Source organism: Podarcis raffonei, chromosome 9, assembly GCF_027172205.1.
Source record: "Podarcis raffonei isolate rPodRaf1 chromosome 9, rPodRaf1.pri, whole genome shotgun sequence".
Classification (NCBI taxonomy): Eukaryota; Metazoa; Chordata; class Lepidosauria; order Squamata; family Lacertidae; genus Podarcis; species Podarcis raffonei.
The window spans coordinates 23,365,194-23,437,282 of NC_070610.1; positions in this window are offsets into that span (position 1 = coordinate 23,365,194).

A 72,089-nucleotide genomic window follows, 5' to 3' on the forward strand; every position below is an offset into this window, starting at 1 on the left:
GCTCTGTCACTTCTGTAGGAAAAGCCCTTAACACATATTGATAAACCATGAAGATAGAAATTAGTACATACCATGGAAATTTGGCAAGAGTTGAGAGTTTGAACAAACCTTCTTGGAGCTACAAAGTAGAACATTTCACCTTCGGAACTTGGACTTAGCAGGATACTTTGGTGTAACTTTTCCTGATCAGTTTGAAGACAGTTGTGTGAAGTGTCACCTTGCTAAATTCAGTACTTTAATACCATGTAATTACAAGGTATCCCCCCCCCCGATCTTTTATTGGCTATTATATTATGTAATAGTCGACATATTTTTATTACCTTTGTATTAAGTAGTAGCACAACTGTTTTCCTTTCCCCATGATAGTCATTGAGTGAATGTTTAAAACAATTAAGAATAAATATTGTAGTCATGAATCTGCTTTTGCTGCAACCGTTGTGTCCAGTCCTTTGCACACCTACTGTGGAGCAGGGTGGGGGACAAGATCCCGCTAGGAGGCTACATCTTTCTGTCTCCCACATCTCATGAGCCACCCTTGACAGGTCGCTGGGGCTGCTTGCAGATAGACTTCAAAGTGGTCAGCTGATCAGTGCCAAGAGCCCTATAGGCTGCAATAGCGAATTCCCCATCAACTGATCTGCCAGGACTCCCTGGTCAGCTAGCTGGTGCTGAGCAGAGCTCTACTTGCCAAGGAACAAATCATCAGGTGCACACTTTAAACTCCCAATTGTTCATTTGCAACCACATCTTTACCTGCTCAGACGAAGACCCTCCAAGTGTCCCTATTTTCCTAGGGCAGCCCTGGATTTGCAGAAGCCATCCCAGTTTCTGATTTGATCCCGGAATGTCCCACTTTTCCTTAAGGCATCCCTATATTCACTGAAAAAATGTTGGAGGGTATGGAATAGGACCACATCCCTATTTTCACTGGGAAAATGTTGGAGGCTATGAGACTGGGCGTTGCATATAATGTCAGCTGTGGAGCAGATGAATATGTTTTTCAGAAAACAGCATCATGGGTCAAATTTGACCCCTGCCAGTTCTCCACTGCTGCTTGGGAGTATAGTCACCTGGATTTGCGGGGCAAACAGGCACAGAATGGCCCTGCAGACTTATTCTGTTGACCAACTGGTGTTAAAGTGATGTCCCCAGGTGCAGTGTTTCTCAAACTTGGGTCCCCAGCTGTTCCTGGACTACAGCTCCCATCATCCCTGGCCACTGGTCCTGCTAGCTAGGGATGATGGGAGTTGCAGTCCAACAACAGCTGGGGACCCTAGTCTGAGAAACTCTGCTCCAGAATGCGTAGCTTGCAGAAAACTGCTTTATTTAAAGAGTGATGGCTACTTGCCACATTTTTAAAAAGGGGTCAAAATTCACATAAACCTTGCAACTTAAGGGGAAAAGAAGTCAGATATCTGAATGCTTACAGTGCTGGGAGAACTGCAGAGCTAATTTCAGGAGTCACGATAAGGAGCTAGGTATCATAAAGGACTCCACTTCTTTTCTTTCCTCATTTAAAGACGATCACTTCTAAAGCGGCTAATCGCTCTGATTGACTGAAGTAGCAAAGGAGCCTTCTCCTTTTGAAGAATTAAACTTCCAGCCATTAAAGCAGACCTTAATATCCTTATCTTCAGAGGAGGAGCCAGATCAGGAATTTTCCATCAATATTTCACAATGAGAAACCAAGCACTTTCTAACAAAGTTCACACCCATCAAAGACAAACGTAAGTCAAAAATTCAGGTGGCAGAGCCCTCAGGCTTTTGGGAAGGCCTGCTCCATGCCCAACTCTGGAGTCTCTTACCTGTACTGCTTTTGCATAACATCACAGCGAAGATGAGATAGGGTTGTATCCAGCATTAGCTATACTCCGAGTAAGGTAAAAGGTAAAGGACCCCTGGTTGGTTAAGCCCAGTCAAAGGCAACTATGGGGTTGCGGCGCTCATCTTGCTTTCAGTCCGAGGGAGCTGGCGTTTATCCACAGACAGTTTTCCATGTCATGTGGCCAGCATGACTAAACTGCTTCTGGCACAACAGAACACCGTGGTGGAAACCGGAGCTCACAGAAAGGCCGTTTACCTTCCCACCGCAGTGGCACCTATTTATCTACTTGCACTGGTGTGCTTTCGTACTGCTAGATTGGCAGGAGCTGGGACAGAGCAACAGGAGCTCACTCCATCACGGGGATTCAAACCACTGACCTTCTGATCAGCAAGCCCAAGAGGCTCAGTGGTTAAATATCATCTGTAAATCATTTTCAGGTAGTTCTCCTGAGGTGCTGTGACTTTAAATTAGTGGATGCAAACTGCACCCCTATTTTGCAAAACTCCTCAGTCCCATGTGAAAATAGGGTGTATATTTTCTGCAGCATTTGCAGAAGGAGTAAATAATTCCAGTGGCAATTTCCTGTGGGAGGGTATGGGGGTATGTTTGGGCGGGGGAGAATTGTGGATCAGTGGCAGGGGTATCTGTGCTGCATGCAGGTTGCCAAATTCAATCTTTGGCATCTCCCAGTAGGACTGGGAGAGGCCTTTGTTTTGGAAGAAAAGAAGGAGCTAAGATCACACAAGGATGAAAATGAATTCCCGAAGTGTGAAGAGTGCAAAGCAGCCCTTTCAACGGCTTTGCAGACTCGTGCTATTATGTATTTATTTGTCTACGCATAATTGGTTCAGCTCTTCAGTTTCACGTGGTTTGGTCAAAATGCAGTTGTGAAATGAGATTTCTTGTTAGGAATCATTGCAAAATATATATATTCTTTTCGCTGCTCTGTAGTACCTCCTTATTATTACATGATGTAAAACAATTCCCACCTTTTCTTGATCTGTTTTACATGCTTCAAAATACCATTTTGCCCTCACATTGACAGTTTTATCCAAAAACTCAGTTGGGTTTTAACAATCTAAGTCTATGCGCATCATTTGGGGGGGGGGTAAATCCAATTTGCTTGCTAAGGCATACCTGTGAGCTAACGATGCCTAGAAACAGGCTGTAAGGCAACTTACTTGAAAACCAGTCCCCACTGAGCAGAGCAAGACTTTTTGCCAAGTTTTTATTAAAAAAGAAGAAAAAGAAAAAGATCAGGCTATGAAGCTGCTGCAGGAAGCAACGCCTGCAGAATTCAGCTGAGTTAACATGTTCAGGATGGGGCTATCAATCAATCTTTGCCCTTCCCAGGAGCCACAAAGAAATCTGTATGACTGGACTGATGGTGCATTGATATATGATACACTAGATATAATTCCAGAACAACCAGATCAGCACCTCGGACAGCTTCCAGTGACTCTGGCATAGTGGCAACAACTTTCTCATTGGGTATATCAAGTGATCCAACTTTTTAAACTAATGTCATCCAGTTTTCTTAGTATTTTGTACACTTGTTGAATGATCAAAACTAAGATCAAATCTAAAATTTTACTGTTTTTATCTCATCCCATTTTTTAATTATGAGGGTTTGAATATATTTTTTTTAATTGACAATTTTGGCCTTGCTGGACTACACAAAAACCTTTAAAGCTCAGCCCAGGATTGAGATACATCAAACCAAAAACACCAATCTCTTCAGAACTTCACAGGATGAGCTTACTTAAATTGTAAATTTAAGATACAAAATTTAAAATTTTAAAAAGTGATTGAAAATTAATATGATTAAAAATTTTCAGAAAAAGCATTGATTATTTAATATTTCTAAGAGCTACCTGCAAAATTTCATATTGAGATCACATTAAAATATATATATATTGTACATACATGTCTGCCTTCTTGGGTTCTATTTAGGATAAATGGGTCTTCTTGCAGTAAAATATAACAGAATAAACAAGACTATAATATCAGTTGCTATAGGATTTCTTTAGAAAGTTATTCACTTAAAAGGTGTCTGAAAAGCTAGTCAGACTTTTCTTTTAAAAATGTGTTCCAAAGCAGATTGATAGCTTGCTGTGGCATGATAGAATTAACGCTTTGACAGAATTCTTGTTAGTACTTCATCTCATTTATTTATTTATTTTTGGAAATTTCAAACCCTCATAATTTAAAAACGGGATGAGGTAAAAAAAATTAAAATGTTAGATTTAAACCTAGTTTTGATCATTCAAACAAGTGTACAAAATATTAAGATGACATGACATTGGATGACATGAGGTAAAAAAGTTAGATCACTTGATATGGGGTGACCCATTAGACAACGTGAGGAAATGTTGTCACAGCAAGGAACTGGCTGCTGAAGGATGGAAGCCTGACTTGATCCTGAGTGATTTAATTTCTCCTAGGACCCACCTTCAGGAAAATGCTGGTTGTATTCAAGGCGGCTTTCCTGATTTCATCTTCTTATGCTTCTGAGAAGCTGGGCAGGGGACCACATCTTCTGAGGCTACATCTTCCAGCTGTGAAAACACACAGGATGACCATAGATATTTTTCTTTGGGGATTAATATCAACCCGTTCTGAGTCTTCCTCCAAGTGCTCTGAATCCTCAGGCTTGGGCGTCATGACAGCCACTGCTTTCACTGCACCAAACCGTTTCCCAAAAGGAAAAAAGTACAGCATCTATACAACCCGTTCATCTGAAGAAGCCTTTCTTTTCCTTTGCACCTTGTGGTCTTCCTGTCACGTGGGTTCAAGTGGGCAGTGGCCTTGTCTTCTCCTTTTATTTATTTATAAGAATATTGCTAACGCCTCAAAAATGGTGCACCGTAACATCATTAAACACCGTAATACTATAAAATCGTAAAACTAAACTAAAACTTAACAAACGACCAATACATTTCTCATGAAAGCCTCTCTGGGATGTGACTCACATGCACAGCATATCAGTTCATGACACATGACTGACTGTGTGAACAGACACTGAAACATGCTGTATTTAAAGTGTTGCAAAGGGATGGCTGTGGTGCTTGAACTATGGCTCCTCATTAACAAATGCAAGTCATCTTTCGATCCTCAATAGTCAAATACTGAACATGGCATGAGTATGGGATTCTCTTAACTAGTTACCCACCAGACCCTTTTGCAAAAGCCTTTTATTTGTATGGACCCATCTTGGCTTCTCCATCCTTCTACTGATCCAGACCCTTGCTGTTCAGAATTATTCTGTCTTTTCCTTTGTATATGCATGACTCCCTCCCTAGAACTCGCTGGATATTTTCAATTTATAATTTCATAAATGTGTTGTTGTGGAAAAAACCAAAAAGATGAGGGTGGTGGGGAGAACGTCACCCACAGCTATTTGTAGTCTGGTCTATGTGGGATGTGATACATAAGTAGCAGTCAAATACAACATTCCTTGTTTTCCTAGAGTGGACCTGCAGGGGGATGTTTGGTCCAGCCAGTTGGAACTTCCTGTTTCCTCCTGGGCTGGGACATACTTCCTCTTGCATGTGACTAGAGGTGGGCGTGACCTTACCTGTGCAGGTAACAAAAGCACAAGGCACGCAGCCCTTCTCCCTCCTTTTCCATCTTCCTTTCATCATTTGACTGCCAGTCTACAGTCACTGGGATTAACCCCCCATATGGGGCAGATCCACATGTGCAGTGGAACCTCGAGTTGTGGACGTAATCCATGACGGAGGCACATCTGCAATCCGCAGTGTTCGCATCTTGAAGCACCGCGTCTGCGCAGGTGCCGGCGCGATTCAGCGCTTCTGAGACAGGAGTGCGAACATGCTGGGAATGCGATGTACAGATAAAATTGTGGATTGTTGTTGTTTAGTCATTTAGTCATGTCCGACTCTTCATGACCCCATGGACAGGCACTCCTGTCTTCCACTGCCTCCTGCAGTTTGGCCAAACTCATGCTGGTAGCTTCGAGAACACTGTCCAACCATCTCATCCTCTGTCATCCCCTTCTCCTTGTGCCCTCCATCTTTCCCAGCATCAGGGTCTTTTCCAGGGAGTCTTCTCTATAGGCAGCTAAATTATAGGTTTTGAGTAGATTTGTTGAAATAATAAGTTTTGAGCAAGCACCTAAAACAATCTTTCCAAGTAGTCTTGGCTCCTGTGTTCTACAGGCAAAAGGTACACAATTAAGAGTCTGGGTGAGAAGGGATTTGGGTACCATGGGTGGGTTGTAGAGGCAAGTGGATGGGAAGAGTTAAATTCTCCTCTGAATGAGATTAAAATCTAATCTATCATAGAAATTGGGGGTTATAATAGCTTATCTCACATCTAGGAGAGATAATATGAATGGGCAACATTTGTATTCTGGGCCAAAGCCTTACAAAGTTGAGAAACATGTTTACCTCCTATTTGGGTTACCCATCACCACCACTGCAGCTCTCTACCACACCTCCGTTTCTCCCAAATTTACCTGACAGTGAGACAATGGTAGCTACGGGTTTTCTTCTCTCTCTCTCTTCCTCCCCTCTCTCCATCACCTAGATACTGCAAAGGTCTTCCTTGGGGCGTATGGGAGCCTGGAGATTCACATTGCCTAGGCTTCTTATGCCCCAAACATTTTTGGTATTGCAGCATTCCAGGTTCTAGAGAGAGGGAGGGAACGAGAGGAAGAGAGGAAAGCTGCAGAGAGGAAGAGGTGTGAAATGAAAGAGAGCTATGCTGCCAGATAGGTTGGAGGGGGAGGCAGCAGGAAGACCCTGACATAGCTGTCAACCGTCCCTTCAGCGGCCATGGCGCCGCCGCAACCGCCTCATGCTGGGCTCACGGGCGGCGTGGGCAAGAGTCTCTCTCTCTCTCTCTCCCTCCCTCCCTCCCTCCCTCCCTCTCTCTCTCTTGGGCGGGGAAGGGCCGATGGAACTCCTTGTGCCAGGATGACAGCAGCCCCGACGTGCTGCTTAGCATACCCTCCAACCAGTGCAGCATCTTAATGTAGTGATTTCCCCCTCTGCATCCCTTTCATAACTCTAATTTTATAAATCATTTGTCCATCCATAGTTCAAATGTTTACTACAAGTTTTCTGTCAATCCTACCAATGTATGTAACTCTTGACAATAGCTTTTCAAATAAATTATAAACTTTCCCCATTCTCTATTAAAGAGGTCCTCTTCCTGGTTTCTAATTCTGCCTGTAAGCTTTGCCATCTCGACGTCGTTCATCAGTTTTGTCTGCCACTCTTCTTTGGTCGGAGTTGTAGACCCTTAGGATCATCTAGTCCAGCCCCCTCCAAAATATAGTCAGTCGCAGCAAAAGCAGCATGGCTCCATCAGTGCTGGATTTCTGTATAAGCTAAGCCAAAATCCCTTATTTTGGCTGCTGATCCCTTATATTCGAGGCTGCCGGTCCCTTATTTTCAAATCTGTAAGTTAACAGCTATGGACCCCGAGGTCCACAGGGGTGTTGTAGGGGGACTGAGGGAGAGGAATTGCTTAATATGGCAATATGGCTCCCCCCCCCCGTTCCCTTGAAATAGTTTATTCCCCCAAGCGCTTGCAAGGAAAGGCTGAAAATAGTGAGTGGAAAATCAAGGAAGCCAAGAAGAGTTTACCCATCACAAATATTTATGCTTAAACAAGATTTCAGACATTCTCAGACACGGCAAGATACAGCAGGAGGATGCAGTTGTGCTGAATTTACAGCTCAGCCCCTGTTCTTATTGCTCTTGCGTTCTTTTCTTTCCAATGATGCCTAATTAAGGACAACAAAATATGGTTTATGATTGTGATGAGGCATAGCCTAGGTATTCAAATCTGCTCAACAAACATAATGTTTGCTTGCTGAAAGGGAGACGAGGGATTGAATCGCAAACAATCTGATTTAATACCTGCATCGGAATGAGTTGGAAGTAAATACCGGCACATTCCTGATCTCCTTCCCGCCACCCAAACAAAACCTGCCTCTGACAAAGCTTTATGCTTGGGGTGATCACCTGCTGCTTCCACATGTTAACTGACAAGAGAAAGGTTTCTTTATTGCCTTCTGCAAAATGCTGCATTTGTTTCAAAACTGTTCAAAAGTGGGGCATGCTCATAGGAATAGCTTTACAGTTCGATTCTGAGGGGAAATGGTGAAAATGGGTCCTTGTCAAACTGGCGAGAGTTGTTGTGATGGTCAGCAACTTGGACGGCTTATAAAAGAGGAATGCACAAATTCATGGAAGATAAGACTGGCCATAATTCAAGATATGCCTTCTCAGATCGTGTTACTTCCTTTTAAAAGTGAGTCCGTAAGTGACTGTGGAGGCCAATGTCCTTCCACAGTGGGGACATAGGTTTCCGGGAGTTGATCATGGTGAGGGTTTGCCAAATATGCCTTCCTCTTAGTGCGTTTCTCCCTTTCGTCCTGAGTTCGAGTGTCTTCAAAGTCCACGACACTTTTGGTAAAGGCTGTTCTCCAATTTTTTAATGAATTGACTTTTGCACAGCTTCGAAAAGCTTTTACAGAACTAAGACTAAATACAATAAACTCTGCTTATAGAGATGGGAGACATAGAGGCATACCAAAAAACGAACGTGTTTGCATTAGGGGATGTTCTGAAGTAGAGGACCTTATGCATTATATCTTGCACTGTCCGTTATATAATGATGCAAGAAAAAGATTTTTGGTACCTATAATGACAGGGTCCCCTGGCCAGAACCCCCTTGATATGATGTTATATCTCCTTGCAGACACAGATAAGTATGTGACCTGGCGGGTAGCACTTTTTGCAACTGCTGCTAGGAAAATTAGAGCAAATTATATAGCCAAGGTAGCCATTAACTGTAAAGGAGATGAATTTATTTGATCCTATCTATCTACCTCAGGCTATGCTCTTTGTCACCAAACTCTGAGTATAAATTGCACACTGTATTAATTGATATTGTTTTTAACATTAGTGACCATGTGATGATTTTAGCTTATGAATTTTATTGTTTAATGCTTTTATTTGTACATTGGGGTACTTTTATAGCTTTGTTTAGAGTACATAATGTTTTAATAATATAAATGTTTTAAGTCTTTTTTTACCAATTCAGTATCTTTTCTTTTAATTGTCAAATAATTCTCTGTACATTGCGGCAGCCTTTGGCTATGTGCAATAAAACTGACTGAGACTGTTCTCCAACTGGAGTGCTTGCAGGCCAGTGTTTCCCAGTTGTCGGTGTTCATACTACATTTTTTAAAGATTTGCCTTCAGTGAGTCTTTAAACCTTTTTTGTTGACTACCAGCGTTACGCTTTCCATTTTTAAGTTGGGAATAGAGTAGTTGCTTTGGAAGACGATCATAAAGCATCCGAACAACATGACCAGTCTAAAGAAGTTGATGTTGTAGAATCATTGCTATGAGGCCACCGCCAAATGATTTAAAGTAAATAAAGCTGCACTTTATCTGCACACAGAGAGAAGTCACTTCCAGATGACCTGTTTATTGAGCATTCATCCAGGTTTTTTTTGCACAAAATTTGCAAGGAGGTTTAGTATTTACTGAGCAGTCAAAGAGGTTACATGCCATTGTGTCATGCAATTGTTAATCTGCCCTTTCCAGTGCATTTCCTCACTGCTTTACTTTTCACAAAATATAAGATTTTGGTGTGTCTGTGAGAGAGTAACGTGAGTGCCAAATCATCTTTAATTGCCCAACCTGCTAGTATTTTTTGTTTTCTAGAATTGGCATATTGCTTAATTGTAAGTCAAACCTCTATGCCCAGAGAACATGAAACAGACATTAAAATTGTCAACGAATGTCAAATGCAAAAATGCAAATAATAATAACCAAAATACATATCAACTTTGCATGTCTGAGAAGGCTTGCCTAAACAAACAAAAACAAAAGTTTTTAGCAGATACCAAAAATAGTAGTTTCAATGAGCAGGGAGCTCTAGACTGTAGGCTGATTCCTTACAACTGCAGAAGAAACATTGTGTGGTACTTGTAAAAGTACCATTATGTGAATGAATCCACAACACTGCGAGATGCTGGAAGTGCCCACAGCCTTTAAAAGTTAGACCTTGAGTGGTTAATTGTACAAATTTGGTCATATATCTGAAATAAATAAACAAACCAGACAGTTGCCAAGCCACGTAGAGTCCTCATCAGCTCCTCGATTTCCACACAAATTACTTCAGGTTGGTTTCTCAAAGGCATAAGGGTGACTTCACATTCAATCACCGCCTGCCTTGGTTCCCACAAACAAATCCCAGCGCAGCATCAGAAACCTTTTCTCATGCACCACTTAAACTCCCAAGAGACACCTCTTGTCATTAAATATTGAAGCGACTGAGTTCAAGTTCTGTCACAGTTAGAAGCATTAGCAAGCTGTATTGCTATAGACAGATGGATAGGAATATATTGGCAAAGTATATCCTGGTAATAATATAGCAATTCGCAAACTATACTGCAGTTGTGGGAAATTAACCAAAAAAGCTTTGTTAAACTCAGTGGCTTAAAAGGAAAGTTGAAATCACTTTCTCATCTGACATCTGTCATAATATCAATAGCACACACACACACACCTGCACCAAATGCTACTCCCCCCAGCACAAATCTGTGCATGTCTACTCAGAAGTAAGTCCTATTGAATTCAATGGGCTTGGCTCCCAGATAAGTGTGTGCATTATACAACTGCAGCAATAGTGCATTTGACTTTGGGGCAAGTTGTGACATGTGATTTCGTGACTTTTCTTTGGGTGGCAAAGCTGAGGGAGGCCATTTTTATTTATAAATCTACACACAGTTACCCTGTCTATCGTATTGTGTCCACAAAAAACCTCACATAAGGAGGTTCTTTCCAGCACTCTTTTGTCTGTAGTCAAACCTAACTTTCTTGAACCCCTTTTCTCTGCAGTGAAACCCAACTTTCTTGTAATATTCCACTGTTACCTGCTTCAACAGTTCCATCACAGCTCACACTCCTCTAGCTGTTAGTGATCAATAAACCCCTTTTGCCAGTTTTACTAGCACTTATCCTTTCGAAATCAATATTTCACTATTATATCATCCATTCAGATGAAATCTATAATGTTATTAGAGACATTTGTTTTGTGCCGCACCGTTTCCATACATTGCTGAATGCAGAATATTTATACGAGTGACATATGAAACAATTATAGGACTGTTTTAGTAATAAAAGAAAGATATTTGCGGTAGGAATTTTGTTCTTGTCATTGAAGTCATGTTTTCCCCTCCATTCAGCTCCTGATTTGTCTATAAAGGGAATCATCATGCAGAAAATACTGCACACTTGAGAGTAGGGATATGTCGTAAAAGGGAAGCATGCTGGAAAATTGAAGATGTGCTATAACACAGTCAGAAAAATCTTGGGTGTGTTAACTCTAGCATAAGGCAAAGAGCCTCCAGCCTTTCAGTGATGATAACCATTTGCTTTTCCTCCCTCTTGTCCTCTATACTTTTGCATTTTTTTCTTCATTCTCACTAAGTTCTGCCCTCCATTTTTCCTCCTCCAAAAAAAGCTAGACCTTAGAGCATGTGTGGGGAACCTCTCGCCCTTGAACTACAACTGCCATCTCCCCTGGTCATTGGCTTGCTAACACTGATACACTAGTGGCCAAAATTGTAGAAGCCTTTTGGGAAAAGTGTATTTCTGAGGTTTGAAGGCTCATAACACCACGTTTTTTGGAGTAATACCATAAAATTATATATCAATGGAAAGATAATTTAATGAAGAATGTAATACAACAAAGTTTGTTCAGTTATCTGTATTCTATCAAAGGTTATAGCCAAATAACCAGAAAAAGGAAGCAGAAGTTGCTTGTGTTGATACGCAGTAGCTTTCCTTCATTTGAATGCAGCCAATGAGCATGAGTGTTTAGACAGCCAATCAGGTGCTACAAGTCATCAAACCTCAGAAATACACAGCTGAATGTATGAATTCAGCCACATGAAAAGCACTCTGTTTTCAGGAACGGAAGTTGGCCTGGAGATTCAGTCCTCAGCAGCAAAAGCTTGCAACTAAAGGGTGTAATCCTGCTCAAAATCAATCATTTTTTTATTTTTTTATTTTTACTTTGGTGGAATATTCCTACATGTGACCTGGTTCAAGGCTGCAGCCAAAATCTGGGCAACTCCATCAAAGAAAATTAAGGAGAAGAAGATGGCGTGAAATATTTATTTACCATAAATATTTCATGCATATTTTTATGATAATATCCAAGCATGCTGTCGGGTAATATTTTCAAATGTTCATTGGGGATGTTTAAGAAGACATATTTGTTGTACAGGTAGGAAGGGGGATTTAGAAAATCAGCAACAAAGGATAGCACTACTTAAATTGTGATGTGCTAGGCAAATATATTGGGAATTTTTCTACAGGAATCAAGGGTGATGGGATTATACTGCAGGAGCCATCATTTCCAGCTGTTGTTAAATTTAAATAATAAAAACACAGAGAGAGGAGGGGGGGGGAAGTATGATCTATATCCCAGCAGAATGGATTAAAATTATGATCTGGAGAAGATGTTGCAAACAGACCAACCAAAGCAGTCTTTTATCTTGGAGGTAAATGAACTGAAACAGATGAAAGAGTCGGGGAAGAACTTTCCTAGAGGCATGCACAATGTCTCTGTCACCAGCTGTTACTGAGAGATAATGCACAGTGACAAGTGATGTATAGGAGGGAATCCAAACGTCTCCGACCCTCTTTTCTTCTCCAGTTTAGGAAGGAAACAGAATCTCTAGTGTCATTGACGAAAGCTTCAAGGGACAGAAGGGAATCTTCAAGAGCTGTTTACAAATGTCAGCCGGCCATTAATATAAGAGAAGAAACACAACCAGAAAACTCGGGCTGTTTTGACTTGCTCATGATTTTAAATCTGCAATGTGTTTAAAACTTTTTCCTCTACAGAGCCATTTCTCTTGGGGGTCAGCTAGGGTAGATCTGCACCCAATGACAACCACCCACATCCTGTCTCTGTTTTATTTCACTGGTCTTGTGGAATTGTCTCCCTGCTCAAATAAGGGAGATTCTGTGCCACTGACTCTCAAAGACAGCCCTGTTTAGGCAAGGATTCCCATGATACCATGACTCCAACCTTCTGTTTTAACTGCAATGCTGTTTTAATGGACCTGTTGATTGTTAGGTTTCTGTTTATGCCACTGTGCAGTACTTGGAGTCACAAGACTCTGTTTACATTCCAGACTGTTGGAAGCCTCACGGGAGATGGATATTGATGTTACTGGTTTCCTTTTTCTTTGTGCAGTTGGTTCTCTGCCTTTCACAGAGAGCAGGTGTATATTCTTTTCTGTCCTGCGTAGTTAGCAATAAAACATAGCGATGTAGTTCATATTTCTTGTCCTTCTGCTGCTGTTTATATACTCTGCGGAATGGGAATGTTCCTGAAGCCTCATCAAAGGCTTAGTCACTCAGGGGTGGTGGTTGTTCTCCAGGAATTTGAGCCCATGCTCTCCCAGCCACCTTCAACCCTTTTACCACTGAATCACTGACTTTTTTCTATTCTGGCATTCTTCCCAATAAACCTGCATAGGATTGGGTGGTAACCCATAAACAAGAGTGACACGCTCACAACCTTTGAAAGAGAGTAGCTTCATTGTATCATTTGAGGTCTGCCTTCATGTTTGCTTCCTAAATAAATAATGGCAATGCCAAGCATCCCTCTGCTCTTGATTCATCATTCTGTGAGGCTTTCTCATATATATATTCCATAATATTAATATTCCATTTAATATTATACATTCACATGATCATTATCCACTTTACCGCTTTGGTTCTTTAGAGCCTATTGACTTCCTTCCCTCCCGCCTCATGGCTTTGAAAATTAATCTTTATATCATTCCATTTTGTACGTTTTCCAATTCTAATTACACTCATTACAAAATAGCTCAAAATTTAAATAAAGTGGTACCTCAGGTTAAGAACTTAATTCATTCTGGAGGCCCGTTCTTAACCTGAAACTGTTCTTAACCTGAGGTACCACTTTAGCTAATGGGGCCTTCCGCTGCCACCGCGCCACCGGAGCACGGTTTCTGTTCTCATCCTGAAGCAAAGTTCTTAACCCAAGGTACTATTTATGGGTTAGCGGAGTCTGTAACCTGAAGCGTCTGTAACCTGAAGCGTCTGTAACCCAAGGCACCACTGTAGAAAGATAGAAAATTTCTCATTACAAGTCTTCAGACAATCCTGCTATTGATGTTACAATAATCTTACAATAATCTTTCAGATATCGTATTAATTTACTCCACTCCTTTTGGAATACTTGATCATGCTGGTTTTGGATTTTTCCTGTCAGCTTCACCAGTTCTGCAAAGTCCATCATCTTCATCTGCCACTCTTCTTTCGTTGTCTGTGAGGCTTTCTCTCCAAAGTATAGAGAGGTCCAGGGTAACCAGGTAGCATAAAGAGTGAAAAGAACGGCTAATAGCAGCAATATTATTGCCTTTCTGAAACAAGGCAGCAACAGTGGAAAGAAGCCAGGGGCATTTTGAAGCATCCCACCTTTGAGGTGCTGACATAGGTGCCAACTCCCCTGGGCCCTGGGAGAACCCACAAAATTCCCCATGAAGGGGATGGGCACCCATAAATTTTGGTGCCAGGGCCATGCACACTGCATGGTGCCCACAGCCCCAGGCACCCTGGTAACAGGGCCAAGTTGGCACTGGGTGCTGAGAAGAATTGTACCATCACACAGGGGGGAAGGCAAGAGTGCATTCTGTTCAGTTTGCCCACTGTTGTTGTTGTTGTTTAGTCATTTAGTCGTGTCCGACTCTTCGTGACCCCATGGACCAGAGAACGCCAGGCACTCCTGTCTTCCACTGCCTCCCACAGTTTGGTCAAACTCATGCTGGTAGCTTCAAGAACACTGTCCAACCACCTCGTCCTCTGTCGTCCCCTTCTCCTTGTGCCCTCCATCTTTCCCAACATCAGGGTCTTTTCCAGGGAGTCTTCTCTTCTCATGAGGTGGCCAAAGTATTGGAGCCTCAGCTTCAGGATCTGTCCTTCCAGTGAGCACTCAGGGCTGATTTCCTTAAGAATGGAGAGGTTTGATCTTCTTGCAGTCCATGGGACTCTCAAGAGTCTCCTCCAGCACCAGAATTCAAAAGCATCAATTCTTCAGCGATCTGCCTTCTTTATGGTCCAGCTCTCACTTCCATACATCACTACTGGGAAAAGTTTGCCCATTACTCAAATGGAAATGTTAAGCTTTGGGATATCATTGCACCTTGGCTCAGAACTGGTACTACAAAAACTGCAATCAAGCTCGGGACCTGCTAATGGTCTCCCCCAATGGCAGACCAGAGACACCCTTCAGATAATATTCTAGCAGCTGCCACAATGCGACAAAGATTCCAATAGAGATGTCTGTTTTGACTTTTCTCTAAAATGCAGGGGGAAACATTGCAGCCACGGGAATTAAAAGATTCTCAGAGGCAAAAGAGAGCAGGAAGTTCTTCCCAAGTCTCTGTATAGATTTTTAAACAACTTTCACGACTACGAAGACATTGACATGCTCTAGTTAGTCTTTCTGATGATGAAAGGGAGGTTCCCATAAGTCTATTTATGATACCTCGTCTGCATGCAGAACACAGTGCTTACCTGGCTCACGTCACGGGGCAATTAAGATGCATTCCATTAGCTATGCAGAACACATCCTGGCTCCTATTTATAGATCTGCAGACCTGTGGCAGGATTGCATAATTATTTTGTTTTTCAAACGAATCAAGCCTGCAACTGGTAAATTTTAATTGCTTTCATTTGAATAATTAATCTGAAATTTGGGGGTCGGGGGGTGGGAGAAAGATCTACATCAAAGGTTGGCTTGGCACATAGCCAGTGATAATGAAATCACCGCCTGATTAAATAAGATTTCACATTTGTAACTGATTATACCTCCAAAAGCCAATCAATTTGATTTAAATTGTTAATTTTGCCCCTGTGGAAAAACACGCATACACTGTACTTTGTATTGTAGTAAAGCTATAGACACCAGCCCTAGGGGAGAGCCTTATCAAAACAGTTGGAGCTCCTAGGTAGACACAACAATACCCTCCAACATTTCCCTGATGAAAATAGGGATGTCTGATTCAATAATAATGAAAATAATGTCATTATTTATTCCACGACCATCTGACTGGGTTGCCCCAGCCACTCTGGGCGGCTTCCAATGATAGGTGGGTACTTGCGTACTGGGGGGCAGAGGCAGTACATGGAGGGTGAAAAGCATCTTCTGTGCTCCCCAGTTCCTGCCCCCATTGGGCGGGGGCTTGCATGCCCCAGGCCATGGCACTGTTAGTTTCTGTTTGCCACTGAGCAGCTGCCTAGAGTCACAAGGCTCTGTTTACATTCCAGAGACATTCCAGGCTGTTGGAAGTCTCACGGGAGAAGGGAGACGGATGTGACGTTACTGGTTTCCTGTTCCTTTGTTGTTCAGTTGCTCTCTGCTTTCATAGAGAGAGGATGTATTTTTCTTTGCTGTCTGCATAGCAAGAAATAAAACTCTTTAACCATGTAGCCATAAATCTCATCACTTCCGCATGCTGCTTTGATTCTCTGCTGGATGGGAATGTGCCTGAGGCCTCATCAAAGGCTCAGGTCGTTAATCACGTCGGGAGGCGATTCCGGGAGATGAGCTTTATCAGCTTGGCCGAGCGGAGATCCCGACAGGCACTGCCAGGTGGGTGCTCATGCACCAGGTGGAGGCAGGGCGCTTGGGTGTGCAAAGGGGATCTCTGCAGGGAGCGCCTGGTTTGTGACCCTCCCCCCCACAGATTGTGCACCTGGGGCAACAGCACCTTCCATCACCCCCCACGCTTTGCCACTGGAAGAAGCTGTAATCTTCAACTGAGAAAAAAAAATAAGCCCACTTCCGGGTTGGTGCCTCCAGCAATGGCGGAGCTCCTCCGATCGGGAGGGACTTGCTCCGTGAAAGGCAGGGTCTAACCGCCACGGCGAAGGCAGAGACCCATAGAAATCACAGGCGGGAGAAGCTTGTGAACCTGGGATTCGGCTGGCACCTTTTGCGCCTCCCCTACTCGCGGGCAAACCCTGTTTTGGGGATCCGGAGCGACGTGGGGTGAGTGGCGCGGTGCTTTGAATCGACTGCTTCTTTCACGGAGTGAAGCTGCATTGCTGCTGCCGGAGAGCGCTGACTTTTTCCTGTGGACAATTGGACCTTAAACAACTACCCGTGAGTAGACTGGAAAATTTGGATCTTCAAATATTTTAATTTGGCAACGAAGTGGGAAGGCTCTAAACAGGAAGTCCGCCTTCCGCTTTTGTAAACAGACTGAAGCAAAGACGTTACAAACTAAAGACTTTGAAAGCTTTTGATAAAGGATTAAAATTCCATCGGTTAAAAATACAAAACCCCCTTGGAAGCAGGAGAAGAGGGGGGAAGTTGTGAACCTAGTGAGAACCTGCAGGAGAGAGTGAAAAGCAAACTACCACTGCTCTGAACCTGGGAACGGTCTGCCTGATGACGTTTGGGGAAGGTTCATTGACAGAACGGATTTGACAGTTACTTAAAATTGGAAAGATACTGTTTCCATTGATCTCTTCTGAGTTTATCAAAGGGAGGAAAAAATAACTGAAAATCGAAACTGTTTCTGTGCTTGAAAGAATTGATACAAGTTGAGACTGTTTCCCTCTAGAGGGAGCATGTGAAACTGTTACAGGAGTGTAACAGGGTAAGCTCCAGCTGCAAGATAAAGTTTCTGAGAATCAGAGATTGACCTTGGACTATTCAAAATGCTGATAGGAGAAGGTATTGTGACTGTATTATATAAGATAAACCATTCACTTGAACAGCTGCATAAAAAGGCAGATGACATGATTTCCAAAATTGACAGCCGGGAACAGAAAGTGACCAATTTGAATCAAAAAGCAAGCAACAATACAGAAATAATTCAGGACTTGGAACAGAAATATACCTTGGTAGGACAAATGGTGGAGGAAAAGGAGAAAGATGCCTTTGCGAAACCTAAGGTAGTTCAAGCAGGATCCTCAGTTCTACAGAAGCAAATTGAGGATTATAAATTGAGGCCTTGCATGATTGATTCTAGCAAAAGCCAGATTTTGAGGATTGGACCCTGGCTTGGACTGAAGAACGAAGGTTGGAAAGATCCCTTTATTCAGGGACCAACAGAGACTTTTGGGACATGGGTTTGGGCCTGGAGGAACTTGAAGCTTTGGGGGCCTATGGATGTGGAGGAATCCTGAAATACGTCCTGAAATACCCTATGGACCTTAGTTTCAATTATGGAAACTTGGCTGAGCTGTTCAGAAGGAAGAAAAGTTTTGTTTGGTTGGAGTTTTCCCGAGATTTGCTCCTGAGCATTAAAGAATATGAAGAAGATCCGCAGAAGGGACTTGGAAAAGAATTAAGAGCCTCGGATATAAGATCTCCAGGTTGATGGACTATATGGATCTGACGGAAAGGACTGGCAGAATCCGAAACCAGGGAGAAGAGAGGGTGGAAGAAGATTTGGGAAGTTAAAGTTCATATTTAGAAATTTTGTAAAATTAATGACTGTTAGAAAAACCATGGAATGATATTATATGGATTTAGTAGAAATGTTAGAAGAAGTTAAGTATAGATAAGTAATTTAGTAAAGGGAAGTAAGGTTAAAATATGTTATTTACAAGATGATAAAAAACAGAGAAAGATGGAAAGGATTTGCTGAAACAATTAGAAGAACTGGAATACAAAAAGGGAGGTGTGAGGAAGTCGATAAAACAAGGAAATGAAGGATAGAATATGGAAAAGGAGAGATGTATTTTAAACTGTTTATGTTTTAATTTATGTGTTTAACCTAAGGGGTTTGGGTTGGGTTTTATAATATTTGTATACTGTATTGTATTGTGGTGTTTTTTCACTTTTTTTCTTTTTTCCTCTTTTTTCCTCTTTCTTGTCTTTATTTTTCTTTTTTCTTCTTTTTCTGTAACCTTCAAAAGTAATAAATATTATTTTTTTAAAAAGAGAGAAAAAAATAAGACCATAAAGATTTTGGATATAATATTCAGTTAGAATCATGGGATAGGCGGTGGAATGAAGGTATTCATTTTACTGCATGCAGTGCACTGAAGGAAAATGGGATGAACATGATGTATAGATGGTATTTTACACCATCAAAACTTGCTAAAATGTATAAGACAAGATCTAACGAGTGTTGGAAATGCAAAGAAAAGGAAGGTATCTTTTACCATATGTGGTGGACTTGTAAAAAGGTAAAGGCTTTCTGGGAAATGATATATAATGAGTTAAAGAAAATGTTTAAAAACACTTTTGTTAAAAAACCAGAAGCCTTTTTACTAATAGTAGGTGAAGAGATACCATAAGAAAGATAAAAGACTGTTCATGTATGTAACAGCCTACAAAAATGCAAACGCAACACGCTGGCTAATAACTGTTAGTGAATATATAATTGGTTATGATGTCATTCAAAATATACGAATAAGCCACTTCAAAATGATGTATATATCATACAGCACATCTCACAAAATATACAAGTAGCTACAAGTTGTTATATGTATCAGAGTCAAACAAAGAATCAAACAAATCAATGAATAGTGAGGAACACCAAGACGTCTCACAAAAGTCTTAAAGGAAGACGTCTCTCTGAAGTTTCAAAAGGACAGTATATTTGGAATAAAGTCTTCATCAGCTGGAAATGGAACATAAGGCATTGCAAGCAATGAATGACAACAAAACTGAGCAACCTGCATGTAAATTATACAGTAGAACAAAATATATAAAGAGGTACATACCTGTCAGGGAACTGTCAACAGAACAAGAGGAGGAGGAGGGGCTCCACGACGATGCTGGAGAGGGGCCAAGTAGGGAGAGAGGCAGGTCTCCTGTTGGGGAAGAAATTCAGCGCGACACCAGGGATGGAGGGGGGCCAATGGGGGAAGCGGAGAGCAGGCTCAGAGACTCTTCACTGGACACCAGCGGAGAGAGCACAGGTCCTCCGCTACCCACGCCCACCCTGCGCAGAAGGCTTCCGCGCAGGGAGGCTAGGAGGAGACTGGGCGTCAAACAACTTTTATGTTGGAAAAGGTTGAAGAAACGCCCACTGTCGGATTCTGCCAGCGACTGAACAGCCACGAAGTGAGGGGCTGTCCAGTCAGGAAAGGTTTAACCAGGCCACCTACCCAGGAGTGGCGGCAACTTACGCACGAGCAACCCCATAACCATTAGAATACCGAATAATTATCAATGAAATATTCATACTAGTTCTTCTTTAGCTATATGTTCTGCAAGCAAAAGCTTTTGAACAAGTGCTTGGCCCAGTGTTTGTTTTAATTTCAAGAAAAGAGTCAGTATTGCACATGCTTTGGCTTCCTAGCTGCAATTTAGCTACTCTGCCAACAGTGACATGGGCCACCAGAGGTTAGGGAAGCAGCTTTGCCCCCATGTTGTCCTCTCCTGAGAAGGAAAAAAGGCCATGTCCCACCCAATCACTCCAACACTGGGCAGTCTGGAAATGTCCTGGCAGTGCTAAAAGCATGAGCTAAGAAAAAGAGGCATGACATTTTCCACAAGACCTACTCCAGAATGAGCAAGATGAGTATGGAAAAAACACCTATCACATTTGGATTGTCAGAGTGTAGCAATCCTACTTTGAATACAATGGTATGACAGCGATAGCCAAAGAGGTGCCTTGCAGATGTTTGCTGGACTCCATCATCTGCAGCCAGCATGGCAAGGGATGCTGGGCGTTTTAGTGCAGCAATATCTGGAGGGGACATTGGCTCAAAGAACCAACTAAACCAACCATTACCAGCACCACCAAAAGATCAGCCTGTGTAATACCTTCTTTAGTTTTTTCACAGGCATTGCATTCTATTGCTGACTCTAAACTGGAGGGCTTTGCCGACTTGGAAATAATAATAAATTAGAGCTGTTTAAAAGAAATACAAAAACATTGGTGGCATTTGTGCTCTGGAGACATTGTTGTGCAGAGACTTCAAAGCAAAATACCGTATTTTTTGCACCATAACACTCACTTTTTTCCTCCTAAAAAGTAAGGGGAAATGTCTGTGTGTGTTATGGAGGGAATGCCTACGGGTGGCATGCCTACAGATTTTCCTCCTCTAAAAACTACGTGCATGTTATGGTCAGGTGCGTGTTATAGAGCGAAAAATACGGTAAATATTATGTTAAAAAAAATGCCCTGTTTGTACAAAATCTGAAGAAACGTAAAATCAAAGCAGGTTTAGTAGAATAATACTCATTAAAAGCCACAGAGAGGAACTTTATATTTCGTGCTTAATAAAGAAAACAAGAGGCTTGAATGTGCCTTTATGGAACTCAGCTATGTTAGTCAAAAAACAGTGTTTTGAATGCGTTATAAACATGCAACACCAGAAGGCGGTGAAGAGCAAAATAAACATTCCTAAGCAATTTTCTACAGCATTTTCTCTCTCTTGTTATAACAATTTAATTTCTGACTTATGGATAGTCCTTTTTTCCTGTGGATCCACCATCTGTTTCTAACTCAATAACATTTGTAGCCGTGGTCCAAATGTGCTCGAAGAATTTATTCTTTGCAGATTCTATTCCCGAACCAGCCTGAACTGCACCTCCTGGTTTGATGTGCCAAGCAGAACGTCAGTCTCACAATTCTCTAAATGTTGTGATGCAGCAACTCAAGCAAAACTTACAGAAATGCATATAAAATGACATGTAATTTGGGATAAAGTACATTTAGAAATGCATACTATGGGAGGGGGGAGCTACATTTGGGATGCACATTTTATGAGAAATATTCAAATAGCTCAGCATCTGCTTTGCAGACAGAAGGTCCTTGGTATTTCCAGGTAGAATCAGGAATGTTCCCGTTTGGAAATCCTGGAAATACTTTCTGCAAGGCAAGGTAGGCAACACTGAGTTAGTTGGACTGATGGTCTGTGTTGACATAAGTCAGGTTTCTATGTTCCTATTTAGGTACAGTGGTACCTCAGGTTACATACGCTTCAGGTTACACACTCCGCTAACCCAGAAATAGTGCTTCAGGTTAAGAACTTTGCTTCAGGATAAGAACAGAAATTGTGCTTCGGCGGCGCGGCGGCAGCGGGAGGCCCCATTAGCTAAAGTGGTGCTTCAGGTTAAGAACGGTTTCAGGTTAAGTAAGGACCTCCGGAACGAATTAAGTACTTGACCTGAAGTACCACTGTACCGTTATAACTTGGGTTGAATGTGCTTTAGGTTGAGCGCTTTCAGGTTGCGCTCCACGGCAACCTGGAAGTAACGGAGCGTGTTACTTCCAGGTTTCGCCACTCGCGCATGCACAGACGCTCAAAATGACATAACGCACATGCGCGGAAGTGGCAAAATGTGACCCGCACGTGCGCAGACGCGCCGTCGTGTCTTACGTTCCATTCAGGATGTGAATGGGGCTCCGGAATGGATCCTGTTCACATCCCGAGGTATCACTGTACTATACAAATAATAATAATAAATAAATAATAATAATAATTGCTAATTAATGTGGAAATCGGGATGGGGCAGATTTATGAATGGAAATTTTTGCAGGGGCGTAAGAAGGGAAGTGCAGGGGGTGCAGTCTGCCCCGGGTGTCTGTTGGAACCGTGGGACGGAAAGCCAGTTGGACAGGCCCCAGCTGGAGCGTCTTCCTTCTCAGCCTTGCCACTGCGGAGATCCATCAGTCATCCTCCTCTGACGTGTGTCTGCGACTCATGCTGCTGTGCAGGAGCACACGTTACTCAGCAGACTAAACACACAACAGATCTGTCTCGAGGCGTGGATGCTAAGCTAAGCTTATTATACAGTCATAGCTTCAGGTTGCGTTTTTTCGGGTTGTGGACCACCAAAACCCGGAAGTACCGGATCGGGTTACTTCCGGGTTTCAGCGGTTATGCATGCACAGAAGCGTTAGATCACGCTTTGTGCATGCACAGAAGCGCTGAATCACAACCCGCGCATGTGCAGATGCAGGTTGCGAACTTGCATCCTGCATGGATCATGTTCGCAACCCGAGCGTCCACTGTACATAGATCAGGACAAAGAAAACATGGCTTCTCTCCTTGCCGTTCTTCTGGGAGAGAGAGAAAAAAACACACACAAAAGCAATACAGACTGGATGTTCCGCTCACGAGACTCCAACAATCTGGGCTGGAATGTAAACAGACATGTGACATGTAACAATCCCGCACATCTGCAGCACGGGAGGAATGGAATTCCCAACAGTGTCATCCCTGATGGGGGTGACAAAATGGCTCACCACGGGGGTTGGCACTTACCTTGGGGTCTGGCCTGCAGCTTGCCCAAGCCATGCGTCTCTCCTGGGAGCGACATGGTGGCTCGGGGCCCCACACTGCCCCAAACAGTAGCATGGGGCTTGTGTCCACCAGGCAGACTCCATGGGCAGCTCGCCATGGCGTCCCCATGCATGGATCGCCCCGCCCCACCGCTCCAGGTGCCAGAGCAGCTAGCTACGCCCCTGCATGTGTGCTACTGGCATGGGCTAGAAAGAGATGGATCTGCCCATCCTTGTTAGGAAATGATGTTCTCTGCTCCATGGGTCAAGTTGTTGTGACTGGAGCCTCTCAGTCCCCAGCTCCCAACTCTCTCAGCCCATGCCCAGTCCTGACAATAACATGTGCATGACCCAAGGAGAAATGAGAGAGACAAGATGTGCCTGCCCTAAGTTTGCATCAGAAACACACCTCGCTGCAGGAAACTCTACCAAGGTAAAGAGCCGCTGCTGCTGTTACTGCTATTACTAAATAATTTGCAAATAACAGGTATAATTGGCCCACTTCTCTAATTAAGTCAGCCAGTATTATGAGCTTTCTGCCACTGCTGCCTCACTGCCTGTGGCAACCATGTATTAATTCTCTTAATTAGACCCCATTTTCAGCTAAAAATGATTCTGTTTTGTTGATTAAAATGCCATGTAAACACAAAGATTTCCCCATTTCTTTAATGTCTCAAGCCAAGATGGTCCCTGCTGGAATTGCAACCCCTGTAGTGCACAAATGAGCTAATCATTCCCATGTGGAGAAAAAAATAGTTTGATAAATCACATACCAGCTATAATCTATGCAAAGTTAAGAAAGGGGTGCTTGGCAGATGATTTCTTGAAGAAACGATGGTACACTGAAATGGCCAAGGGTTGGTTGGTTTGTTTTAAATAAAATATTTCTACGATTTCAATCATGGTTTGATTTTTAACTTGTGTTTTATTTTTTTAATGACTTTTATTGATGGTTTTAGTTAATGGATCTATTCTGAGCATGACGTCTTTGGATACTAACCTGTTTTAAAATAATTTTTATTCAGTTCTGATCATAAACCAAATACTGTTTTGGCATCTTCTTCTTCTTCTTCTTTACAAAGAACATAATAAATAGTATTTTTTGGATAAAGCTTTCTAGGGAGCAATAAGCGGCAGTTGGTTTTTCTCTAACAAGGTGGGTGGGTGAGAAATAGGGCAATCGCTCAGTTACCGAAAACAATCTGATTTCACATTTGTTCCAAAGCAAAAAACAGTGATGTGTGCGCTGTGTATCCCACTGCCTTTAATAATTCAAAGGTGGAAAGGTTCCTGTCTGTCTCTATTAATGCAAAACTGAGTTGATAGCAAAATGACAGACGCCGTACCTCTTTGTCTCATCTTTTCCCTGAGGGTCACTCTTCCATTTTTTTCTCTCAGTTGCCTCCTAAAAGAAATCCATCATTTAATAATTGTGCTATTATTACAGGAGATGTCCTGCGGTTCAAAGGTCACAAATGTGCAATAGCTTCCCTGGAACAAAGATTCGCAACACCAGCTGTTGCCTTGGGAAGCTCCCCCCCCCCCGACAATGTGAGCAGTTTTGCTGAACGTGAGTATATGGGAGCAAAAGGTGACCCACATTTGTGGAAAAGAGATAACCTGCCGCAAAATATCAGGGAATAAAAGCTAGCTTTGGCTTTTGATATGGAGACAAAGAGGTGTTAAAACAGTAATCCTAAACCAGGGGTACCCAGGGCCAGATTTGATAAAGTGGACATGCCTGAGGGCCGACCCAAGTTGTTGAGCTTTTTTGGGATTGTAACCCGGATTAAAATGACCGATGGGCCGAATTAGGTCCCCAAAACAGACTTTAAACATGCCTGTAAGCCCCAATATCTGGGACCATTCCACAGTGATCTCTTGCACCTAGTTCCACAGTCTCACCAAAATAGTACTTCTGTCTTGTCAGGATTCAACCTCAATCTGTTAGCAAAGGTCTGTCTCTCTCTAGCCTGCTTTCCAGCCTCCAGGCTATACAGCTGTTGGAGAGACATTATCACATGCTTTGTTCTCTGCCATGTTCAGAGGAAGACTGCTAGCCTCCACCCTTTCAAGATGGCGAATTTTCAACTCAGTGCCTTCATCACACAATCAAAAGTTCACTCTCAGTACAGAGCACAGAAGCAAGCAACAGGTAATCATTAACTAGTTACAGCTCGGAGTCCTTTAGAAAAACTCTTTGTGAGGCGAGGACCGGCCACCTGCATAGGATTATAGTAAGACACAAAGACACATTATTTTAGATTAATGGGCAAAATTAGGTCACAGCTTTATTGATTACAGCATGTGAGTAGTATTGGCTTAGGCATTGGATAAAACAGCAGTACATGACTCCACCCTGCTCAGCAGGGAATCATTTCAGGGTTAACAACTAGTGGGAGGAGCTTGTTGATGCAAATACAACTGGAAGCTTCCCATGACGTCACCGGGGGTCGTGCCATGGCCCTAGCCACCAGCAGGGCATCGGACAGGATCCACGACCGCTGGATTCCTTTAATGGAATACCCAAAAGAGGAGGGGTAGATGATGGCCCATACCCAATCCTCCAACACAGCACACCTATTCCAATGCCTAACCACCGGCTAAAAGGCTTGGCCGTGGCAGCAGTGGCAACTGGAAGCAGGGAGCTGAATATGCCTCCCTGCCGCTGTGCGAAGCTCCTCTCACTCACAACTCCTCCCCTCTGGGAGGAGGAGAGGCCTTGTGGAAAAACATCGGTGTTTAACAATATACATTTAGCCATTCTCCATTGAAAACCTTCATTAATACACACACACTTTTCACTTCTGTGTGAATTAAACCCTTATACTTGATAAAGTATAACTGAGCTTTTTCTTTCTCTAAGTACCAGTATGGGGAGGAGGGATTTGGGGGTGCCGAACCCAAGAGGGGGAGATTTTACCCTTCACTTCCTGACCTTCATCCTAACAAATATTGTCCCAAGGGAGGAGGAGATGTTCCTATTGCAGGCAATGAGAGCTCTCCCCCCAAGCTAATCTGAGCACAGGGAGCAATCTATATTGGCATTTCAGCTGGGAAGGGGAAATGTCAACTCTCTGCTCCCCTGATGCAAATTGGACCCCTGTGCTGTAATTAATAGACACTCACCTCCTGGCCCACTCCTGGCGTGCTTCTTAGCAATGGATTTAGCACAACAGGAGGAAATTTTGTTCATATTTTAACAAGGAATCGCCTCTCCCCTAAGCAACATGAGAACCAAAACACAGAGAGCTGAATTGAAGATCGGAAAAAATGAGAAAATTCAAAATGAACAGATTCATCTACGCTTACTGGGGTGGTGCAGGGCTTACTGTACTAATTGACAGAGTGAGGCAGACTGACTCAGGCATCAGATTTAAGAAGCGTATACTCTTAAAGCGTACTAAATACTAGTTTATTTAGTTTATTCTGTTAATTTTACCAATTTATGGTGACATCATTTAGAGAGATGGGTGTCTGTAGGTGCTTTAGGAGGTTTGCAATTCTTGCCACATCTTCCATCAGAAGGACATGGTTTGCTCCAGTTGTTTCAGCTATCAGGTCAGGGCTTAGTTGGAGCACAGAACAGCAGCTTTACCTGGTGGGAAATTCCAGGCCTTGGGGAGATACCTCAAGTCACCTTCCTGACCTCTTTCAATCAAAAGTGCACACGATATTTTTCCCCCCTGGCTATTAAGCATCGATGAGGTTGTTGTTTCCTTTTCTTTAATACTGGTTTTGGAAGTTGCGTTTTTGTGAGTTTTACACTATTTTATGGCATTTTCAGTCTGTTCTGTAAGTTGCCTTGAGAACTTGCTTTAATGGAAAAGCAACTGGAAGAGATAAAGAGACACTACACAAGCCAGAAGGATCTAAAGTAAGCATTCTGGTCAAATGAATGTTTAGTTGTCAACAGAGGTCAACTGTGTCTGCTTCAAATGTCCATAAGTGACTTACACATTCCAGTTTTCAGTCAAAATGGAGCATACATCCACTTTATACAGGTAACAGTTTGTCCCACTGCCTATTTATTTTTACCATAACAGTACCTCCTGACATAGGCTTGTGTCTTGAGTTGCTCCTCCATGCATGGATGGGACTCTGATCCAGCAGATGCCCCTGCTGGAACAAAGAGGAATGTAGTGATTTTCACTGGCTCTGCCTCCCTCTGCATTTCCCAGTACTTCCTATCGTGTTATTCTAGAGACCCCCATAATCCTCCAGATTTTCGGAGCAGAGAACAAAGAAGAATTGATAGAAATTGCCTCTCCAACTTCTGCCAGTGGAAATCCATTTACAGAAAGCTGGAAGTCATGCCACAACGTTTAGCATGTGGACGATGTTTCAAGATCATATGATCGCTTACAGCATCAGACAAACAGCCATCATTTTAATCTGGATGTGAACCTTTGCCTGTAGTAGTAATAGTAGTAGTAGTAGTAGTAGTAGTAGTAGTAATAATAATAATAATAATAATAATAATAATAATAATAATAATAATTTATTATTATTTATTCCCCAGCCACTCTGGGCGGCTTACAACAGAATATTAAAATACAATAGTCTATTAAACATTAAAAGCTTCCCTAAACAGGGCTGCCTTCAGATGTCTTCTAAAAGCCTGGTAGTTGTTGTTCTCTTTGACATCTGGTGGGAGGGCGTTCCACAGGGCAGGCGCCACTACTGAGAAGGCCCTCTGCCTGGTTCCCTGTAACTTGGCTTCTCGCAGCGAGGGAACCGCCAATTTGACAATCCTCTCAAATGGCAGACATGCCAAGGAATATTTTTACCTATGTGCAGGAACATAAGGATAAATGTTTGCTCACAGGCTATATGAAGAATCATCCTGACATCACCAGGGACTAGTGGCTTATCATGGTGGACTAAGTGGTAGGAGGACTTTGAGCTTACCCATGAGATGATTTCCTTCCCCCTCCTTGGGTCTCCAGAGGATGCTGGACTATAACCCTCATCATCTCCATCCAATCTGGCCAGGCACCATGGAAGTTGTAGTCCAACAATTTCTGGAGAAGGCTGGCTCAGTAGTTACACTGATACACCCCTACTTGGTGAATTTGTTGTTGCTGGCATCCATCTGTCTCAAGAGACAATGGAGTGTGCCTCCAGGGTTGAAGTCAATCAAACTGCTACTTTTAGCAGCACCGAAGTGACTTCCCCAGGGTGCAAGCCTGGGCAGTGTGTATGGAGGTCCTGGGCTGCCCAGATGACAAAACTTTCCCCTGCCCCAGTGAAATATACTCGTAGTCGAGAGTGGATTTCATGCTCTTTATTCAGCTCATGGTGGTGAGGAGGAATGGAAGTTCCCCCAGAATGTCTGCTTTATATACATTATTTACACAATGGGCCCCACGTGATTGGCTAATTCTGGGATTCTCCTGTAGGCCAACCAGGTTGCGGATTCACGTTCACCTGGAGCTGGATTGGGTGGTGCCTGTGGACCAATCAGACTGCTGCATTCTGGGTCCTATTGTTCTAGGACCAATCAGACTGCTGCATTCTGAATCCTATTGTTCTAGGACCAATCAGACTGCTGCATTTTGGATCCTATTCATCTCAGTACATAACACCCAGCCTCACTAATGTGGCCCAAAGGAAAGGGGGCGATATGTTTGGGACCAACTTGGCTGCAGCAGTTGCTAGAAGGCGTATAATGTGCCATCCGATTGCCTTAGGAACTCCATTCCAGATTTGTGTAGGATCTACTCCTTAGTCTTTTCTTCTCCCAAATATATCCTGCAAGGCAGTGGAGGTTTAGGATCAGAGTTTTCCTTCTCTTAAATGGGCTATCGTCCCAGGTTGACAAGTCCCATCCACTGTTGGTCTTGTCCACTCAACCCCCCAGGGCTTGTCTTCCAAGTCAACGAGGGTTTGAGACCCATTGGCAACCCTTACTTGGTTTAGCTGGCCAGTTGGAAGCCATTCACCTGTTGCATGCTGACAACTTCTAGGAGCCACATGTGAGAGCTGAGTGCAGAGTGGGAGCCAAAGGTGGACAAACTACCCAGAAGGAGCATGGTGTCTCCCCCACCAGAGGAACTGCCCCTCCCCTGACACCCCATACTTGGTGAATATATAGTAACTATTTAACATCATCATCATCATCATCATCATCATCATCATCATTTATTTATACCCCACCCTTCCCGGTTCAGAAAACCAGGCTCAGGGCGGCTAACAACAAATTTAAAACACTTAATTGATGCAACAAAAACAGCATAAAATACAGTATGAAACGGGAATAACAATAAATTCAAAATTCAATTTAGGGGGGAAATCCATCCAATAAACATTAGATGATCACCAGGGCTAGCTGGCTAAATTAGTCTTATTTGGACCAGCGAGGAGACCAGGGGAGAATTAGCTGTGGGGTCTCAGAATGGGTAATCTTCATAAAAAGGGGAGGGGAGGAAAGGAAGGGAAATAAAAGATCAGGCTGAAAGCCAGGCAGAATAGCTCTGTCTTACAGGCCCTGTGGAAGGACAGAGCATTCCACCAGATCAGAGTCATCACTGAGAAGGCCAAGCCCTGGTGGAGGATAATCTGACTTCCTTAGGGCCCCGGGATCTCTAAACTATGATTATTCATGGACCTTAAGGTCCTCTGCAGGGCATACCAGGAGAGGCGCTCCCGTAAATAATGTTGCAATGAAAAATGTGCACAAAATTTCCACACATACGATTATTTTAAAGTGAATAAATATTTGCATGAAAATACTAAATTCTAACATGTAATTGTATTATTAATTCCCCCCCCATATTTAATGGGGTGGCATGGTTTGGTATTAATATAGATTTGGATTGTTTTGAGTGCAGACAGTATTAACAAGGTTAATGGGAACTGTTCATTGCTGGCCAGATTACCCTGATAATCAGAAAAATGCTGACAGAAGCACCTTAGCAAACTGTTCTGCATTTTGTTCTGCTCTGTTTGCGGGTTGCAGACATAGGTCTAGGAAATAAATTATATTCTTGAATTTAAGAGTGTAGCAGTGCACAGTGTTAATTGATGGTCTGGGGAAAACCGATAAATTATTTTCATAATAAAGTTGCTAAGACGAGAGTGATGGTTGAGATGTAGGGGACTGTGAGGGGAGGATGTGATTCATTTTATAGCAGTTGTTATACAGCACAAATTAACGGTGTGAAAAGAGCAGCCAGTGAAACGTGGGAGGAAAACAGTAAACAGGTATTGCTGGCAATGATCTAATAGGAAAATGCATTTATTTAACAATCATGTTGGGGTTAAAAATAGTAGGTGGAGCAGCGTGCCAATGTATCATATCCATTCTGCTGTAAAATTTAATGCACCACTTGATTGAAAGAATCTAGAATAGTTTTTTGCCTGAATGCACAGCTGGGGGAACCTTTTTGATTCCATGGATAGGATTTGCTATTTGTTGTTGTTTAGACATTTAGTCGTGTCCGACTCTTCGTGACCCCATGTACCAGAGCACACCAGGCACTCCTGTCTTCCACTGCCTCCTGCAGTTTGGTCAAACTCATGCTAGTAGCTTCGAGAACACTGTCCAACCATCTTGTCCTCTGTCGTCCCCTTCTCCTTGTGCCCTCCATCTTTCCCAGCATCAGGGTCTTTTCCAGGGAGTCTTCTCTTCTCATGAGGTGGCCAAAGTATTGGAGCCTCTGCTTCAGGATCTGTCCTTCCAGTGAGCACTCAGGGCTGATTTCCTTAAGAATGGAGAGGTTTGATCTTCTTGCAGTCCATGGGACTCTCAAGAGTCTCCTCCAGCACCATAATTCAAAAGCATCAATTCTTCGGCGATCAGCCTTCTTTATGGTCCAGCTCTCACTTCCATACATCACTACTGGGGAAACCATAGCTTTAACTATACGGACCTTTTTATTTGCGTCTGTTACATCCCCTTTCAGCCTGAATGCATGTCGAGACTTCAGTGGAAGATCTTGAACTCCTTTCAGGGTTACCAAGAGCTTCTCCCCTTCTGGAACCACTCCAGTGTGGTGGAAATGCCAGGTCACATGGGAGAAGTCCACAATGCAGGACTGGCCAGGGGACGAAGGCAGAAGCACTGCTTGGAAGACAGGATGCAATCTATCCAAGAAAAAGACCAGAACTACATGAGGAGTCACACAGCTGCACTTCTTCAGATAGTACCAACGCCATTTCAGAAAAGGCCCAGTGATGTCCCTGCATTCTCATCCCTTCATAACCAGGGTATCACATAACCAGGGTATACCAGCTTGACCACTGGGGCTAGATTCCACCCTACAAAAGCCACACAATCCACATTATTCCCACTCCCAGGTGAGTCTAGAATTGCAGTCTTCACATTCACGTGTGGATCGTGTCATGGGTGGGGAATCTCTAGCCTACACACCTAATTAAGTTGCATACAGTGGCACCTTGGTTCTCAAATGCCTTGGTTCCCAAACGCTGAAAACCCAGAAGTAAGTGTTCCAGTTTTCGAACATTTTTCGGAAGCTAAATGTCCGATGAGGTTGTTGGCTATTGTTTCTGGGGCGCCTGCACCAATCAGAAGCTGCACCTTGGTTTTCGAACATTTCGGAAGTCAAACGGGCTTCCAGAACAGATTAAGTTTGGCGCTTTTGTTTTTGCTATTTCTGTTGCGTTTTTGTTTTTGAGGCTTTCTCAGTTAATTTGTTTTGTTGACTGTGTGGAACCCAGTTCAGCTACTGATTGATTGATTGATTGATTGTGTGACTGGAAATGGATAAAAGCCCCCTATCGAAAAAATGACTATCATCAGTGCAGGTAAGAAAAAATACTAATTTTAATTTTTATCATCTACAATACAATACGTCTTATTTATTTTATAGTACAGTACATTGATTATTGCTTTCATTTTATGGATCAGTGGTCTTGTTAGATAGTAAAATTCATGTTAAATTGCTGTTTTAGGGGTTGTTTTTAAAATGTCTGGAACGGATTAATCCATTTTGCATTACTTTCTATGGGAAAGTGCACCTTGGATTTGGAATGCTTTGGTTTTGGAAAGGACTTCTGGAATGGATTAAGTTTGAGAACCAAGGTACCACTGTATGAAAATACAAATTTGAAAACACAGCATCAACAATCCAATGCCATAAAACAGAGCAGCAGTACAACCCATCTAAGAGCATAGTCCTTTGCACATTTACTCAGGTAAGCCAGGCCCAACAATTTTAATCTAGAAGGGTGTTGGGTTGGGTTCAAGGTAAATGCTTCAGTCAGCAATTAAAAACAGCCGACTTCTTATCATTTGTGCAATCACAGAATTGAATAAAAATATTATTTGATGCTTCTGTTGTTCTTTTATTCTAAAAAAATTATTTTGCTGGTGCATAGAGAGAGGTACCACCTGAATGCTGAAAGAAAAGTGAAATAGTGATAAATTACTCCCCACATGCAAAGCTCAGTTTGCAACTCAAAGGGCAAACCAAGCTTTTAAGCATCAAAATAAAATAAAATTTTGGATCCCATTGACATCATTAGAAAGGCAATAGGTTCTGGACACCTCCCTCCAAAGCTGCACTGTCAAGCCCACTGATGCTATCTAGTCTAGTCTCCCATGAGCCTCTTTCTCTCCCCATTTACTTACTTACCATATGCACTGAGTGTCTGGTTTTTTTTTAATTCTCATCCCTTTACAGTGTAAATGCAAACTGAAGGCTCTTGCCAGGGTTAGAAGAAAGTCCCCCTGCTTTGTGCTGATCTTTGCATATGTTCTACTCGTAATTACTTATCACTCTTGAATTTCTTCAACAGCTGTTCTACAACTGGAGCCACCTATGCATGAGGTTTATATATTTTTTAAAAAAACACGAGCTGTCAATTTGGATTTTAACGCATCTACAAAGATCTGTGAGCAGCTACCAGTTTTTATTGTTTTTCTCTTTAAAGTAACTGTCATACAAATGGCTAAGTACGCTATTCCTGTTTGAATTATTCATTGAGTGGACCCAATTTAAATAATTTATTTATGGATTCTCCCCCCCCCCATAAATGGTAAGGATCATCTTTAACGTACATCATGTCAGGAGTATCTCATTTCCTGACTGTATTCAAAGAATTATTATTAATATTTCAGAACATTACAGCATTAAAATGCTCGATGGGGGGTAGGGGTGGGCTTTGAAACAGCTTGCAGTGCGCAGGATGTGAAGTATATAATCAACACAGGTGCTTTCCTGTGAATACTAGATGACTTATTTACTGGGGATAAGGTAAAACTGGGGGTACATTTTACAACAAGAACAAAATCGCATTCCATTTAGGAGATTGTTCAGAGGGCCTCCTAGTTATAGCGGTGACATCACCCCTTCAGAGTGATGTCAGTTAGCATTACCCTTAATTTGCATTGGCTTCAGGATACATGGTGCTGTGAAATCATCACTTGCTTTTCCTCATTGCTTGGCCCACACAGTAGGCAGAAACAGCCACCTTTCCATCGCAAATATTACATTATCTTAACATATAATAAAATTGGAAGAATGTCATCAAGCTGCAGTTTCCATGGCCACCAGTAGGCAGCCATGCAATTGTGATGATAGAATAGCAGTCTGGTAGCTCAGGCAAGCGGGCAGTTGAAGCGATCAAGCAGGCAAGTGGCCCACACCACAAGATGATGATGAAGGAGATAAAGTCCTCTTCATCCCACTCTTGCCACTGCCGCCTTTGCCACAACAGAGATGAATGGGTTTTCCCTTCCCTTCTCATTTTTTAAAATTTAACAATATATATCTTAATTAATGAAACTTCTAAGTGGCAATTGTAATGGTAATCAAAGGACGTCCATATGTTACATTCAATCTGTGTACCTGTGTACACCAACAATTGAGCTGTATGCTCGTAAAGTTATTCCGATGTAACATTCAACAAGTGTGCGGTCTGTGCACCTGTGTACCCAATAGTTGAGCTGTACAAGTCAGCAAGTACATGCTCTTCCACACAAACACTTATACATGGGTCCGAACTTCTTGTACCTATGTTCAGTGTAACGTGTGAACGTGGCTCAAGCGAGGGGAAAATGAGTGACTAGGACTTCTGTTTCACTGGCATCCAAAACAGCCCATATTAGGGGACATGACAACATACGGTGTGTGTGTGTGAACCATGCATAAAGAAAACAACATTTAAAAACCACTCTGAATATTGAGTGTAATCCTTCTTGGGGGCAATAAGGCAAGTACCTGTACAGGTGCTCCAAAAAGGAAGTGGTCTTCTCAGTTCTTAGCAAGGCAGAATAGGAGAAGTGCTGTTGGTTGGTCTCAAGGCATTAAGAGGAAAAATATTGGAGAAGAGACTCCTGTCATGTGCCTTAGTGACTTGTAATGGGTGGCTCTGACCATGGGATTTGTCAGGTATGAAGCCAGCGACGCAGTGCCTGGATAAACCTCATTGTACTAAAAGGTAAAGGACCCCTGACAGTTAAGTCCAGTCGCGAATGACTCTGGGGTTGCGGCGCTCATCTCGCTTTACTGGCCAAGGGAGCCGGCGTACAGCTTCCAGGTCATGTGGCAGCATGACTAAGCCGCTTCTGGCGAACCAGAGCAGCGCACGGAAACGCCGTTTACCTTCCCGCTGGAGCGGTAGCTATTTATCCACTTGCACTTTGACGTGCTTTCGAACTGCTAGGTTGGCAGGAGCTGGGACCGAGCAATGGGAGCTCACCCCGTCGCAGGGATTCGAACCGCATTATGGAATGCCAATTTTGTACATTGGCCCTGACAACAGACCTGCCTTAATCTGGTATTTTCCTGTAGATTTTATCAGATCTTCACTGCAAATCACATACTTATAGGAAAGGAAATCTAATCAGCCCCCGCCAGTTATGCTCCATCCCACAGCCAGCCATGCTATTGTAACAAAACGAAAAACAGCAAGTAAACAGATTCCTGAGTTAATAAAGATAAATCAGTACCAGTTTGTCATCCGCAGTAAGGTAACTAAAGAAAGATGGACACTCCAAAGGACTTGCATTCAAATGCAGCAACTTAAATATTCATGGCATTGTCACTGCTTAAGTCTTCTACTTTGTTATTCATTTCCAACTAAACTGCATTCCTAGCCCTTTCCTTCCTTCCAAGCAACAGAACATAAATCCAAACACATTAATACTGTTTCCCAATGAAAATGGATAATGGCTTATATGTGGGGTGTATTCTTGGAGAATTAGGCTAGTTGAATCAGCTACAGACAGTTCACTTCTGCACAGAAAAAGAAAGTCGGGGATTTGTCTCCTTGCAAAGAAATAAAGAATTTGCTTTCTCTAAGACTGGGAACCGACAAGCTGTGTACATTTGAATATATGAAAATCGGTCTACTGGCACAGGTGTTTACTTTGCAATGAAAGAGAGAGCAACAGAAAGGGTTTTTATTTTTGTTTTAAAAAAATATGCACTCGTGTTTTCAGAAACTCACAGCATGTTTTCAGATATTCAAAGTGCTGTGAAAATCAACTGCAGACTTCTAATTCCAATGGCCCAACAGCACCATTTTATATGTTGTTAAGCAAGCATAAATATGAGCTATAAAGGTTCTTGCCACTAGGAACGGAGACACCAGCAGGATTTCCTGGGCCCAGTACACTGTATGTGGTTTGGGCCCTCAACATCCCCTCACCTCCAGTGTTTGGCAAGAACTGCTGCTTATGCACAGGGTGTGATGGCCTGGGACTTGGGCTCAGAGTCGGAACCAGAGGAGACTCAGTCTGCACCAGATCCTTTGCCTCAGGCATCATCTGAACCAAGTCTGAGGCCTGATCCTGAAGAGTCCTAGTCTGCACAGGTACCCCTGCAACAAACACCAGCTGGGCCGAGTCAGGGGCCTGAGCCTGCCCTGGCTCCAGATGCGGGGATTACCTCGTTGCCTTCAGCTGGGCCATCACTTACAGCTGCTCCACTACTGGTTGGGCCAGGGGAGGCTGAGGCGGCCTCTGGGTCTAGTAACCCACCGATGTCTCCTGAGCTGCAGAGACTAAGGTCTGAGAGAAGGAGAGCAGGAGGAGTGCTCGCCTTTGGGCAAAACAGGGAGGTGAGTCGCCGGGGGATCAGGACCGGCCATTACCCCAGCAAAGATATAAGGCTGTTGGACCCTGCCCCAGGTTGCGGGAGCAACATTGCTGTACACTAGATCCTGCCTGAGATCCTGTACCTGTCCTTGCCTGGTTTCCTGCCTCGTGTCCTGCCTTGGCCCTGTTGGACTGACTCCTAGTGGAACCTTTGGATTCTGGACCGGTCCTGGACCGCGTTTCACGGGTTACCCCCGGGCCCAGCACACAGGGCTGTTGCAAAGATAAAAGTTGGAGGGGAGGACAAGGCCCGCTTACCCGAACTCTGGCTCTCCATGGCCATAGCAGATGGGGCTCCCTTCCACGGCATGGACCAGTGAAGCGAGTCCTCCTTCCTTTGCCGGCCACTCTGGCTGCTGGGACAGCCAATCATGGGGAGACTATGTCTCACATTCTTCCCTCTGGTCTGCTCCCAGAAATATAAACCAGCTGCACCCATGCCTCGGTCTCAGTTCTTTTCAGGGATTCCCACCTTCCCTTCCCTTTATTTTGTGTTTGGTAACTGCCCAGGTGCAAGACGGCTCGCTTCACTGTGCCTTGCCATGGAAGTACTTCAGGATATGTATAAGAAAAGGAAGAAAAGAGAAATCGCGAAGGAAGAGTATACACCAACATTTGCAGGGAGAAGGTCAGGCAGGCCAAAGCTCAGAATGAAATCAGGTTTGCAAGAGAGGTTAAAAATAATTTTTAAAATGTTTCTCCGGCTGTATTCAAAGCAAGTGGAAGAACAAGCGAGTAGCAGGTCAGTTGCGTGGAGAAGATGGAGAAATGCTCTTGGGTGACAGAGAGAAAGTGGAACTGCTTACTCGGTGCCTCACTTCACCCAAAAGGAAAGCTGAGCCCAACCTGTTGATGGCAGAATAAACGATGCAAAGATAGGAAAAGAGGTGATAAGGGAACATGTGGCTACCTTAAACCAATTCAAATTTCCAAGGACTGGTGAACTGCACCCAAGGGTACTAAAGGAGTTTGCAGGTGTAATCTCAGAGCCTCTATCATCTTTGAGAATTACTGGAGAACAAATGAGATCCCTGCAGACTAGAGGTAGGGAAATGTGGTCCCCATCTTCAAGCCTCCTTTCTTGGAAGACAGATGGCTATCTGTCAAATATGATCTAGCTGAGATTCCTGCATTGCAGAGGGTTGACTAGATGACCCTTCCAACTCTATAATGCTATGAATCTTTAGCGGTAAACTTCGAACAGCAATTCCTTTCAATTGCATAAACTTCTCTAGTACCTCCAATTGTATAGGCATATCATGACATTCTGGTTTGGTTATGTCAGCGTGGGGTGGCACTGTGGGTTAAACCACAGAGCCTAGGACTTGCCAATCAGAAGGTTGGCGGTTCGAATCCCCACAATGGGGTGAGCTCCCGTTGCTTGGTCACTGCTCCTGCCAACCTAGCAGTTCGAAAGCACGTCAAAGTGCAAGTAGATAAATAGGTACCGCTCCGGCGGGAAGGTAAACAGCGTTTCCATGTGCTGCTCTGGTTCGCCAGAAGTGGCTTAGTCATGCTGGCCACATGACCTGGAAGCTGTATGCCGGCTCCCTTGGCCAATAAAGCGAAATGAGTGCCGCAACCCCAGAGTTGGTCACGCCTGGACCTAATGGTCAGGGGTCCCTTTACCTTTACCTTACAGCTTGCTTTACATGCAAAGGGTTCCAGCATCGGTCCTGGAAGTCTCCAGGTAGGGCTGAAAAATATTCCTGTCCTTGTGCAGCACTGGAAAGAGGTCCCAGAAGTTAAAGGCAAAGAGTCCAAAAGCAAAATGGAGGGAGGAAATAGAAACCTTAGTGGAGGGCAGGAGGAGGAAAAGGAGACTTGAAGAAAAGAGCAGAGGTGACTGAGAAAGGAGGCGATTGTATGGCTGCAAGCTTCTAGTATTTTTATGTTGCTCCATATTAATTCATTTTTAAAAAACCTGGTAAATGGAAGTTGTAACTAAAAATGAGTTACTAAGACTAGAACTTGGCTCTTGGTAAAATCTTTGAAGATATGTTTCTATCCCCTTAATCTTTTCACTTTCTTGATTGAAGTGCTTTTCTTGGGAAGCAAATTATGACGAATTTAGAGACAAGGGTTCTTAATTAGATTAAAAGAGCTCTCAATTAATTATATAATTTCTCCTCATTGCAGAAGGCTAATTTGTTTCTATCGTATCTGTCATTCCCGTTTTCTTACAAAAACGGGGGAAAGAGATGCCTGGAGCAGGGAAAAATCCAATTTCCCATTAGGATAATTCTCTATGGTATCTTCACTATGGAAGAAGATTCCTTCTATGGTGCTTCAACAGATCTTTGGGGTTCCATGTCTGCTGTGAAGGTTGGACATCCACAGTTATAACAGAAATGGAATGATGCCAACTTTCAGGTTCATATTTTTACATCTTTTCAAATCTCATTCAAGTAAGAGAGACAAGCGCCTGGTTCCTACATCATGCCCCTTCACCTTGTGACTGGAACAAGGGATGATTCATATATGTGAATAGGCCATCCCAGACCTATCACCTCCTACACAAGGCTTTAAAATGGAGCCAGTTCACACATTCCACAGAAAGGCCTGTTTGATTCCTTCTGTTCTGTCTTCCAGTTGACAGATCAAGACGATAGTATTTTGGAGAGCTTGGGTGGAGATGGCAGAAAGAAGATGTGTTTTGTTTATGCAAAGGGCTTATTTTAAGTCTGCTCATGAACAATTGTTTCCATGCCTCTTAATTGGTTTTATGCTTTATTTGGTTATGTTTGATCTGATTTATTTGGGTTTGTTTTGTGGTTTTTTTTTTAAAAAGAGAAACAACTCATCTGTTGCTTTGTATGCCGTATTAAGGTGGAATAACAGAATATGAATATGCATCCTTGACCCAGACTTTAACGTCTGTGACTGTCGGAACCAGCCCCTCGATGTACAGTGGTACCTTGGTTCTCAAATGCCTTGGTACTCAAACAACTTGGAACCCAAACACTGCAAACCCGGAAGTAAGTGTTCTGGCTTGAGAACTTTTTTTGTAATCCGAACGTGCTCCATTTTGACCTGTCAAAGAGGACTTGCCCTGCTTCTTAGGCCTGACACTCCTGAGCAAAACCTGTTTCTTCTAATAATTTCTTTTCAAGATGATGAAGCAGAATTCTTTGAATAACACAGCTGAAGTTGGCAATCTGGTGTGTAGGCTGTACTGTATCTGCAAAGTAGGCTCCGTAATGTTTGTTTTGCTAGCAAATAGGTCTACATTTCCAGCAGAACATCACTACAACAGGAAGGAAAGGAAAACACCATGGCTTGGGTCTATAGGCAGTGTCTGCAAAGTAAGCGCTCCGATGTTTGTTTTACTTGTAAGATATTCTAATGTTTGTCAGCACGTTCCTACGCTGGGAATCAGGAAAAACCTGCAAACGCCAAAGAATAAATTGACACCATCACTGGTTTTCCCCTGCTATCTAAATTAATAATAAGCTCCTATGAGTCAGCTTCTGAATTATAAATACTTGTGCTTTCTTAAGATACAGTACAGAAAGCATTGAAGTAGAATATTCTTTGGGGCCTCTTTAGATCAAGGGAGGCATCCGTTATGGGTAGTGTAACATCACCATTGTGACAAATGTATTGATCAACCACCCCAAAAGTTGGCATTAAGATTTAAAAGTAAGTTCCGCAAATGAATTGGTGCTTTTTTCTCAGTAAAGGTAACAGTAAGTTTGAACAGCAGCAACAACAAAATTAAGTGTAAGTTCAGTGCAAAAGCAACAGCAGGTCTATGGATTAAATTACATGTTTTCATTATACAGCAAATCTATATTGTGCTAAAATTGCTTTGTGTTCTGAAAAACACACACCAATTTATGATGAAGACTCATGATCCTTTTGGGATTAGAATGACTTTCAAATAATGTAGACTGCCTGCCTGTCTGCAAGTATCAGGATAGAAGATGCATGAGAGGAACGGTATCCAAAACTTCTGCACTATGGAAACACAACTTCTGCTGCTGGAGTATACAAAAAAACCACAACCCTACAAAGGTCTCAATTCTAGGAATCAAGGTTCAGTTTCCCAACACAGTTATTGTTGCAGTGCTAATGCAGACAATTATCCCTCATTTTTAATTCTAGCTAATTTACTTTCTACTGGGAAGCAGGGTTGCTGGAAGTGCCAGATGCACACGCTGAATTGAGAGGGAAACAAGCTGAATGTTTATCAGAATACACACACTGCATTGTAAATCAGAGTGGAGTTGTATGTCAGTACATTGTGATTGTCCTGCCTTGGCTTGGTTCTTGGGCAAGGGGGAAACTAGGCTGCAGGAGAGGGAGTGGCCAAAATCCAGGGGGTTACAGGAGCAGTCAGGTATCAAGGTAATCTAAAAATTTAGGGTCTTCAGGGGAAGCTGAGATCAAGCATGATGAGATAGTTCAACTGGGGTTGTATTCCAATCACACTGTTATGAGGTGAAGCCAAGGTCTTGCAGTGCAGTAGTAGGCAGGATTCCAGTGGCAAGGTCTTAGCAGAGGCCAGTAGCCTGGGGGTCAGCCAGTGTGAGAAGCAGGAAGAGGCCACTGGGTTTCACGGAACCAAGGACCTCTCTTCCAACAAGTAACAATCTTCAACTGAGTACTTATGTAGCCTGCTCACTAGGTATGGAAGGATCAATGCTAGTTCATTCAGTTTCTCATTTTTCCAATCTTAAATTCATTTCTCTTCATTTCTGCAGCAATTTGCTACAGTGTTTGTCTTTGGGATCAGCCCTTACAGACAAAAAGCTCTGGTGTTTGTGTTTGAGACCCTATGGCTTTTGTGAGAGATACCAGGCTTTGTGAAAGACTGTGAGTTAAGTGTAATAATACAGTTACTGGTAGATGGCGGTAATAGGGTCTTTCTTTTTGGGTGGCGCTATGGTCTAAACCAGAAGGTTGGTGGTTCGAATCCCCACAACAGAATGAGCTCCCGTTGCTCTGTCCCAGCTCCTGCCAACCTAGCAGTTCAAAAGCACACCAGTGCAAGTAGATAAATAGGTATAGCTCCTGTGGGAAGGTAAACGGCATTTCTGTGCCCTCTGGTTTCCGTCATGGTGTACCATTGCACCAGTAGCAGTTTAGTCATGCTGGCCACTGACCTGGAAAGTTGTCTGTGGACAAACACCAGCTCCCTAGGCCTGAAAGCGAGATGAGCGTCGCAACCCCATAGTTGCCTTTGACTGGACTCAACCGTCCAGGGGTCCTTTACTTTTTTTTAACCTTTACCTTTACCTTATTTATTTTTTTGGCCTTGCAATACCATTAAATGGGAGGAGGAGGAGGAGGAGGAAATTGCACAGTGCGTGGTTTCTGGCCCACGGGTCATGACACTGGATGGAGAGGGCCAGTCAACAGTTTGGCTACAGATACATGAAAAGATTTGCTTTGCTGCTCCTTTGCAAATTGGGGTTTGTACTTTGCTTTAAGTTAATATTCTGCTAACAGAGTAAGATACTGAACCGGTCTTAAGCCTGATTGCCAGAATAAAGAAAGCAGAGTTCCCTGAAAGAGGGATATACATAAGACTGGAGAAATCAGCTTAATTTCCCTGAAAGATTTAGAGGTTGATCTAGGCCAGCTGTGCTATTCACTTTAGTGCTGCGTCATCCATCCATCAGGCTGAAGTATCTAGTTGTAGAGAGGCCAGAAGTTGTGTGCTAATGAAACAGTAAGTGGAATATGTATCCCTTACAGGCCAGTAGATGCGTTATTAAGCCTGGTTTGCTTGTTGCTGCCAATGGACTAGGCAATAGAAAGAACTGGTTATTCCTTCGGTGAGGGAATGAATTTTCTGTCTGTTGACACCCCCTTCAACTGGCAGAGCAGAGGCGACTAGGTCAGGGAGCCAATGTATTACTTTCCCACAATGCCCTAAAGTGAAGTTGCATCAAGGATATTGGTTTGACTTCAGGTCAGTACACTCAGGCTTAACCAATCACCCCTTAAAAGTTGGAGCAGGTGGACTGTTAGGGTGCCACACTTTTCCAGGCTCTGTGCCCCATCTGTAAAATTGCAGGAAAAATACAAACTGGTTAATCAACAGCAGTATATCATCGTTCCTTATGGTACCCCAGGGTTAATGCAAAGCTGATGGTGATATCTGAAGTGTTTTCAACTCTTCCATTTGGCTGAAAGTTGGAGGGCACGGATTTAACAAACAAAAGATAGAGGGGGCAATCAAGGGCATTAATTATTACTTAGTCACTGCTGCAAATTCGCACACATTTTGTTAGTAAAATAATCCCAATGGACTCTGCATTATACTCATAGGGCAGGATCCTAGGAACTGTAAGGGTATTTCTGCTGGCACAGATGTGCTTTTCTGCTTGCATTATCCTACTGCTGACTCTTTCGTCCCTGCCCAAGTCACTCCTGCAGGCCAGAAGACCCTTTGGAAAAGCAAGCTGGGCGGAAAGTACTGAAATTGGAAATTGCCCTGGCAGAAGCAGAGGTACCATTCAGTTGCACAAAAATACAGCATGAATCCTAACCTTAAAAATTGGCAATCCAGTTTAGGACAGAAAATGTGTTCAAAGCACAACAACAATTCTTATGCACAAATTTGCAAAAGCAAAATTCGAGTATGTCATAAGGGGAAAGCGCAGAACTTTAGCAGCCAGTCACTTTCCTGCTGCGTCTGGCTTCTTATGTTCTTCTCTCGCCACTTTCCCAGCTGTGCTGATGCTTACTTTGGCTTCCCCCACACACACACCCGCCCGCTCCGCTGGCATGATGCCATTCTTTTCCCATTTCACCTAGAATACTCCAAGTACATTTTATTGGCCACCAGTCAACGAATGGCAGGTTGCTGATAAAACACACATTGTCGTTTACCATCTGGTTAGGAATCCATGGCTTGCCGAGTGTACAGGGTCTTGGGCTTTTGTTTCTATTCTGGCCATTAAGCACCATTATTCAGTGTCAAAAGAGGATTATTTGCTACTGGGGGCCTGCGTCAAGAAAACATTGCATGCCTGTTTATGCAGCCTCATGCTTACTCTTATGAAAGAGAGGGGATGCTGTCTTCCCAAACCTATGAAATGTTTCAGCACCTCGCACTGCAGTCTCACAAAGGAAATCAAAAGCCATCAAGGCCGGCCAGCCCTACTGTTAGCGAACGCGAGGCAACTGCCTCAGATGGCAGATTTATTCATTCATTTTAAATTTCTATCCTGCCCTCCATCCCAAAAGAGCCCAGAGCAGCAAGCAGCAAGAGCAAAGCAGTTCAAATATGTTAAGAACATTTATCAGTTGATCAAATATCCTCACAGCTAAATCATTTCAAGTCGCCAGGAACAGTGCTGATCAGCCGTCAAATGACTGGGTGTGCAGGAATGCTTTAAAATTCCACCTGAATGTTAAAAACGTGGGATACATGTGCACCTCACTAGGGATACTGGGGTCTGCACTAGCAGTAGGCCACCCCCCAGCTGTTCCTATCTGTTGCGGGAGACAGCTATACGCAGGGCTTTTTTTCTGCTGGAACTTACCAAACTCAGTTCTGGCACCTCTCAGGTGGGCGCCATCCTCACTATAAGGAAACAAAGGAGAGGTGTACATGGTGAGTCCCAGCACCTCTTTTTCTAGAAAAAATAGCTATGGCTATAGGTGCCCTGCACCCCCTAAGCTAACCTTCTGCCAGAGTTGAAGCAAGAGTCACCTGCCAATCTAGTTGGCTCCTGTATGTGGAATGAGGTGAAGTGGCGGCCATTTTGTCTTCTGCCTTGTGTAGCAGAATGCTAAGCTTGGTCCTGACAATTATGTTTCAGTTCCACTGAACTGGTTGTTAGGGGAGAGATAGAGATGGAGATGGAAATGGAGAGATGGGGGGGAGGGAGGGAGGGAACCTACAGAAAAACGGGAAAACTGGGAGAAAAACAGTAGGAGAGACAGAAGAACTAAAAAAAAGTTGGACTTTCAGCAGCTAAGATTATCCATTTTCATACTCCCCTATATGATGCTCAAGAGGCATCCAGAGAACATAGCCATCATGGGTAGTAGTCACTAACTGCCTTATCCTCCACAAATTTGTCTAATCCTCTTTTAAATTACCCTACCAGCAGTACCTCCAGATCACCAGGTCTGAGCTTCAGTTTATGAACACAAGCAACTTCTGCAACATTAGCTGATCCCCCCCCTCCATTTTGCTCAGTAGTCCTGTTGTCAACAGAAGTAGAAATGCAGTTATTACAAAGCTATTGGTATTTTACACCTGCATAGAAAACAGAAATAGCAAGTAAGTATACAAAGAAGCAGCTTAGTTATTAATATATTACTACTACATCCATGGTTTAACATTAAGGGGAATTATATCCTTATGTAGTTATGTGTGTGCAAGTTAATGAAAGAACAAATCCCTAAAGGAGCTGAAATGAGTAGTAATGAAGTGAAAATTACTGAATGTGAAATGCTTACAAAATGTAAGATTACGTCAAATAATGTTGATTCATTGTCCCTAATACCAATTAATCACATTTTCCCCCATGGCAAATGTATAAAAGAATGTAAATGAATGGCTTTCTTTTTATGTAGTAATAGCTTTTATTAACAATAAACAGCAAAGATTATTGAAGGATTTGAGCAGTGAAAAGGGCAGTAATTTGCAGGAAGTGAATGTAATCTACATTACTGCAGGATTTCAGCTGCAGGATTTAGCACAGGTAAATTATAATGCTATTAACTTTATGGGGGGGAAATAGTCATGCAAGGGACAATTATAGATTTTTCAAATGCGGGTTCAGACATGTAATATAAAAAAACAAAAAAACAAAAACCCACCCATGATCCACAAGTGAACAATCCCTTCAGTACAGCACAAGCCCGTCTTCTAAATTTAGTTTGCTCCAAGGGAAAGTCAGTGAATCCTTACATTTAAGTCATTCAGTTTATTTCATTGAGGCAACGTTCATATAAGTGATGAGTAAATAACTTAGCCTTAAGCTGGATCCAAGAGAAAGGTATGATCACACAAGAAAGAAGACTCCTGCTGAAATTTTGTTGTTGTTTGGTCTTTTAGCCATGTCCGACTCTTTGTGACCCATGGACCAGAGCACACCAGGCACTCCTGTCTTCCACTGCCTCCCGCAGTTTGGTCAAACTCATGCTGGTAGCTTCAAGAACACTGTCCAACCATCTCGTCCTCTGTCGTCCCCTTCTCCTTGTGCCCTCCATCTTTCCCGACATCAGGGTCTTTTCCAGGGAGTCTTCTCTTCTCATGAGCTGGCCAAAGTATTGGAGGCTCAGCTTCAGGATCTGTCCTTCCAGTGAGCACTCAGGGCTGATTTCCTTAAGAATGGAGAGGTTTGATCTTTTTGCAGTCCATGGGACTCTCAAGAGTCTCCTCCAGCACCATGAAATACAGCTGGTCATTTGTTTCCTGTTTTCCTGCAGCCAGAGGAACAAAACTCCTTTATTTAACACGCAAACACACACACACAGCATCAGTTTGGGCACTGCTGCAGAAAGCACCAAACAAAAAATCCAAGGGTCAACGTGACTCTCTTGGAATCCCAACCTTACTCCAGAATAGTCTCGTTCTCATGGCACAACAACACAACCCACCCACCCCTCTGGTATATGGTGTGAGGTTTTAGCAAATACACATTCACTCCAATGTCCCTGTCCCAGCTCCACTTCAGACTTTCCCGTGAACATGCTCAGAAACCCTCCTCATTGATCGGAAAGCTTGGAAATGCTGGAAGGCCTGAAAGTGAAGCCTGTGCACACATGGCAGTCGGCCATGCTGGCTGGAGCTGGTGATTCCAGCTGTATATGGAGGGCCACAGGTTCTCCATCCTTGGTTTAGAGAATTACAGTAGCTCTAGTCCGATGTTTCCCAGAATGTATGCAGAGGAGGATGCAGAGATGTGCATGAAAGGTCTGTGCCTGGCTTCTTCATGGAACTGACTCCAATCAGACCTCCTCGCATTCCAAAGGTTCCTGATCACAAGTAGATTCAAGGGGCTGCCCTTGAGACTGACCCAGAAACTCCAGCGGGTGCAGAATGTGGCGAGACTTCTTACGGGGTCTTTGCTGCGGGATCACATTCACTCAGTGCTTTACCAGCTGCACTGGCTCCCGGTGGAGTACAGGATCAGGTTTAAGGTGCTGGTTTTAACCTTTAAAACCCTATATGGCCTAGGACCCTCATACCTACGGGACCGCCTCTCCTGGTATGTCCCACGGAGGACCTTACGGTCTTCAAATAAAACATCTTGGAGATCCCGGGCCACAGGGAGGGTTAGGCTGGCCTCAACCAGAGCCAGGGCTTTTTCGGCTGTGGCTCCGATCTGGTGGAACTCTCTGTCACAAGAGACTAGGGCCCTGTGGGACTTGACATCTTTCCACAGGGCCTATTAGCCCAATGGTTGCCATTAATTTGATTTTGAATTGATTTTAGAATGAATTGATTTTAGAACAAATTGATTTTAGAATGCTATATTACTTTTACTGTTGTTAGCTGCTCTGAACCCGGCTTCGACTGGGGAGGGTGGGATATAAATAAAATTTTATTATTATTAGTAGTAGTATGCATGTTAACCCAAAAGGAAAGGGAGGCATAGCACCACATTGTGGACATAGATAGATGATGATGATGATGATGATGATGATGATGAGAGAAAGATGCTTGTGAGTTCCTGAAACTTGTGGATTGTGCAAATTCTTCTCTTCCTTTGAGAATCACTGGATATTTTTTAGTTTGCCTCACTAGAGTAATGTCTGGGAAGACTTAGAAGACACATCAGTCAGGAAGGATCTCTAATATTGCCTCTCTTAAGCAAAGAACATAGCAGACACAGGATGCTTTTGACTCCACCCAGATACAGCTGTTCAGTGACTACACTCTAGCATGACAGTATCTCTATGCATCTCCCCCTTTGGTTTCAAGAAACAACCAACAATCAGCGCTGTGGGAACATTTGATCATCACTCACTCTGTATATCTCAAAGGCTTCAGGACAACTTGACCAGAGTGAGTGATGATCTGAGTAGCAATCATGCTGTCAAATTTACTGATAGCATAAATGTATGGATGTGCTTGCATTTTTTCCCTTTCTGTCTTGTGGACAGGGGTGGGGGGAGCAAGCAAGCATTCAAGTCATGCTGCTGTATTAGCAAAGCTGAAGGTTTCTGGTGGGCAGGGGTGTATTCTGTTGTCTGCTGGCCTTGGGCAGAAGAGATTTACCTTTCCCATGCCTGTTCATGTGCAACATGAGCTTTGCTGTGGATAAAGGTAAAGGTAAAGGGACCCCTGACCATTAGGTCCAGTCGTGACCGACTCTGGGGTTGTGGTGCTCATCTTGCTTTATTGGCCAAGGGAGATGGCGTACAGCTTCCGGTTCATGTGGCCAGCATGACTAAGCCGCTTCTGGCGAACCAGAGCAGCGCACAGAAATGCCATTTACCTTCCCGCCGGAGCAGTACCTATTTGTCTACTTGCACTTTGATGTCCTTTCGAACTGCTAGGTTGGCAGGAGCAGGGACCGAGCAACGGGAGCTCACCCCGTCGTGGGGATTCGAACCGCCGACCTTCTGATTGGCAAGCCCTAGGCTCTGTGGTTTAATACTTTTAGCCAATTCTGGATCACAAATCCCAATGGCCTTTCCATCTCATACCATGCTGTTGTTTTCTCTCTCTTTCCATCCCTCCTCAGAGGGAAGGGTGCAGATGTGGATTTCGTGGCAACAGCAGCAGCGGTAAGGCAAGCCTCTCCTTCAGTCAAAGAACATTGGTGGTTTGCGCATGGCAACCCATGGCAGTGCAACTGTTGCCTTCTCAGCTATGCCATCCTGGGCAACTGCCTTGTTTGCCCTCCTGTAAATCTTTTTCTTCTTTGGCGATCACTTGTAGCTGAGTAAGATTGTCTTCCATAAACACCGTTTTAACAATGAGTCCATAAGTGACTGTGGAGGCCAATTCTGGATCCACATGTCCTTCCACAGTGGGGACATTGGTTTCCAGGCGGGAGTTGATCATGGTGTGGATTTGCCAAGCATGCCTTCCTCTTAGCACGTTTCTCCCTTGCGTCCTGAGTTCAAGTGTCTTCAAAGCCCATGACACCTTTGGTAAAGCTTGTTCTCCAACTGGAGCGCTCGCAGGCAAGTGTTTCCCAATTGTTGGTATTTATACTACATTTTTGAAAATTTGCCTTGAGACAGTCTTTAAACCTCTTTTGTTGACCACCAGCATTACGCTTTCCATTTTTAAGTTTGGAATAGAGTAGTTGCTTTGGAAGACGATAATCAGGCATCAGCACAACATGACCAGTCCAACAAAGTTGATGTTGAAAAATCATTGCTTTGACACTGGTGATCTTTGCTTCTTCCAGTATACTGGCATTAGTTTGCCTGTCTTCCCTAGTGATGTGTAAAAATTTTCAGAGACATTGTTGATAGAATCTTTCGAGGAGTTGGAGATGAAATTTATAAGTGGTCCAGGTTTCACAAGCATACAGTAAGCTTGGTAGTACAGTGGTACCTCGGGTTAAGTACTTAATTCGTTCCGGAGGTCTGTTCTTAACCTGAAACTGTTCTTAACCTGAAGCACCACTTTAGCTAATGGGGCCTCCTGCTGCCGCTGTGCCGCCGGAGCACGATTTCTGTTCTCATCCTGAAGCAAAGTTCTTAATTTGAGGTACTATTTCTGGGTTAACGGAGTCTGTAACCTGAAACGTATGTAACCCGAGGTACCACTGTACAATAGCTTTGTAAACAAGCATTTTGGTTTCCCTGTGAATGTCCCGGTGCTCAAACACTCTGCACTTCAAATATGTCCCTGTTGATGCCACAAACTGTACCGTTTATCCTATTAGGAGTTTATGAATTTAAAACTGGACTTCTGACACAATGTCATGGAATCACAGAATTTAGAGTTGGAAGACCCCACGAGGGTCATATAGTCCAACTCCATTCAATGCAGGAATCTTTTTGCCCAACATGGGCCGGGAACCCATGACCCTGTGGTTAAGATGGTCATGCTCTGTCAACTGAACTATAGTAACTTAGCCCTGACACAGCAGTCAGGAAGCTAGACACATCTTTAAAAAAATATTTCAAGAACATAGCAGACATAGGATACTCTTGACCAGGGGTCAGCAAACCTTTTTAGCAGGGGGCCATTCCACTGTCCCTCAGATCTTGTGGGGGGCCGGACTATATTTTGAAAAAATTATGAACGAATTCCTATGCCCCACAAATAACCCAGAGATGCATTTTAAATAAAAGGACACATTCTACTCATGTAAAAACACGCTGATTCCCGGACCATCTGCGGGCTGGATTGAGAAGGTGATTGGGCCAGATCCGGCCCCTGGGCCTTAGTTTGCCTACCCATGCTCTTGACTCTACCCAAAGGCAACAAAATCCAGTGTCACCTTGTAACTAATCCATGTAATAGCCCTATGTAAAGAAGTAATATTAGTCATCCAATAATAATAGCACAATGCTCATAACGCAAAACTGCAGCCTCTACAACATTTCTTGGATTTGCAGTTTAAGAGGACCACAGGGAGCAGGACAGGTGTGGGTCATCACTCCCTCCCTCCAATGTTCTTGACACAAAGCCAAATCGAATTTTGCTAACTTGAGGACACAGTAGGCTCAACATGAAAGGATTTCAGCAGCTCCCGTGGACGGCTGAACCTGAGCCAATGAAACTTTCTGGGATGGGATAATGAAAGAGGCAACCAGGAGATCAGACATAATGACTCAGACCTGGTGAATGGCATCAGCAGAAACATCAGATGCAGCACAGATGCTGCAGAAGGAGTTGCAAACAATAATGAAAAATGGAACGTCAGCACAAGGTATTCCACTTCTAAGCATAAAGCTTTTCTGTGTCATGAATTTTCTTGAAGAAGAGACGTGATTCTCACGCACGCTGCTTGCTGCGGCCTGCTCTTCATGGTACCAGCATTACTGCTCTGAAGTAATTGTTTGGGTGATAATCTCCTATCTTCAGACTGGGTGAAACATCTCTTTTCACCACAGAGGAGGGGTCAGGGGAGTAGTCCTTGGACACTTGGGATAATGAGATATAGGACACTGGCACAGGATAGCAGGAATTTGCTTCAGGGACCTCACATTCTCACAGCCTATCTGAGCTCTGGTCCAAGTTTACCCCAAGAAGATTCCCCATGCAATCTGTTCTGTGTTCTGTGGTGCTTTCTTAAACCAAAATCAGCCTTAGCAGAATCTGGTGGCCAGGGAGATAGACTAGCTCTGGGTTTGCTGGATGTTTTTCAGTTCACATCCTCCCAAATTGCTTTTTTCACTCACAGTGCCCAATTTTGTTTTTCCTGGGGATGGGGAACTGCCCCCTCATGACTTTACAAGGGTGGTTTTCAACTGGCATACCCTTCAACATTTCTCCGTTGGGAATAATAATAATAATTTATTATTTATACCCCGCCCATCTGGCTGGGCCTCCCCAGCCACTCTGGGCGACTTCCATAAAAACAAAAAATACAGTAAAATATCACACGTTAAAAACTTCCCTGAACAGGGCTGCCTTAAGATGTCTTCTGAATGTCAGGTAGTTAGTTGTTTATCGCTTTGACATCTGCTGGAAGGGCGTTCCACAGGGCGGGCGCCACTACCGAGAAGGCCCTCTGCCTGGTTCCCTGTAGCTTTGCTTCTCGCAATGAGGGAACCGCCAGAAGGCCCTCGGCGCTGGACCTCGGGCAGAATGATGGGGGTGGAGACGCTCCTTCAGGTATACTGGACCAAGGCCGTTTAGGGCTTTAAAGGTCAGCACCAACACTTTGAATTGTGCTTTGAATTGTGCTCGGAAACACATTTCTCCGATGGGAATAGGGACATCCTATTCCATAATATTACTTTTATTATTTATACCCCAACCTTTTGCCTGGGTTGCCCCTGTGGGCAGCTTCCAACATATATAAAAACAAAATAAAACATTAAACATTCAAAAACTTCCCTATACAGGGCTGCCTTCAGATGTCTTCCAGAGGTTGTATAGTTACTTATCTCCTTGGTTCAGGGGTCACATAATTCCATACCCTCCAACATTTCTCTTTTGAAAACCGGGACACTCTAAGGAAAAGTGGAACATTCTGGGATAAAATCAGAAACCGGCACAGCTTTTGTAAATCCGGGAGTGTCCCTGGAAAATAGGGACATTTGGAGGGTCTGGGTTCAGCAGCTTTTTCCCTCCCACGGTTTATTCACTGGTAGTGCAATTTTGTGGGAGTAAGCCCCACTGATCAGAGTGAAACTTACTTCTGAGTAAATATACATAGAATTGCACTGTTATATCAAAGGAATAGGGAGCTCCATGTACATCTGAGCATCTCTTTCAGTCCCTTACTAGGTTACCTAAGGCCCTTCCCTTAAGTATCCAGCAGAGACTATGGAACACATATCTAAATATTCGTTGTGAAGTGTGTGGGCATGCTACTAAACGGCTCAGGACCTCAGTACCTCAAGGACTGCCTCTTTCCATGTGAACCTACCTGGACCCTGAGATCATCTTCTGAGGTCCTTCTTCATATGCTTCCTCCTCGAGGTCCGGAGGGTGGCAACATGAGAACGGGGCCTTCTCTGCAGTGGCTCCCTGACTGTGGAATGCTCTCCCCAGGGAAGTTCACCTGGTGCCTTCATTATACAACTTTAGGAGCCAGGCAAAAGTGTTCCTTTTTAACCAGGCCTTTGGTTGATTTGATTGACATCCTGTGCCCTTTTAAAATGTGAGTTTTTTTGGGGGGTGGGTTGTTTTTTATTTTGATTATGTATTTTGAGGTTTTAAATTTTGATTTTATTCTGTGAATCACCCTGAGACCAATCTATCTCTCAATCAATAAAAATACACAAAATGCAAATGCATTTTCATTTTTTAAAAAATACAGTGGTACCTCGGGTTACATACGCTTCAGGTTACATACACTTCAGGTTTCAGACCCTGCTAACCCAGAAATATCACCTCAGGTTAAGAAATTTGCTTCAGGATGAGAACAGAAATCATGCTCTGGCCATGCAGCAGCAGTGGGAGGCCCCATTAGCTAAAGTGGTGCTTCAGGTTAAGAACAGTTTCAGGTTAAGTACAGACCTCCGGAACGAATTAAGTACTTAACCTGAGGTACCACTGTACGAATTTTTAGATTCCTAGTATTAATTGGCAAAGGGATGACCAATTTTTTAGAGTCCACTCCAGACATGAGTCTGGAGAACAGAACAATTCAGTCTCCTCTCAGATGATCAGGCTCTGTAAGAGAGAAAGGAACCTCTGCATTCCAGATGTTGCTGGACTCCAACTCTCCTCAGCCCTAGCCAGCATGACCAATGTCCAGCAATGAAGGGACTTGTGTTCCGACAATATCTGGGGGTGGGGACAGGATTCCCACCCAGCTCTCCAATAAAGCTAATCTACTTGGCAGCAAGGTCTTCATGAATATGAAACACATGCACTCAGTCAACATGGAGAATGGTTGAGGCATCAATGTGCTTTTGAAACGTTGCCCTCAGGAGGCTGAAGTGATGTAAAGGGTTAAATCAGGGTTGCAGGCCCAGAAGCTTGCAGCCCTCTAGGCTTCTCTCTCAGGCCACGCCTCCTCCTCAGGATACCTCCCTCTTCCCAGACCACACCCACTCACTGGCAATGTCCAACCTCTCCTCAAATGCTTTTTCCTGAATCATTGTGTTAACTGGATTGGAGGGATGATATGTGGGTAGAATGTAGTCTACTGTACAAAGGTGGGAGTCATACTCATTGCTCCCCTCAGGTTTTGCTCTTGTCCCACCCAGCACTGGAATGTGGTCCCCAAAGGATGCTCATGAGAGAAAGAAACCCACAGGATGAAAACAGTTTCCCACCTTGGGTTAAATAGAGATTTGGCACAGATATCTTCTATTCTTCACCCCTGGACTGTGGAGCAGTCTGCTCTGTATGAAAATATATGGAGGAAGCTTCAGTAGCCTTCATTTTGACACTGAATTATGACAGCCTTAAGGGAAATTGGGTTCTAGTTTGAGCAGGGAAAGTGGGGGAAAGCACACAGAATCTTTGACATAAGGAATTTCTGATGAGCTGAATGAGAACAAAGTAATATCTCATGTGTCTTTCAGCTGCAGCAAGTGATGCTTTTTTTAAATATAAATTTTTATTAGTTTTTTTTAACATATCATTTTCAACAGTAATTAAACATACTTTTACATCTTATTCAAATTTTTGACTTCCATCAATCCTGTCTGAAAATTTTCCAATCTAATCTCTCAGTATGCATTTCTTATCTTCCCTATTACATTTCAATCTCCTAACCAATATCTCTTTTTCTACTTTGTAACACTTCGTATATTTCTCCTTACAAAACTTCTTGTAGTCCTACTAGCGTAATTTGTTGGTTACAGTTGCTCTTCAAATAATTCATATACTTCTTCCAATCTTCTGTAAATCTCTGGTCCCGCAGGTTTCAAATCCTTCCTGTCATTTTGTCCAATTCTGCATAGTCCATTAATTTCATCTGCCATTCTTCTTCTTGTTTCCATTTCTGGGCTAACAATACTCTTGCCGCAGTTGTTGCATATAAAAACAATTTAACATCTTGCCTATTAATGTCCTGACCTATAATACCAAGTAAAAATGCTTCTGGGTTTTTAAAAGCTGCAGCAAGTGATGCTGGTTGATGGTGGTGCCTTACTGAGAAATCTTGTGCAAAACTTGTGTAACTGCGCCAGCAGTCTGAAGAGGAGGTGGGAGGCATTGTGTAGAAGTCCAAACAGCCCCAGCCAAAGTCACCACTAGCACTGCCTTTGCACACTTTCTTCCCACCCCCTTTGGCAAATGGGACGAGGCAGATGGGACATGTCAGGGGAACAGATCCGGCCCAGGAGCTCTCGACTCCTGACCCCCTTTGCCACCTGCCAAATGGCACATACTCAAAGTGTTACAGTTCACTTGCTAATTTGCCAAAAGGGATGTCTGAAAGTATCCAGTCATAAAACCCTTGCCCGTGTAGCTGTTTAGCAAGAGTTAAAAGGGTAGATATATGTCTTAATTGATTGGCTCAGCATTATAGAACTCCAGCTGTGTGTGATAACCAAAGCCTATTATTAGATATGAGGTGGTGGTGTGTCCTTTTCATCTCAACATTAACTAGGGGGGAAAGCATTGTTGAGGGATCTGTGGGTTTTATATTTGATCTTTTTTTAAAAAAAGAATCCTCTTCAAATTGTTTTTTTGTCATTATGTTTCCTGCCAGTTCAGCAAACATTAAAAAGCCCCTGCTGCTAGTTTAACATGCAAATCCCTGTGACTTAATGAAAAAAGAGAATAGCATTGATAATAGGCCAGATTTGGAAGAATCAAAGGCAATGGATTTGACTCGCCAATATGTAGGTCCCATCCTTGGAAATCAATTGCACAAAAGGGAAGGAGGAAAAGGCTCTCCTAAATCATTCCATTTTGGAACAAAGCAGGGAACACATCTAAATGCACGAACTTTCGAAGCGTTCTTCAGTCACTAAAAGCCAAAGCAACATTTAGAAAAGAAGATATAAAGGCATTCAAATATTGCTACTCTCTTGAACCAACGAGTGAGGTGATACATTTTCTGGCAATGGCAGATATTTGTGGCATGTAGAGACTACAAGATTAGCCTTGCACCTGTATCTGCAGCATTTGAAAGCAGACAGATCTGTTTCAGGACCAATTGATGTCATTCCAATTTGATTTGATATTCAGGTTCAGATTTGATCTGTGAAATCCAAAGTTTTCTTTTGCCTCCCTTGACAATCGTGTGTAATCTAAAAGGCTTCAACTTTTCTTTTCACATAAGTGGGTGAAATTTGCAGGCAAAGGCATTATTCCAGAGTGAATCAAGCCTCTGTCCAAGGGAGATTATATGGGGAACATGTAAAGCTTCTTTTTTGTTTTGTTTTTTAAATGTCTTTGACTTTTTGATTTTCTTTCAGAACTGGATGCAGATTAGAGGCATGATTGCCCCTTCGGATAGAATTAAGCCTGCCAAATTTTAGAAAGAGAGGTGCAGCGATTTTCCTGCAAAGGGAGGCTTAGGTAGGGAAATAAAAATCACATTCCCTCTGCCCCTTTTTATTGGGAATCGCTATGAGAAATGGAGACATGAGGGATGTGCTCTTGGGCAAGAAACTGCCAAAGTTCAGACAAATTGTTACACTGGCTATTGTGCTACATGATTTTGCCTTGGTTAACAAAACAAAACAAAACAAAAAAACACCTGGGAAAATCCGTTTCTCTCTCACAGCTGTTTCCTGAAAGTACTCTCCGTGAAAGAGAGAGAGCGCATAGGCTCTGGGTGCCTGGGCACCCACAAAATTTTCACTGTGTGTTCATGCTGCAGTGGGGGGCTCCGTCAGGCCCTCCTGTTGTGATAGCAACGTGTGACATCATGAGCTGAGTGTGATGTCATAGGTGCCCACTGGGCATCCACAATGTAGGGTGGAACCATGTTGGGTAGAACCAATGTTGTTGATCTGGTTTTTTTAGGAAAAAGCTTCCCTAGTCAGCTTGGCTTCATTTCTGAGGAAAAACAAACAAATGTCTGATTTTTTGGAGGGTGAACTGAAGGCACAGCTGCACTCAGGAACTTCAGGAGACCTTGAGATGCCTTGTTAATGGCAGGAGAAAGTGCCATCTGCAGGAATTACATCCAAATCCACATTAAGCAGAGCCAGCACAGGACTGAGCAGGAGAGAAAGTGATGGGTTAGATGAAATATGAGGGATCCCACCCTGCCTACGCCGGATTTTGGCCTGGGTCCCCTGTTCCGAGATCCCAATCACATGTCAGATTCCCCCCATCCTGTTTTTTTACTCCAAGCGTTGGCAGTCTGCTGAAATGACTGGGTTATTTCATTGCTGCACGCTATAAAAATGGCCAAGTTACCCTCATGAATAGATCATTTGAATAATGCCAATTTAAAAAATGATCAAATAATAGTCTGTATTTAAATAGCCCTTAAATAAGGATTATGCAATGTTTTCAATAGCCAGTTTAATTAACTGAAATGAATGCTGATTGCAATGGGGAATATCTTTTTACAGAACCCCAGGCTACATTTTGCTGTGTGTGTGTGTGTGTGTGTGTGTGTGTGTGTGTGTGTGTGGACTACCTCAAGAGCTTTTTGTGCATTCAAGAAACCATAAGAATAAGCCTTGCCATCTATGTAGTTGTTTCAAGCGTTTAAAGGACAATCCACACACATTATATAGGTATTTCTGTAGGTATTCCTTACGGTAGGGATAGCTAACCTGTAGCCCTCCAGATATTATTGGAATACAACTTCCATCATCCATGATGATTGGCCATGCTAGCTGGAGCTCATAGGAACTGGAGTACAACAACAATTAGAGGACCACAAGCTAGCCACCCCTTCCTTACGGCATCCTTGTACTTTCATCACCAGTGGTGAACTTTTCCTTCTCCACACCATGATTCCCCCTCCTAGGCTCTACCCTCTTGTTTGAGGAGTGGAGAACCTTACAGGTACAGCCTTCAGCCCTGAAGCCACCCACGCCACCCATGGCTTCTTACCTGATGTGGTGCCTGGATCAGTGATTAGACTTGGGGGAATGAGAAGTGTCTGGTGGGGTTTTGTCCCTTGCGGGTGTCAGGCTCAAAGGGAACTGCCTCTGGGAGTTTTGTTCCAGCCCTGGGGGCTCCAGACTCCCAGTCTCAGGTTTGACATCTGAATACATGTGGTCTCCTCCTCTTTGTCTGAGTTCTCTCTACTGCTAGAGGCTGGAGTCAAGACACATCCACTACTGGCAACATGTTGTTTTTCTTGAAAATATCTGTCATTGACTGAAACAGTATTTTCTTAGCAAACACATCTGGAGCTGTGCCATTAGGGAGGAAACTCAACTTTGTAGCATGTGGGCAATTGTTTGGTGAAAATTCTAAAGTCGGTGGATTGCCAGTGGACCACAGGCAGGTTTTTGTCTTCTGCTGCATAGCTGTTTGCCCCTCTTCCTGCTGGGTAGAAGGAAGCAGAATAAATTATTCAAGATGAGCAAAGATTTGCCATTTTACTTACGCAGCACTGTTTATGTAGGTCACAGAATGCAGCCTTTTATGGCAGAGAGTTTGGGCTCCCTTGCCACAAAATCAGAAAAATGGGTTGGGTTTGGGTTGGTTTTCAGTGCAGAATGTACAAAATATACCCATAACTTTGAAAAGTCTCTCTACCCATGAGGTAAACTAAAGCCTGCTTTTGCAGCTTTATGGCTTCATTTGGAAGAGACAGAGATATGAATTAGCCATGAATCTCATCTTCGAGGATCAGGTCAGACAAATGTTCGTTCAACAGATGATCTTCCTCATTATTTAGTATGTGGTGCTCCAAGTGCCAACTTTGGAAATGACCTGCTAGTGCCATTCAGGGGCTCCATTTCAGGTTCCCATGAGAGTGGAGAGAGATTTAAGTGACAAGGAAGGTGCACCGGAAAATCCAAAGGCCTGCTGTTGGCATTAAGACAACAAAACCAAACAAAACCATGAAGGGGAAGCAAAAGAAACTCCTTGTTGCATTGATCCTTCCACCTCCCCCTTGTTAGCTATAATTTGTGTGGTTGGGAGGTTTTTTCCTACTTCTGCAATTAAGGACTCTGAGAAAGCACAGCTTGAAATCACGTGACCAGTGGAAACAGTTTTATACCAAGTCATACGGTCAGTCCATCTAGTTCAGTATTGTCTACATTGCCATCGGAAGCTCTCCAGACATCTCTCTCAGCTGTACTTGGAGACAGAGATGGGCAAACTTGTCAATTCTGGGTTCTCTTCATTCCTCATTTTCCCCATTTTCAATTCAGCTCTCCACATTTCCCCATCAGTTTACATTTTTAAAAGCCCGCAAAAATTCATCAGTGTGAATTTCTCCTAATTTTTTGCCTAATATGCCCATTTTGCAGAGCAATTTCCCCTTAATGCATTACTTTTCCCTTATGTATCTGAAGACTTACAAAGTACAGTGGTACCTCGAGTTACAAATGCCTCAGGTTACAAACACTTCAGGTTACAAATCCTGCTAACCTGGAAGAGTTACCTCAAGTTGAGAACTTTGCCCCAGGATGAGAATGGAAATTTTGTGCCGGCGGCGCAGCGGCAGCAAGAGGCCCCATTAGCAAAAGCACGCCTCTAGTTAAGAACAGTTTCAGGTTAGGAACGGACCTCCAAAACGAATTAAGTTCATAACTAGAGGTACCACTGTAATGTACTTACTAGCTGGTACATGCAGGGGCAGACTTTGGTTATACAGTGCCCTGAGAGAGGACAAAATTTGGAAGCCTACTACCAAATATTTCTTATTTTCACAATCATTTGTTTTGGTACAGTTGCTTTTTAATGGATCTTCTCAGTAGGCACCTGTGTAAATATAGGTTTGTTGTTGTTGTTGTTGTTGTTGTTGTTGTTGTTGTTGTTGTGTGCTCCCACATCTTGGCACCCTGTGGTGGTGGTGGGGAAACCTCCTGTACTGACCTAAATCCGGTGCTAGTACGTGCATGGAAATTACAGCTAGTAAAGTTAGGGAACAGTTTATAACAGCAAATGCTGTTTCTCATCAACTCTGATCAATACTAAATTGATTGCATAAGGAAAGCATATTAGTATATTAATCAGGTGTTGTCTTTGGCTGCGTTGTGAAGCCTATCCATCTGTCTGTCTGTTTGTTTGTTTGTCTGTCTGTCTGCCTGTTAACTTAATATATTACTGGCTTTTATTACCTACTTGGGTAAAATATTCTCATTTTACACAGCATTACTTAAGCAATCTGGCAAGGTGGTTGATTCACCAGCCACATTCTGATTATCAATTGGATCAATATTCCTCGACTGCAGGAGGCCTTGTTTTTGTCATTTCTGTGGGACCTATTTATAGCTTTGTGCTAATGAGATGCCCATTAATCCCCCTCCACATGACGTGCTTGCATTACATAATGCCACTTACTTCGTCGCCAACGTGTTCTTCAAAGCCATAGCTCCAATGTCATATTTTCCCATCCCTCATGCTCCCCACCAAGGTGGTGGTGGTGGGGAGTATTTCCTCCTGATCAAAAGTAATGTCATCAGAAACTACAAAGCAGATCTAGAATGCAGTTTGAAAGCATAAGTGCTGATGTTGTGGCTAAGTGCAAAATGAAAGCAATTCACGGTATGGAAAAATGCCTTGGGGATGGGGGCATGGGAGTTATTTCATCCAGCAACCCACTTCCCAGCGGTTGAGTTTCACACTGCCCCAGTTCAGCTTCCTCTTGATGTAGGCCTGCAGGAAAGTATACACAGATGCCAGGCAGTAGACGCATTTTTGGGAGCCCAGGTAACTGTTAGGATTCTTGCTCCGTGCTTGCAGTCATGGGATTGTTTTCTATCACATGACGGTGTATTTTTTCATTCCACATAGTGGGAAGTGATGGAGACAGGATGTCTTGGTATTAATAATAATAATAATAATAATAATAATAATTTTTATTTATACCCCATCCTCCCCAGCCAAGGCCGGGCTAAGGGCGGCCAACAAGCAATAATAAAAACAAGTTGAATGAATACAACTTAAAAACAAGATTAAAATACAACAATTAAAATATTGAAACATCAAAATATTAAAATGCAGCCTCATCACAGGAGGAGAAAGGAAAAAGGAAAAAGAAAGAAGGGGAGGGAATCAAATTGGCTCCAAGCCAAGCGGAACAACTCTGTCTTACAGGCCTGCAGGGCCCTGGTCTCATGAGGCAGAGCATTCCACCAGGCCGGAGGCAGAGTTGAAAAGGCCCTGGCTCTGGTTGAAGCTAATCTAACTTCCTTAGGGCCTGGGACCACTCGGGTGTTGCTATTTATGGTCCTTGAGGCGCTCCGTGGAGCATACCAGGAGAGGCGGTCCACAAGTATTACTGTGTTTCCGTGATGTGGGACTATTGTCCTTTGTTCTGTCTCTTTGCTGTCTGATGAGAAAGAGGAAGGAGCTAAGTCAGAATGCTCTGAGTGTATTATATGTAAATACAGTAGATTAGCCAAAATGCTGTGCTACAGAGTTCTGTTACGCAAACTGCAAATACTCTGCAGGATCCCTAAGCGTTCTAATGCCTTTTGGTATCAGTCGCTGAGATGTTTGGGCTGGAGAAAGCTTTTGAAGCTCCCAAATAACTGACCAGGAGGGAGAGAACATGCCAGTTGGGCAAGTGTCTCTACCAGGGTAGAGTAGGATGATCCTAACAGTAACTACTTCTGCAAAGTTGCAGGTTTGTCATGTTCTACAGGAGAAGCAGTGAGTGGAAGTTGCTTAACCCTCCTCTTACCTCTGCTTTTCCCCTGAACTCCCCCAACCACCATGAGATCCAGCACTGAGGACCTTCTGGTGGTTCCCTTATTGCGAGAAGTGAGGTTACAGGGAACCAGACAGAGGGCCTTCTCGGTAGTGGCGCCCGCCCTGTGGAATGCCCTCCCTTCAGATGTGAAGGAAATAAGCAGCTATCTTATCTTTAAAAGACATCAGAAGGCAGTCCTGTTTAGGGACGTTTTTAATATTTAATGCTGTATTGTTTTTAACACTCGATTGGGAGCCACCCAGAGTGGCTGGGGAAACTCAGCCAGATGGGCGGGGTATAAATAATAAATTATTATTATTATTATTATTATTATTATTATTATTATTATTATTATTATTATTTTTCCAATGGTCATGCAAACATAGGCACCTCATTTGGGGAATGTGATGAAGGGGTTTCAGGGGAAATGCAGCAGGATAGAGAAGGGTTAAGTACCGCCTGCTTATCACCCGAAAATTGCTCCCAGCTCATTGCCCTGTAATGCAGACATTCCCAAATGCATTTTCTGCCAACAATGAGTTTCACCCTCATTTGAGTACCATCGGGATAAATATAACATTGACTTCTGCTATAGCTGATTATTGCAAACAAAACCTGTTTCTCCCCCTTCACCACCACATCCTTATTCCAAGATGGTGGTGCAAAACTACAACCTGATCCAAACTAACCATTCTTGAAACAAATAGGTTACCATAGAATTGTAGAGTTGGAAGTGACCCTGAGGATCATCAAGTCCAACCCCCTGCAATACAGGAATATGTAGCTGTTCCATACAGGGATCGAACCTGCAACCTTGGTGTTAACAGCACCAAACACTAACCAGCTGATCTATCCATTGTCAACATGGTGCTCTCCGGATTTTGGGAGCGACTACAAATGGTTCTGCTGGTTGATTCTATTGGAGAGCCCCAGGTCACCAAAAGCTGAAATAGGTACAGAGGCATCACTATTTGTCTGCAGAAGTCCTATTGAATGGTTTTCAATTAATGGAGCTGTTGTGTCATGCATCCTGAACTGAGGAGCACAGATGGGGGAAAAACAGTGGGGGGTTCCCTTCCATATCTTTAAATCTTTATGAGAATGAAAGGGAAGATCTTCCTTGATGTTTAATCATTTTAAAGCATCGCTGGTCAGTCTACCTCTTCCACCTGGAAATGACACTTCAAGGAGCAATATGAAACAGGATGACTGCAGGAGCCCATGCTGAGCGTGGTCCTTTCTCCTTCCCCTTGGGCTCTCAGCTGAACTCTGGAAATGCCGTGCCCTGTCCATCTCTATTAAGCATGCAAGCATAACAAGAAGAAATGCACAATTTGGAGTGTGTGCCTAATCTGTTAAAAACAGTCGCCACGATCTGCAGATGGTTCGGATATATTTGCTCTCATTACCTGCAAATCACAACCTTGGGATAAATAAGAGGGCTTCGACTTCTCATCCCCTTCCTTTTATCTTTATGCTGCAGGCTTTGTAAGTGCTACATTTTCTCATCATTTTTGCTCCAGATTGGATTTGGAAACTCATGCAAATGTGCAAGAGAGACTAAATAAATTCATGACTTGATGCTCATTAAAATCCAATTTTATATTTGCATGCTTAAAAAAAAATGACGTGTGGCTTTGCATTAACCCCAGCCTGCAGCGAGAGCCACTTTTGGGAGTCCAAGAGGTTGAATTCATAATCATCCTGCTCAGTAAATGAAGGTGCCAATAGAAGCTCTCATTCGGTGAAGCACTTTAAATATGTATGTTCCTGCCTTGATATATTTAAAAGCAACCAAGGAAGGGAAGAAAGAAAGAAAGAAAGAAAGAAAGAAAGAAAGAAAGAAAGAAAGAAGGAATTGCCCTAAATATTCATTTATATTTATCATTTTCAACTGTTGGGTTTGGGAAACACGAAACTCATTAATGCCACTGAAGCTTTTATCTTTTTGAATGCCTTTGAAGTCTGACAACAGCAGCAACATTCTATATTGTGTTTGTGTCTAGCCTTTCGATTATTTAGGGTAATGGAAAGAGGGGTCTCTGTCTACATGAATGGTTCATTTCACAAAAGCGGCACTAAAGACCAAAGAACTCAACCAAGCCCCAGTTTTGTGAAAACTGGACCAGTGTTTATGTAGGGAGTCATGGACGTTCCAGTAACCCATCAAATAGATACCGTTGTTCTTGTAGTGCAGCAATTATTCTATCTCTGGTGCTATCTAATTGACTTTCTAGTGTGGGTGTGGTTAACTGTTGGCTCGATATACAAACTAGGCAATATCAGGATAGAGAAGGGGAAAAGCAGGCTGAATGCTTATCAGTGGCATAGCGGGGGTTGCCAGTGCCTGGGGCCACACAGGGGTGTGGGTGGAAGGGAGGGAGGGAGGGAAACAAACAGAATGCTCATGTACATTCAACTGCCTAGTGCTGTCTACATCACCCAGGAGATTGCAGTGGCACAGATAAGGAAAGAAGAGTTGTTCTGCTGTCTGGAGAGGTCTCTTCCTGGTTCACATGGAGAAGCAGTTTTCAATGGAGCCCAGTGACAGAAGCATGAACCTGTATTGAGGCAGCACCAGGTGTTGAAATTTTGTGCCCCTAGCCATTTTGCGCTCAGCGCCACTGCCCCTTTGCCCCCCTCACTACGCCACTGATGCCTATGGCAATGCACATCTCAAAATGTATGCTCATCAGCTTTGCATTACTGTGCAACCCAGTGCGCATCCCAGTTTGGGTGGCTAGTGATACATTGCCAAAAAAAGAGGGCCAAAGAAGACACCAATACGCGTATAGTGATTTATATGGATAGAGGCGATTTGAGAAATGATTTGTTGTTGTTTAGACGTGTCCAACTCTTCATGACCCCATGGACCAGAGCACGCCAGGCACTCCTGTCCTCCACTGCCTCCCGCAGTTTGGTCAAACTCATGCTGGTAGCTTCGAGAACACTGTCCAACCATCTCGTCCTCTGTCGTCCCCTTCTCCTTGTGCCCTCCATCTTTCCCAACATCAGGGTCTTTTCCAGGGAGTCTTCTCTTCTCATGAGCTGGCCAAAGTATTGGAGCCTCAGCTTTAGGTTCTGTCCTTCCAGTGAGCACTCAGGGCTGATTTCCTTAAGAATGGATAGGTTTGATCTTCTTGCAGTCCATGGGACTCTCAAGGGTCTCCTCCAGCACCAGAATTCAAAAGCATCAATTCAATGATTACTGTGTTCGTGTCTCAATCTGCGGACTGGGGTGCTGCCAACTATGGATGGTGGGCAGGTTCAAGGCTTCTGCTCTCTCTTTTAATGGTTCAGCCCAGACTTGGACTGGACAGCCCTCAACAAGAGGACCCCTTTCAGATAGAGGGTTGTCCTCTGGCAGCCCTTCAGATTAGAGAACTAGCCTCTGCAGAGTGAGACCTGTGGCCACCACAGTCCCAACCACAACCAGGCAACATGCCAGCTCTTCACTTAATGCAACTGCATTAAAGAACGGGGAAATAAGAATACCACAAGTGCAGAAGTTATCCAAGGCACCTTGCAGAATTTCCATGTATATGCAGGAAAGCCAGGAGGCATAGAACATATAACCATGAGAGTAAATGGATGGGTTCTGTAAATCCATAATTGTAGGTGATCATGCAGGCACTCTGTATTTATCTGTAGGTTTTATCTAACAAAGCAATCCCGTTAGCACAAGGACTTATGCCGCCATAACAATATTTCCTCTCCTTCTCCCACCCACCTCAAATATGCTCTGGAGGGTTGGAGGAACAAGGAGAGCAGTCCCATTGCCCAAGTGGAAATCCTGTGTTAAGCGGACAACTCTCATACAACCTCACGCATACATGTGGGGTACCGGTTGCGTGAGCTGGAGGTGTGCATTCATAAATGGAAACAGCTGTGTCCGTGTGTTGTGTTGGTGAGCAGAGGGAGGAGGGCTTCCTTCCTGCAGTTACACCCAACTTTTGGCATCTAGCCTTTGGGGAGTTTGCCATGAGGCCATGGACCTCAGGCCAAAAATAAAAGTGGCTCCCCACCCCTGGTTCAGGGAAAGCATGATTTTATTACAGCAGAGCCTTTCTGGAGAAGCTCAGAGGTCCACCTAATGGTGGCTAAATTTCTAACAGTGACCAGCCACATCCTTCTTAGGAAGCTCATAAGCAGGCCATGATGGCAATAGCTCTCCCAGTGGTACCCTCCCTCCATCAATCTGGCTTGAGCAAAGTCAATACTTTGACAACATGAAATCTATTACCAAGAAAACCTGTCTGAAGATGCCATGGCACTTTCCCATTTCAAAGGCATATTTCTTCCTTAAGACCCATTTATCATGGAACGGAAGCTGGTCCAATAAAGAGCATCAACAAACTAAGTATGTCTCTTCCATTCATCTCAGAATTTTGAACTTGTCGGGTTGTCAGAGCTTTCACCTTTGATTAATATATGTCCTCTGGAGTATTAATTTGTGTTTATGAAAGCATTTTGGATGAAATTGCTGTGCAGTGTTATGTTAAATGACCTTTTAAAATGCCTTGATACTGAAAAGAAACTTTTTATGCTGTTGATGTTGATTTTTTTATTCCACCCTTAATGCAGCGGGTCACTGCTTTTGTACCATGTCAAACTTGTTTTTGTTTTCAGACTCCCATTTTATTTCCCATTAAACTCTCCCTATTGTAAATTCTTGCTAGTAATTCCTAACAGGCTCCATAATTTCCCCTGACCACAGATTATTTCTGGATTGCTTTCAGTTATAATCTGAAATTCCTTACAACAATCCAGTGATGTAGTTTAGGCTGAAAGATGGTGATTGGCCCAGGGAGTGTCATGGTTGAATGTCGTCTGAAACTGGGTCCCCCTTGTTAGAATTCCTGCCCCATGATTGCAGTCATGGGATTTTTGTCTATCACATGATGGTGTGTGTTTTGACTCCACAAAGCGGGAAGTGATGGAGACAGGATGTTTGTGTTACTGTGTTCCGTGAAGTGGGACTATTGTCCTTTGTTCTTTTTCTCTTTGCTGCCTGATGCTAGAGAGAGAGGGAGCCATGTTGCAGTGCTCCATGTGTGTTTATATGTAAATAAAAGTAGATTAGCCAAAATGCTGAGTCGCTGAGGTCTGTCACACAAGATGGCAAACTCTGTGGATCCCTAAGTGTGCCGGTGTCGGTTGGCATCGGTCACTGTGATGTTTGGGCAGAAGAAAGCTTTTGAAGCTCCCGAACGAATGACCAGGAGGGAGAGAACATGCCAGTCGGGCATGTGTCTCTACCAGGGTCCTACTCGAGTGTAGGCTGAACTCCTGACACCCCTAACCCAACATTCTATTATTGTTGCTCTTGTTATTTATTTCATTAATGAATCGCTTCCCATGAGACATCTCAAAACCATTCGCAATATAATAAAAACATACCCACAACAATTGCAAATGTAAAAACCTGCTAAAACATTTGAACATTTGGAAACACTGGGTTGTTTTCAGCTAACTTCTAGTCAGAGTAGACCCACTGAAAATAACCTATGTTGATTGATTTCCATGGATCTACTCTGCGAAGACGTTCAATGAAACAATTCAAAACACTACCACCACACAAATTAAGCTCAAATCTGATGCAGATATCAATGGATATAAAAGTCACCACTTGGAATCTTGTTGAAAGGGGAACATCTTCAATAGGCAACGACAAGGACAACGGAGAAATAAATCTAAAGCCTACACCATCCTTTCCAAACTTTGGTATCCCAGATATTGGACTCCAACTTCCATCATTCCTCGTCAACATCCCTGTAGTCCAACAACATTTAGGGACCCAACATTGGGAAAGGCTGTGCTGTGGCACACAAAGCTCTCTAACATTTCCCCTCCTTTCAGAAAGGAACCATTACAAAACTGTACCTGGGGACCCAATTCAGAAAACCTTCATTATTAGGTAAACGTTTATATCCTGCCATTAAGTTTAATTATACTGTTAAAGGGAGGCAGATCATGCAGAGACCTGTAAGTGTGGAGGCACACATTTGCTTCTCTTAGCAACTTCCCCCAACTCTTGGGGATTATTTTGCTGTGGCAAACCAAGGCATTAGGAGAAAGAGGCCCATCTCTCCAAATCTTCTCTAGTAAATCTGTTTGTTCTCCTCCATTAGACTTCAAGTGCTTTGGAGAGTCGGGGCCATAATTCCCCCATCAACCTCCTTTAGCTTGATTATTTTGGCAAATATTTAATTAGGACATTTCCACATCTATCTCTGTGGGGCAATTCAGGAGATAATTCTCTAATAATTTATTTAGTCATGTACCAGCATAAGGGTTGTGAACTGCATTATAACAATTTCATTTTCAACTCGCCTCATTAATAATCAGAGACAGTTCAAAGCCTTGATGATTCTGACCTTAAGGTTTCATGAGATCTTGAAATTACTTCTTTTGCCTTGAAAAGCAAAAAGCCAATTCCCTCCCATGCCCTTAAGTGTTTGGTGGGAAATACTTTTCTGATTTCCTCTATTGCTCTGTCTCACATTTGCCTGTAGGCTGAGTTAAAACATATCATTAGCAGTGGTAGGAAAAGCTCGAAGAAATGTGTGGCATGGACCAATCTGGTTCCCCAACTTACATTATACATGACTGTGGTCAAAAGAGGAGAGCTGTAATATGATGAATAGATGGAATGATTGCCCAGTAGCATTCTCCTCTTGTCCTTGTCTTCTTCTGGGATTCATGAAAGAGGCGATTATGAATGCAAGCGCCTCCACTATGGGTCTGGCTCTGCCTTCCTGAGGCCAAAAATCAGGCAGTTCATGGTGGCTATTCTGCCTGATGGCAGTATGTATGTATGTATTTATTAATTTTAAATATATATACCACTGCATCCTAGAATTGTAGAGTTGAAAGGGACCCTGTGGGTCTTCTAGTCCAACCCTCTGCAATGCAGGGATTTAAAAAAAAATCACAGCATATATTTTTTTTAAAGATAAAGGACCCCTGGACAGTTGTCCAGTCAAAGGCGGCTATGGGGTTGTGGCTCCCATCTTGCTTTCAGGCCGAGGGAGCTGGCGTTTGTCCACAGACAGCTTTCCGGGTCATGTGGCCAGCATGACTAAACCGCTTCTGGCACAACAGAACACCATGGTGGAAACCAGAGCGCACGGAAACACTGTTTACCTTCCCGCCACAGCAGTATTTATCTACTTATTTATCTACTTGAACTGGTGTGCTTTCAAACTGCTAGGTTGGCAGGAGCTGGGTCAGAACAACGGGAGCTCACCCCTTCGCACGGATTCAAACCGCCGACCTTCCAATCGGCGGTTTACAACAATATAAAAATATAAAGCCACACAATAAAATCATAAAAAGACACAATGCAAGAAATATATGGCTACAACCAAAAGTGGTGTTCCTGCCTTGAGCTCTACCCACTGTAAATTTAACGTGTTGATGTCAGGCACAGAGTACAATTTGCTGCATGTTGTGTAGGGGGTGAAGAAGACATGTTCAACATTTGATTGTGATTCGGCTTATCTCAGTAACATAGTGTAGAGGTTTAATTGCTTTTCCTGACGTGTTGTGTGCATATCTTGCATCTCTTGTATAACCTTGTCCACTCCTCTTCTTATTTCACCAAGCTGACATCAGAATTGAGATGGCAGCAAATGTGGTGCCACTTGACTGCTCCATGCAGCTATAGTCATTTCACAGAACCCCAGATTCCTATTTTAGTAAACAGAAAAGTGGCATTGCCTGTCCTGGATAAGTATAAGAGCATAATGTCAGGGACTGGGCAGAGGAGAAATGGTGGAGACCGCCTCCCCAGCCTGACCCTTCCAGAGAAGAAGAAGACAGTTCAGAATTACAACCAGGGTTTGAGGGAGGTCACAGCTCAGAGGCAGATGAGGGAGGAAGTTTGGAAATAATGGGAGAGGAGGAAAAGGAACAGGGAGCACCAGGAGGGAGACAGTTGACAAATGCAGTGTCTTTAGAAAGCATTCCAGACCCCCGCTCTCCCAGAACCCGGCAAGCCTTGAAAGTAATAAAGCAAAGAGCTCAGAAGCAGAGGGCCCTCAGCGCCACCTGTAGGGGAGATGATGACAATGACGAATGAGGAAGTGGGAGAAAAGGGGGGGGTGGAGAGTCACTCGGGACAATGCCATTGTCCCAAGAAGCTGTGTTCCAAGCCGCTCTCTATAAATACAGTGGAACCTTGTGTTACGTACCATCCTCCTTAAGAATGCTTTGGGTAACCTGGAAATAGATGCTCCTTTTTGCGAACTTTGCCCCAGATGTCGTGCGCCAGCGGTGCGGCGGCAGCAAGAGGCCCCATTAGCAAAAGCACGCCTCATGTTAATAATGGTTTTGGCTTAAGAACGGACCTCCAGAACAGATTAAGTTTGTAACCGGAGGTACCACTGTATTGAATAAAAAGCAGATGGTAAGAACTTTTCCTTGTCTTGTACAGTGGTACCTCAGGTTAAGAACTTAATTCATTCTGGAGGTCCGTTCTTAACCTGAAACTGTTCTTAACCTGAGGTACCACTTCAGCTAATGGGGCCTCCTGCTGCTGCCACGCCGCTGGAGCACGATTTCTGTTCTCATCCTGAAGCAAAGTACTTAACCCGAGGTACTATTTCTGGGTTAGCGGAGTCTGTAACCTGAAACGTATGTAACCTGAAGTGTCTGTAACCCGAGGTACCACTGTAGGTTCCTGGCAACCAGCCATGGAAGCTGCTTCCTGCCACCTGACACATAAGAAGCTCACTGCTGGATCACCGATGGATCATGCATCTAGTGCAGCATGCTGCCCTCACTGTGGCCAACCCATATATCTGCAGGAAGCCCAGATGCAGGACCTGAGCCAGTCTTCCCACTTGCGCATCCCATCAATCAGAGACGGGCTGCCTCTGATGATGGAGGTAGTACATAGCCATCAAGACTGGTCTTGAGCTCCATGAATTTGTCTAACCCCCTCATTACAGCTGTTCTATCACTGCATCTTGTGGGAGTGGGCTCTAGGAATATGCACAGCCCCCCACCCTCGTGGATCTGATCTGGTGAGGGCATCAGGTTGGCCTGAATGGAGGGGAGAGGGTCTAGGGAGGGCATGATCTCTTCAGGATCACTAGTGAATGAATAGTAGATGTTGGAGCAATTACACCCTTAGTCAGTGTAGTTCCATCTAACTCTATTCACATGTTGGCTGTCCCATACTTCTTATCATGGTGAGGCGTTTTTGGTTTAAAAGAGGTAAGACTAGTTCAGTTTATTGGGTTGGTATTCAAGGGTGTGGTTCATTGCTTTTGTTGAATAGTCAGCACATAACAATAGGTTAGCTAAAGGAGTGGTGTGGCCTGATCCATTCCTATCCTCTGTGAATACGGCTAGAAAGATCTTTCACCCCCCTGAGCTCACAACTGCTTTCTGGACAGGTGATCTTGTCTAAATAATAGTTGTGGAAGATGTTAAAGTCTTATGTGAACTGCATCTTGCCTCATCTGTTATCAGTCTTTATGTTCTATTCTAAGGTGGCATTTAACTGAGTTTTACTTAGAATATATACGGAACAACATGCTAAACTGATAATTAATAAAAATCTTACAGACAGAACAGACCCACTGAAATTACTGAACGTGACTAAGTTAGGGCCATTGATTTCAATAGGTCTACTCTAACTAAAACTTACTTGATTATCACCCTTCATTTATACGCGTGCAAAACATGTAAAGTTTGCTGTTGTTGTTTGATGTTTGTTAAAATTCAGAAATCGCGTTCAGCATTAAGCAATGATCAGGTGGAACATTAATTTTGGAACAGCTGTGTTTAAAGACAGGATTCAGTTAAAACGTTTTTTGCCTGAAAGTCAATATATGGATACCTTCACTCCGCTCCCCTTCTAAATCTCCATTGCTAGTCACCCCTCAAGCAACAAGTGATTCTCAAAATGCAAATAAAGTATGCCAGCAGCAGATAACCAATCCAATATTTCTGGAACGTCCTAGGCCAAATTCAAACTGTCCAGAGGCATGTCTGCTTAAAGATCTGTGGTGGTGAAAAAGAGAATATCGCAGTCAGATGTTGTTGCTTTTTTGTAAAACCGTTTAACGCATGAGTGACTATAAGTATGGTTCAGACAGGTAGACACTTATCAAAAAGTCATTACTGGTTATGTCAACATAGCAACAGCAATCTGCAAGCAAGGTGCTCTAGCACAGAATGCACTTTAAATTTATTAATATTGCATAGCTGATATTGTATGCTGATGTTAATATTATGTGTTCCTATGGACTCTTAAAAGTCTTTGCTTTGCTCATTTGTTTGTATTTTTTTATTTGTATAACATGCTCTCTGTGATCATGGTTAATGCAGAACGTGTCATGGTTAATGACATCACTGGGGGGGCACCCCTAGGTCACAGCTTTGGGTGCTGAAATTTCAGGGTGTTCTAACCTGGCTACTCAATATGATAATGAAGAAACCAAATGACACAGTGAGAGAAGGGAGAACGCAACATATTGTGTTGGACAGCAGCATTGTGTTTACCTTAATGCAGGCATGGCCAAACTTGGCCCTCCAGCTGTTTTGGGACTACAGTTCCCATCATCCCTGACCACTGGTCCTGTTAGCTAGGGATGATGGGATTTGCAGTTCCAAAACAGCTGGAGGGCCAAGTTTGGCCATGCCTGTTTAATTCCACCTTTATAAGATTTTTGGTTTTCCAGATTCTCCTTATAATCCAAGTAGTTATAGATTACATCAGGCATAGCCAATGCAAAGGCCATCAGACGCTGTTGAACTACAATTCCAGACCCTCCAAGTGTCCCTATTTTCCAGCGACAGTCCTGGATTTACAGAAGCCATCCCGGTTTTCGATTTGATCCTGGAATATCCCATTTTTTTTTCTTGGGACGTCCCTATTTTCACTGGAGAAATGTTGGAGGGTATGGAGTTATGTGACCCCCGAACCAAGGAGATAAGTAACTATACCACCTTTAGAAGACATCTGAAGGCAGCTCAGTATAGGGAGGTTTTTAAGGTTTAAGGTTTTATTATGGTTTTATATATGCTGGAAGCCACCCAGAGTGGCTGGGGCAACCCAGTCAGATGGGCAAGTTATAAATAATAAAATTATTAGTATTACTATTATTATGGAATAGGGCATCCCTATTTTCATTGGAGAAATGTTGGAGGGTATGCAATTCCCATCCTCATTGACCATGCTTTCTGGGGCTGATGGAAGTTGGAATCCGATTACATCTAGAGGGTTCATGTTGGCTCTGCCCACATTAAATTGTATATTGTAACAGGTTAATTGCAAACTCATGTGTCATGTGAGCACCCAGAACCAAGATCCATTGCAGCTTCATGCTGAGCATACGGCACGTGATACACCAAGGATTGCCTTTGCAACTGTGTGAAATGAGTCAAGGATTATTAAACTGGAGATGCCATGAATTGAAAATGGAGGCCTGTGTTCTGTCACCAAGGCAGTCTCTTAACTAGAGGTGCCAGTGGAATTTAGAGAAACATTTGTCAGCATTTCTAAAAAATTTTTTTTAAAAAATTAAGAACTCTGTGTTCTTTATCTGAAACCCTTCTGTGTGTGCCCATTCTGAGGGAGAGGTAGAA